Below are 72,089 nucleotides of genomic sequence, written 5' to 3'. Positions count from 1 at the left end.
ATATCCAGTAAACTGGTGTGGAATTCAATGCAATGGACCGAGATATTCACAGTAAGAATGGTTTTGGAGAAAAGCAAATCTTTTCGTTAGGCAAGTGCATAAAATGTCATCTATAAAACAGAAATATCATGTTTGTTTGTCGCAGTTCCTCTAGATTTCTCCCTAGAAAATACGAATGTGTAGAGCTGGTGTCCCCATGATGAACCAATTAGTGTTTCAACGGTACAAAATTAAATGTTCCCTGATAAAAAGCATTCAAAGCAATCAATCCATGGATAATATCAGGAATACACAAACACAGAGGCTGTACCAATATCTGGGATTGGGTTAGCCAAAACAAAACCGGATATTTCCTGTTTCATCCAGTCAATCCGGACAAACTGGTGTGGAATTCGTATGCAATGGACCGAGAAAATCACAGTAAAAATGCTTTTGGAGAAAAACAAAGACTTTTCTTTAGGCAAGTGCATAAAATGTCATCTATACAAACAGAAATACCGAGTTTGTTTGCCGCAGTTCCTCTAGCTTTCTCCCTAGAATATACGAATGTGTAGAGCTGGTGTCTCCATGTGGAACCAAATAGTGATTCCAAGCACAAAATTAAATGTTCCCTGATAAAAAATATTCAAAACCATAAAGTCCATGCATAATATCAGGAATACACAAACACAGAGGCTGTAGCAATATCTGGGATTGAATTAGCCAAAACAAAACCGGATATTTCCGGTTTCATCCAGTCATATGCGGTAAACTGGTGTGGAATTCGTATGCAATGGACCGAAATATTCACAGTAAAAATGGTTTTGGAGAAAAGCAAAGTCTTTATATTAGGCAAGTACATAAAATGTCATCTATACAAACAGAAATATCATGTTTGTTTGTCGCAGTTCCTCTAGCTTTCTCCCTAGAAAATACAAATATGTAGAGCTGGTGTCTCCATGTGGAACCAATTACTGTATCCAAGCTCAAAATGAAACGTTCTCGGATAAAAAACATTCAAAAAATATAGTCCGTTTATAATATCCAGAAAACAGAAACACAGAGGCTTTCACAATATTTCGGATTGCGTTAGCCAAAACAACCGGATATTTCTGTTATCACCCAGTCATATCCTGACAAAGTAGTGTGGAATTCATATGCAGTGAACCAAAAAAATCACAGTAAAAATGGTTTTGGAGAAAAGCAAAGTCTTTTCGTTAGGCAAGTGCATAAAATGTCCTCTATACAAACAGAAATATCATGTTTGTTTGTCACAGTTCCTCTAGCTTTCTCCCTAGAAAATACGAATGTGTAGAACTGGTGTCCCCATGATGAACCAATTAGTGATTCCAAGCACAAAATTAAATGTTCCCTGATAAAAAAATATTGAAAGCCATGAAGTCCATGGATAATATCAGGAATACACAAACACAGAGGCTGTAGCAATATCTGGGATTGAATTAGCCAAAACAAAACGGGATATTTTCGGTTTCATCCAGTCATATCCAATAAACCGGTGTGGAATTCAATTCAATGGACCGAGATATTCACAGTAAGAATGGCTTTGGAGAAAAGCAAAGTCTTTTCGTTGGGAAAGTGCATAAAATGTCATCTAGACAAACAGAAATATCATGTTTGTTTGTCGCAGTTCCTCTAGCTTTCTCCCTAGAAAATACGAATGTGTAGAACTGGTGTCTCCATGTGGAACCAATTAGTGATTCCAAGCACAAAATTAAATGTTCCCTGATAAAAAAACATTCAAAAAATGAAGTCCATGGATAATATCAGGAATAAACAAACAAAGAGGCTGTACCAATATCTGGGATTGAATTAGCCAAAAAAAACCGGATATTTCTGGTTTCTTCCAGTTATATCCAGTAAACTGGTGTGGAATTCAATGCAATGGACCGAGATATTCACAGTAAGAATGGTTTTGGAGAAAAGCAAAGTCATTTCGTTAGGCAAGTGCCTAAAATATCATCTATACAAACAGAAATATCATGTTTGTTTGTCGCAGTTCCTCTAGCTTTCTCCCTAGAAAATACGAATGTGTAGAGCTGGGGTCCCCATGATGAACCAATTAGTGTTTCAACGGTACAAAATTAAATGTTCCCTGATAAAAAGCATTCAAAGCAATCAATCCGTGGATAATATCAGGAATACACAAACACAGAGGCTGTAGCAATATCTGGGATTGAGTTAGCCAAAACACAACCTGATATTTCCGGTTTCATCAAGTCATATCCAATAAACTGGTGTGGAATTCATATGCAACGGACCGAGATATTCACAGTAAAAATGGTTTTGTAGAAAAGCAAAGTCATTTCATTAGGCAAGTGCATAAAATGTCATCTAGACAAACAGAAATATCATGTTTGTTTGCCGCAGTTCCTCTAGCTTTCTCCCTAGAATATACGAATGTGTAGAGCTGGTGTCTCCATGTGGAAACAATTAGTGATTGCAAGAACAAAATTAAAAGTTCCCTAATATAAAAACATTCAAAATGATAAACTCCGTGGATAATATCAGGAAAACACAAACACAGTGGCTGTACCAATATCTGGGATTGGGTTAGCCAAAACAAAACCGGATATTTCCGGTTTCATCCAGGCAATGCGGACAAACTGGTGTGGAATTCGCATGCAATGGACCGAGAAAATCACAGTAAAATTGCTTTTGGAGCAAAGCAAAGACTTTTTTCAGGCAAGTGCATAAAATGTCATCTATACAAACAGAAATACCGTGTTTGTTTGCCGCAGTTCCTCTAGCTTTCTCCCTAGAATAAACGAATGTGTAGAGCTGGTGTCTCCATGTGGAACCAAATAGTGATTCCAAGCACAAAATTAAATGTTCACTGATAAAAAAATATTCAAAACCATAAAGTCCATGGATAATATCAGGAATACACAAACACAGAGGCTGTAGCAATATCTGGGATTGAGTTAGCCAAAACAAAACCAGATATTTCCGGTTTCATCCAGTCATATCCGGAAAAACTGGTGTGGAATTCGTATGCAACGGACCGAGATATTCACAGTAAAAATGGTTTTGGAGAAAAGCAAAGTCTTTATATTAGGCAAGTGCATAAAATGTCATCTATACAAACAGAAATATCATGTTTGTTTGTCGCAGTTCATCTAGCTTTCTCCCTAGAAAATACGAATGTGTAGAGCTGGTGTCCCCATGATGAACCAATTAGTGATTCCAAGCACAAAATTAAATGTTCCCTGATAAAAAAATATTGAAAACCATAAAGTCCATGGATAATATAAGGAATACACAAACACAGAGGATGTAGCAATATCTGGGATTGAATTAGCCAAAACAAAACTGGATATTTTCGGTTTCATCCAGTCATATTCAATAAACTGGTGTGGAATTCAATGCAATGGACCGAGATATTCACAGTAAGAATGGTTTTGGAGAAAAGCAAAGTCTTTTCGTTAGGCAAGTGCATAAAATGTCATCTAGACAAACAGAAATATCATGTTTGTTTGTCGCAGTTCTTCTAGCTTTCTCCCTAGAAAATACGAATGTGTAGAGCTGGTGTCTCCATGTGAAAACAATTAGTGATTACAAGAACAAAATTAAATGTTCCCTAATATAAAAACATTCAAAACAATAAAGTCTGTGGATAATATCCGGAATACACAAACACAGATTGGAAACAATATCTGGGATTGAGTTATCCAAAACAAAACCGGATATTTCAGGTTTCATCCAGTCATATCCAGACAAACTGGTCTGGAATTCGTATGCAATGGACCGAGAAAATCACAGTACAAATGGTTTTGGAGAAAAGCAAAGTCTTTTCGTTAGGCAAGTGCATAAAATGTCATCTATACAAACAGAAATAGCATGTGTGTTTGCCGCAGTTCCACTAGCATTCTCTCTAGAAAATATGAATATGTTCAACTGGTGTCTCCATGATGAAACAATTAGTGCTTCAACGGTACAAAATTAAATGTTCCCTGATAAAAAACGTTCAAAATAATATAGTCTGTGCATAATATCAGGAATGCACAAACACAGAGGCTGTAGCAATACCTTGGATTGATTTAGCTAAAACAAAACCGGATATTTCCGGTTTCATTCAGTAATATCCGGACAAACTGGTGTGGAATTCGTATGCAATTGACCGAGAAAATCACAGTAAAAATGGTTTTGGAGAAAAGCAAAGTCTTTTCGTTAGGCAAGTGCATAAAATGTCATCTATACAAACAGAAATATCATGTTTCTTTGCCATAGTTCTTCTAGCTTTCTCCCTAGAAAATACGAATGTGTAGAGCTGGTGTCTCCATGTGGAACCAATTAGTGTTTCCAAGCACAAAAGTAAATATCCCCTTAAAAAATTATTGAAAACATAAAGTCCGTGGATAATATCAGGAATAAACAAACACAGAGGCTTTCAAAATATTTCAGATTGAGTTTGCCAAAACACAACCAGATATTTCTGGTTTAATCCAGTCACATCCGGACAAACTGGTGTGGAATTCGTATGCAATGGACCGAGAAAATCACAGTACAAATGGTTTTGGAGAAAAGCAAAGTCTTTTCGTTAGGCAATGCATAAAATGTCATCTATACAAACAGAAATATCATGTTTGTTTGCCTCAGTTCGTCTAGCTTTCTCCCTAGAAAATAGGAATGTGTAGAGCTGGTGTCCGCATGATGAACCAATTAGTGTTTCAACGGTACAAAATTAAATGATCCCTCATAAAAAACATTCAAAACAATATAGTCTGTGCTTAAAATCAGGGATGCACAATCAAAGAGGCTGTAGCTATATCTGGGATTGAGTTGGCCAAAACAAAACCGGATATTTCCGGTTACATCCAGTCATATCCTGACAAAGTGGTGTGGAATTCGTATGCAATGGACCGAGAAAATCACAGCACAAATGCTTTTGGAGAAAAGCAAAGACTTTTCGTTAGGCAATGCATAAAATATCATCTATATAAACAGAAATATCATGTTTGTTTGCCACAGTTACTCCAGCAGTCTCCCTAGAAAATAGGAATGTGTAGAGCTGGTGTCTCCATGTGGAACCAGTTGGAGTTTCTATGGTACAAAATGAAATGATCCCTGATAAAAATATTCAAACCATAAAGTCCATCGATAATACCAGAAAACACAAACACAGAGGCTGTAGCAATATCTGGGATTGAGTTAGCCAAAACAAAACCGTATATTTATGTTTTCATCCAGTCATATCCGGACAAACTGGTATGGAATTCGTATGCAATGGACCGAGAAAATCACAGTAAAAATGGTTTTGGAGAAAAGCAAAGACTTTTCATTAGTCAAGTGCATAAAATATCATTGATACCAACAGAAAGATCATGTTTCTTTGCCACAGTTCCTCTAGCTTTCTCCATATAATACGAATGTGTAGAGCTGGCGTCCCCATGATGAACCAATTAGTGTTTCTACGGTACAAAATTAAATGTTCCCTGATAAAAACATTCAAAACAATAAAGTCCATCGATAATATCCAGCCAACACAAACACAGAGGCTTTCACAATATTTCGGATTGAGTTAGCCAAAATACAACCGAATATTTCTGTTTTCATCCAGTCATGTCCGGTAAACTGGTGTGGAATTCGTATGCAATGGACCGAGAAAATCACAGTAAAAATGGTTTTGGAGAAAAGCAAAGTCTTTTCCTCAGGCAAGTGCATAAAATGTCATCTACACAAACAGAAATATCATGTTTGTTTGCCGCAGTACCACTAGTTTTCTCCCTAGAAAATACGAGTGTGTAGAGCTGGTGTCCCCATGATGAACCAATTAGTGATTCCAAGAACAAAATTAAATGTTCCCTGATATAAAAATAAACAACTCAATCCGAAATATTGTGAAAGCCTCTGTGTTTGTGTTTTCTATATATTATTGATGTACTTTATTGTTTTGAATGTTTTTATCAGGGAACACTTAATTTGTACCGATGAAACGCTATTTGGTTCCACATGGAGACACCAGCTCTACACATTCGTATTTTCTAGGGAGAATGCTAGATAAACTACGGCAAACAAACGTGATATTTCTGTTTGTATCGCTGACATTTTATGCACTTGCCTAATGAAAAGAATTTCCTTTTCTCCAAAACCATTTTTACTGTGATTTTCTCGGTCCATTGCATACGAATTCCACACCATTGTGTCCGGATATGACTGGATGAAACCGGAAATATCTCATTTTGTTTTGGCTAACTCAATCCCAGATATTGCTACAGCCTCTGTGTTTGTGCATCCCTGATATTATGCACATACTATATTGTTTTGAATGTTTTTTATCAGGGAACATTTAAATTTGAACCATTGAAACACTAATTGGTTCATCATGGGGACACCAGCTCTACACATTCCTATTTTCTAGGGAGAAAGCTAGACGAACTGCGGCAAACAAACATGATATTTCTGTTTGTAACGATGACATTTTATGCAGCTGCCTAACGAAAATACTTGCTTTTCTCCAAAACCATATTTACTGTGATTTTCTCGGTCCATTGCATATGAATTCCACACCAGTTTGTCCAGATGTGACTGGATGAAACCAGAAATATCCGGTTGTGTTTTGGCTAACTCAATCCGAAATATTTTGAAAGCCTCTGTGTTTGTGTATTCCTGATATTAACCACGGACTTTATTTTTTTAAATGATTTTTTAAGGGGGTATTTAATTTTGTGCTTGGAAACACTAATTGCTTTCACATGGAGACACCAGCTCTACACATTCATATTTTCTAGGGAGAAAGCTAGAGGAACTGCGGCAAACATACATGATATTTCTGTTTGTATAGATGACATTTTATTCAGTTGCCTAACGATAAGACTTTGCTTTTCTCCAAAACCATTTTTACTGTGATTTTCTCGGTCCATTGCATACGCATTCCACACCAGGTTGTCCGGATATGACTGGATGAAACCGGAAATATCCGGTTTTGTTTTAGCTAACTCAATCCCAGATATTGCTACAGCCTCTGTGTTTGTGCATCCCTGATATTACGCACAGTCTATATTGTGCGTAATATCAGGGATGCACAAACACAGAGGCTGTAGCAATATCTGGGATTGAGTTAGCTAAAACAAATCCGGATATTTCCGGTTTCATCCAGTCATATCCGGACAACCTGGTGTGGAATGCGTATGCAATGGACCGAGAAAATCACAGTAAAAATGGTTTTGGAGAAAAGCAAAGTCTTATCGTTAGGCAACTGAATAAAATGTCACCTATACAAACAGAAATATCATGTTTGTTTGCCGCAGTTCCTCTAGCTTTCTCCCTAGAAAATACGAATGTGTAGAGCTGGTGTCCCCATGATGAAACAATTAGTGTTTCAACGGTACAAAATTAAATGATCCCTGATAAAAAACTTTCAAAACAATATAGTCTGTGCATAATATCAGGGATGCACAAACACAGAGGCTGTAGCAATATCTGGGATTGAGTTAGCCAAAACAAAACCGGATATTTCCGGTTTCATCCAGTCATATCCGGACAAAGTGGTGGGGAATTCGTATGCAATGGACCGAGAAAATCACAGCACATATGCTTTTGGAGAAAAGCAAAGTATTTTCGTTAGGCAATGCATAAAATGTCATCTATACAAACAGAAATATCATGTTTGTTTGTCGCAGTTCCTTATCTTACTCCGTAGAAAATAGGAATGTGTAGAGCTGGTGTCTCCATGTGGAACCAATTAGTGTTTCTACGGTACAAAATAAAATGTTTTCTGATAAAAAAAACCTTCAAAACAATAAAGTCCATGGATAATATCAGGAATACACCAACACAGAGTCTGTAGCAATATCTGGGATTGAGTTAGCCAAAACAAAACGAGATATTTCCGGTTTCATCTAGTCATATCCGGACAAAATGGTGTGGAATTCGTATGCAATGGACCGAGAAAATCACAGTAAAAATGGTTTTGGAGAAAAGGAAATTCTTTTCGTTAGGCAAGTGCATAAAATGTCAGCGATACAAACAGAAATATCACGTTTGTTTGCCGTAGTTTATCTAGCATTCTCCCTAGAAAATACGAATGTGTAGAGCTGGTGTCTCCATGTGGAACCAAATAGCGTTTCAACGGTACAAATTAAGTGTTCCCTGATAAAAACATTCAAAAAAATAAAGTACATCAATAATATATAGAAAACACAAACACAGAGGCTTTCACAATATTTCGGATTGAGTTCGCCAAAACACAACCGGATATTTCTGTTTTCAGCCAGTCATATCTGGACAAACTGCTGTGGAGTTCGTATGAACTGTACCGAGAAAATCACAGAAAAATATTTTTGGAGAAAAGCAAAGTCTTTTCGTTAGGCAAGTGCATAAAATATCATCTATACAAACGGAAATATCATGTTTGTTTGCCACATTTCCTCTAGTTTTCTCCCTAGAAAATACGAATGTGTAGAGCTGGTGTCCCCATCATGAACCAATTAGTGTTTACAAGCAGAAATTAAATATTCCCTGATAAAAAACGTTCAAAACAGTAAAGTCCATGGATAATATAGGAATACACAAACTCAGAAGCTGTAGCAATATCTGGGATTGAGTTAGCCAAAACAAAACCGGAAATATCCGGTTTCATCCAGTCATATCCGGTTAACTGGTGTGGAATTCGTATGCAATGGACGGAGATATTCACAGTAAAAATTGTTTTGGAGAAAAGCAATGTCTTTTCGTTAGGCAAGTGCATAAAATGTCATCTATACAAACAGAAATATCATGTTTGTTTGCCACAGTTCCTCTAGCTTTCTCCCTAGAAAATACGAATATATTCAGCTGGTGTCTCCACGTGGAACCAATTACTGTATCCAAGCTCAAAATAAAATGTTCCCCGAAAAAAACATTCAAAAAACTAATGTCCGTTGATAACATCCAGAAAACACAAACAGAGAGGATTTCACAATAGTTCGGATTGAGTTAGCCAATACAGCACCGGATATTTCTGCTTTCATCCAGTTACATCCGGACAAACTGGTGCGGAATTCGTATGCAATGGACGGAGATATTCACAGTAAAAATGGTTTTGGAGAAAAACAAAGTCTTTATATTAGGCAAGTGCATAAAATGTCATCTACACAAACAGAAATATCATGTTTGTTTGCCGCAGTTCGTCTAGCTTTCTCCTTAGAAAATAGGAATGTGTAGAGCTGGTGTCCCCATGATGAACCAATTAGTGTTTCAACGGTACAAATTAAATGTTCCCTGATAAAAACATTCAAAACAATAAAGTACATCAATAATATCCAGAAAACACAAACACAGAGTCTTTCACAATATTTTGGATTGAGATAGCCAAAACACAACCGGATATTGCTGTTTTCTTCCAGTCATATCTGGACAAAATGGTGTGGAGTTCTTAAGCAATGAACCGAGAAAATCACACTAAAAATGGATTTGGAGAAAAGCAAAGTCTTTTAGTTAGGCAATTTATAAAATGTCATCGATACAAACAGAAATGTCATGTTTGATTGTCGCAGTTCCTCTAGCTTTTTACCTAGAAAATACGAATATGTTCAGCTGGTGTCTCCATGTGGAACCAATTAGTGTTTCTATGGTACAAAATAAAATGTTTTCTGATTAAAAACCTTCAAAACAATAAAGCCCGTGGTTAATATCAGGAATACACAAACACAGAGGCTTTCAAAATATTTCGGATTGAGTTAGCCAAAACACAACCAGATATTTCTGGTTTCATCCAGTCACATCCGGACAAACTGGTGTGGAATTCGTATGCAATGGACCGAGAAAATCACAGTAAAAATGGTTTTGGAGAAAAGCAAAGTCTTATCGTTAGGCAACTGAATAAAATGTCATCTATACAAACAAAAATATCATGTTTGTTTGCCACAGTTCCTCTAGCTTTCTCCCTAGAAAATACGAATGTGTAGAGCTGGTGTCCCCATGATGAACCAATTAGTGTTTCAACGGTACAAAATTAAATGATCCCTGAAAAAAACATTCAAAACAATATAGTCTGTGCATAATATCAGGGATTCACAAACATAGAGGCTGCAGCAATATCTGGGATTGAATTAGCCAAAACAAAACCAGATATTTCCGGTTTCATCCAGTCATATCCGGACAAAGTGTTGTGGAATTCGTATGCAATGGACCGAGAAAATCACAGCACATATGCTTTTGGAGAAAAGCAAAGTCTTTTCGTTAGGCAATGCATAAAATGTCATCTATACAAACCGAAATATCATGTTTGTTTGTCGCAGTTCCTCTTCTTTCTCCCTAGAAAAATAGGAATGTGTGGAGCTGGTGTCTCCATGTGGAACCAATTAGTATTTCTACGGTACAAAATAAAATGTTCTCGGAGAAAAAACCTTCAAAACAATAAAGTCCATGGTTAATATCAGGAATACACATACACGGAGGCTGTAGCAATATCTGGGGTTGAGTTAGCCAAAACAAAACCGGATATTTCTGGTTTCATCCAGTCATATCCGGACAAAGTGGTGTGGAATTCATATGCAATGTACCGAGATAATCACAGTAAAAATGCTTTTGGAGAAAAGCAAAGTCTTTTTGTTAGGCAAGTGAATAAAATGTCATCTATACAAACAGAAATATTATGTTGTTTGTCGCAGTTCCTCTCACTTTCTCCCTAGAAAATACGAATGTGTGGAGCTGGTGTCCCCATGATGAACCAATTAGTGTTTGTACGGTACAAAATGCAATGTTCCCCGATAAAAAACATTCAAAACAATAAAATTCATGGATAGTATCCGGAAAACACAAACACAGAAAATTTCACAGTATTTCATGTCGGGGGCCAGTGGCCCTGGCCCGACATGAGATGCAGCAGGCTGAGGCTGTCCCTTATCTAATCCTGTTTCCTGCGCTTATTGTCCTGATGGCCGAAGGCACAAGATTTTTCATCCCACATTCCTGCAGGCAGAATGTGACTTCTGATGAAGGTCTATGATGTTCTTTGCTCTATCTGCAGAGCTTGTACCCTGACCATTGCTACTTTGTAAACTTGCTCTGTTCCTGTGCTATGCATGATTACACACAATGAATGTTATCTGTATGGGGCCTGGGGTATATATCCTTGTGTTTCTTGGTGCTCGCTGCTGGAGGCTGAAGAGTTTCTTCAGGGAGACTGCCTTCAGTCCCTCTCGCCGGGCCCCCTACTTTGGCCTGGAATGCGATGAGGCAATAAACGTGGTGATGAATTGACTGAGTGCTGCGTGTCTCCATGTGGTTTGTCGGGTGGCCTCCGACAGCTGGTGCCGTGACTCGGATTCATCTCATCCACAGGTAAGCCTCTGTAAGAGGGAAGGCTGCAGCGGTAGCAGGCCGTAGGGATTGCAAGGGAGGCACATAAGCACGAGTAGGGCGTGGTAGACTAGGGCTTTGCCCAGGGAGCCTCTCCTATTGCCCATGGGGAATATACAGTCACATCTAAATGTGACAAGGATATAAAGGCCTTGTTAAAAAGCACCGGGACGCCGGTTGCAGGAGAAAGGAGGGAGCAATTGGCACGTGTAGGACTTAAAAGACAAAAAATTTCGCAGGAGCCCCTCTAAGCCATAAGTATGGAAAATGCGCATTTAAAGAAACAAAGCAAGCCGTGTCAAAGTGTTCGGACTACCCATTCTATTTTTGTATTATGTACTAACTCTACCCTTATTATTGATAGGAATGCTTGGGCAGATTATGCGTGGTTGGCTTTAAAAAAATGTAAATCAAAATATGCCACAAATAGTTAAAATTGCACAAACCTACAAAAATGTAACAATTACAGACAGTAAGAGGCTACTATCATTATGGCTAAATGGTTACCCACCGTGTTCCATCCGCTGAAAAATTTGTTGTCTTATCAAAAAGAGATGTTACAAATATTTAATGAAACCCAAATCACTAATTTCAGAGTAATGCAAAATGTTAGCGCATTTGTTAATTGGATGTACACCTCAACATGTCTGTTTAACAAGTAACAATGCCTCAAATCTCCATGCCATGGGATTGTCTAGCCAGTTCTTAGGCTGTCTGCAGCAGCTTGAGTTGTTGTATTGAAATGGTACTGTTTTTTTTATGTCCCTGACATTGGTGCCCAAGAAACTAATTCCCCCTCAGATATGTTTCAATTTATCCTTAAAATACCTTAAATATTATTGTGTTTGCTAAATGTATACTTGTATAAAAAATTTGTATTGCATTCTTATAATGTGTTAATTATGTCTACCTCTCAATGCAACCCTGGGGCCAAATGTAAGGACAAATTTTTGGAATAAAGAGGCTTGTATCTAGGTTCAGCTCTGGTGGACAAGTAACTTTGTTGCCAAATGACCTTCTCCTGCTCCTTGGGAGCCTGGCCAGTTCCCAGGGAGGAGGATAAAGGAATGTTTCTGATAAACAGGTGGGCATGCTTCGTGTCTTGGCTCTCTGGCCAAGATCCGGGACAGGATGCACTGCTTGCCTAAAATCTTGGCAATGAGCCACCCTTGTCCTTGGGGGCTTTAAGAGGGAGCCAGAACAAGCCTCTGCTACTGCTGCTTCATCCCAGGGGAACACACAGTCAAGCTAAATGTTAAACATGCCTGTAATGATTACTAATAATGTCTGATTCTCAGTATGGATTCTTTTCCGGTGCTTTGTAAAGATTGCCTAGTGATGCCCACAACACTATAAATTCTGCTAAACGTGAGTACAATGTAAACATGAATCAACTGGCTATTATAACTGAGGTGTTCTGTGACAGTTCCTTTGATGAAAAATTAACAAAATAAATTCACTTAAAAACAGGACATTTAGGACCAGCCACTCTACATGGTTTGTCATTATAAAAATAATCAAGGAGGGCTATGCCCAAGAAAGAAGGGTGCTATAAATGTGGGCAGTACAAAAAATGTCCAAAAGTCAAAAATCAAAATAAGGCTCCTCCTGGGATTTGCCCCCGGTGCTAAAGGGGAAGGCATTGGGCCAAAAATGTCACCCCAAAACTAATAAAAAAGGTAATTCACTAAAAAACAGAGTTCAAAAAACTGGAAGTGGGGCCAGTCTCAGGCCCTCCCAACAAGAATCAGTGGACCGTCTTGCTATAGTATCATTAAAGCAATGGAGCCATGTTTATTGCAACATTCTATTAATCTATACTCCTTTACCATTTTTCCTCTAAATAATTTTAGTGTGCACTATAAGGCTTGCAGCGTATTTCTTGCAGATTAAACTAAAAGTAACTAAGTCTGTGCACAGCAGACAGCTAAAAAACAATTTGCTGTCACAAATTGGTATAGTCAACAGAATCTACAAGTATACAAAGCAATGCCTTTCTTTAAAAGAAAAACTAAAGTTACATGTGTAACCTGTAATGTTCCTGGCTGGAAAGACCCTCAGTTCACCTCTTTGGCAAAGGAATGGGCTCTCTGCTCAGGATTGAGTAAAAATTGGAATGACAAGTTACGGAGTGCACAGCCTCCACAAGTTATTAAGGTTTTACAATTGGTAACATAAAGGGATCCTATCACCAATCAATGAAATACACCTAATCCAATACTGGTATGGGACATGGACTCCTAAGGGATGGGTTTTTTTATGTAGCAAATAAGCCTTCACATCGTTAGCCTCTGATAACTTCCGCAATTGCTCCCTGGACTGTGTGGCCCCGATGCTGACATCTGTATTTACAGCGGCGGATAGAGCGCGTCGGCAGCATGCTTCACCTAAAGACTGTAATGGCAACGTCATCCTAATAGGACAAAACACTGCCCTGGCCATGGCTGTACCAGTAGTAAGTGTTCCTGGACTGGCCTTTGGAAATAACCATGGACTGCGAAGGCTTGCATATTCAGTGACCAAAACAATCAATCTTCCTGCTACTGGACTGTCCAATATAGCCGAAACATTGGATCAAGTTCACTCAGGAGTACTTTTAAACCATGCAGCTAACAATTACTTGATGTTAAAAAATCATATAAGTTGTAAATCTGTAACAGAAAAATGTTGTTTTAACATTACTAACAATGTGCCCTATATAGAGTCTGTTATTGATAACCTTAGGAGTAAAATACAATACATGTTTATTACTAACCCCCTAACATTTGGAGGGTTTCAATGGATTCATTGGTTATTAATGTTGACTGGACCACTACTGCTTTTCCTACTTGGTATGGGATGTTTTCCTTGTGTTCTGCATTTTATGCTGACTTCACTACAGTCTGTATGAACTGACATTCATCATTATTTGTAATCACAAATAATTAATATTTGGCTGTATGTTTCATCTCTCACCTAATGTTGGGCTGGAATGGTACTCAGAGACGGGTAAGACGCTCAGCATCCTGTACCAACCTAAGACAGGGCTCTAGGCCAAACTGCCAGAGTTACCGATGACGGGTAAGGACAGAGATGACTGAGGGCAACCTAAGACAGAGGCCATTCTCAATTAAATAAAAAAGGGGGAGATGTAGGCAGCCCATAAACAAGTCATAGACAAGTCAAGGTCAGTCTTGGCTTGTGAAATTCCTAAAAGGAAAAAAGGTCACCTATTCCCATGCTCCAGAAGAATGATCAAACAAGAATGCTCCGAGTGGCAGTGGATCAGCATATCCATTCAGGAATCTTATTACTAAACCAACGGGTCAACGTTCTCCAGGAAGAACTGAATCTTAGACGGGGATGTGGGGAACCCCCTGCTTGGTTCAATCTGTTGCGCTTTGCGCTACTCCGTTTACCTGGCATAACTATACTCGTCTTGCTAATTTGTCTCGCTCTTTAGGTGCCACCTTAAACCATACCTGGCATAGTAATTTCACTCGTTTGCTGCGTGAACTACGGCAAGAGATTTGGGTTCTTAACACAACTGGACACAGATATTTGGTCCCCATTCGAAGTCATCGCTACAAAACCCCCCTCCCCTGCAATACAGCAGGTGTTTCTTGGTTTCTTGGACCAGTAGCCAGAGACGGGTAAGTGCCTTGAGGGATGGCATGCAACCTAAGACAGCGGAGGGCTGAGACTGTTCATGCAAGTCGACCCTCTGGCAAAGACGGGTAAGCTGCCACTCCGCTCAGGGGCGCCTAAGACAGGCGCTGGTCCTAAAGTAAAAAAAGGGGGAGCTGTGGGGAGCCGGCCCCCACAACCTCTGTCTTCTGCCTGCCTGTAGACTGATGTGAAGTAATACAACCAAACGTTCCCACCGTTCCAATGTGCGTAAACAGAGAGGCTATCAAAAGGACAGTACATACCCTCTAGGACACTCTAAAACAGGGGGCTGCAGTATGTGATATGCCGTGGAAGCCTCGGTCTCTCTCTTCCTAACTGCCTCATTGACCGCTTGCTCCTACACTGTTCTTAGGGTGGACCGGTAGTCAACGACGGGTAAGCACTCGCAGGCTTCTCTAGCAACCTAAGACAGAGGGCAGGACATGCTTCCTATATCCTTGATGACGGGTAAGCAGAGTAAGCGCTGCGGGGCACCTAAGACAGGCACGAGTCCACGCCATTCAGCGTTTAACGCGAGGGACTTGTGGGGGATGGATCCTCCCCCGCGGCCCTCTGGACAGTGTAGACACCGGTTACCATAAACACCAGGCCATTCTTGTACAAACAAGAAGGGGGAGATGTCGGGGGCCAGTGGCCCTGGCCCGACATGAGATGCAGCAGGCTGAGGCTGTCCCTTATCTAATCCTGTTTCCTGCGCTTATTGTCCTGATGGCCGAAGGCACAAGATTTTTCATCCCACATTCCTGCAGGCAGAATGTGACTTCTGATGAAGGTCTATGATGTTCTTTGCTCTATCTGCAGAGCTTGTACCCTGACCATTGCTACTTTGTAAACTTGCTCTGTTCCTGTGCTATGCATGATTACACACAATGAATGTTATCTGTATGGGGCCTGGGGTATATATCCTTGTGTTTCTTGGTGCTCGCTGCTGGAGGCTGAAGAGTTTCTTCAGGGAGACTGCCTTCAGTCCCTCTCGCCGGGCCCCCTACTTTGGCCTGGAATGCGATGAGGCAATAAACGTGGTGATGAATTGACTGAGTGCTGCGTGTCTCCATGTGGTTTGTCGGGTGGCCTCCGACAATTTCACAATGAGTTAGCAAAAACACAACTGGATATTCCTAGTTTCATCCAGTCATATCTGGAAAAAGTCCTTTGGAATTCATATACAATGGACCCAGAAAATCACAGTAAAAACAGTTTTGGAGAAAAGCAAAGTCTTTTCGTTAGGCATGTGAATAAAATGTCATCTATACAAACAGAAATATCAAGTTTGTTTGCCGCAGTTCCGCTAGGGTTTTACCTAGAAAATACGAATGTGTAGAGCTGGAGTCTCCATGTGGAACCAATTACTGTATCCAAGATCAAAATAAAATGTTCCCCAATAAAAACATTGAAAACAATAAAGTCCGTTGATAATATCCAGAAAACACAAACACAGAGGCTGTAGCAATATCTGGGATTGAGTTAGCCAAAACAAAACCGGATATTTCTGGTTTCATCCAGTCATATCTGGACAAAGTGGTGTGGAATTCATATGCAATGGACTGAGAAAATCACAGTAAAAATGGTTTTGGAGAAAAGCAAAGTCTTTTCGTTGGGCAAGTGCATAAAATGTCATTTATATAAACAGAAATATCATGCTTGTTTGCCACAGGTCCTTTAGCTTTCTCCCTAGAAAATACGTATGTGTAGAGTTGGTGTCTCCATGTGGAAACAATTAGTGTTTCAACGGTACGAAATTAAATGTTCCCTGAAAAAAAACGTTCAAAAAAACAAAGTCCATGTATAATATCAACAATACACAAACACAGAGGGTGTAGCAATATTTCCGATTGAGTTAGCGAAACACAACCGGATATTTCTAGTTTTATCCAGTCATATCCGGACAAAGTGGTTTGGAATTCATATGCAATGGGCTGAGAAAATCAGAGTAAAAATGATTTTGCAGAAAAGCAAAGTCTTTTCATTAGGCAAGTGCATAAAGTGTCATCTATACAAACCGAAATATCATGTTTGTTTGTCGCAGTTCCTCCTGCTTTCTCCCTAGAAAATACGAATATGTAGAGCTGGTTTCTCCATGTGGAACCCATTACTGTATCCAAGCTCACAATAAAATCTTCCCCAATAAAAAACATTCAAAACAATAAAGTCTATGGATAATATTCAGAAAAAACAAACATAGAGGCTGCAGCAATATCTGGGATTGAGTTAGCCAAAACAAAACCAGATATTTCTGGTTTCATCCAGTCATATCCAGACAAAGTGGTGTATAATTCGTATGCAATGGACCGAGAAAATCTCAGTAAAAATGGTTTTGGAGAAAAGCAAAGTCTTTTCGTTAGGCAAGTGCATAAAATGTCATCTATACAAACAGAAATATCATGTTTGTTTGCCGCAGTTCCTCTAGCATTCTCCCTAGAAAATACGAATGTGTAGAGCTGCTGTCCCTATGATGAACCAATTAGTGTTTCTACGGTACAAAATTAAATGTTCCCTGATAAAAACATTCAAAACAATTAAGTCCATCGATAATATCCAGAAAACACAAACACACTGTCTTTCACAGTATTTCGCATTGAGTTAGCCAAAACACAACTGGATATTTCTGGTTTCATCCAGTCATATCCGGACAAAGTGGTTTGGAATTCATATGCAATGGACTGGGAAAATCAGAGTAAAAATGGTTTTGGAAAAAGCAAAGTCTTTTTATTAGACAAGAGCATAAAATGTCACCTACACAAACAGAAATATCATGTTTGTTTTTCGCAGTTCCTCTAGATTTCTCCCTAAAATTACAAATGTGTGGACCTAGTGTCTCCATGTCGAAACAATTACTGTTTCAACGGTACAAAATTAAATGTTCCCTGATTCAAAACATTCAAAACAATAAAGTTTGTGGATAATATCAGGAATGAACAAACACAGAGGCTGTAGCAATATCTGGGATTGAGTTAGCCAAAACACAACCGGATATTTCCAGGTTTCATCCAGTCATATCCGACAAAGTGGTGTGGAATTTGTATGCAATGGACAGAGAAAATCACAGTAAAAATGGTTTGGAGAAAAGCAAAGTCTTTTCATTAGGCAAGTAGATAAAATATCATCGATAAATACTGAAATATCATGTTTGTTTGCCACAGTTCCTCTAGATTTCTCCCTAGAAAATTCAAATACGTGGAGCTGGTGTCTCCATGTGGAACCAATTAGAGTTTGCAAGCACAAAATTAAATGTTCCCTGACAAAAAACATTCAAAACAATAAAGTCCGTGGATAATATCAGGAATACACAAACACAGAGGCTGTAGCAATACCTGGGATTTCGTTAGCCAAAACACAACCGGATATTTCCGGTTCATCCAGTGATATCCGGACAAAGTGGTGTGGAATTTGTATGCAATGGACAGAGAAAATCACAGTAAAAATGGTTTTGGAGAAAAGTATAGTCTTTTCATTAGGCAAGTAGATAAAATATCATCGATAAAAACTGAAATATCATGTTTGTTTGCCGCAGTTCCTCTAGCTTTCTCCCTAGAAAATACGAATGTGTAGAGCTGGTGTCCCCATGATCAACCAATTAGTGTTTCTACAGTACAATATTAAATGTTTCCTGATAAAAACATTCAAAACAATTAAGTCCATCATAATATCCTGAAAAAAAAAACACAGTCGTTCACAGTATTTCGGGTTGAGTTAGGCAAAACACAACCGGATATTTCTGGTTTCATCCAGTCATATCCGGACAAAGTGGTTTGGAATTCGTATGCATTGGACTGAGAAAATCAGAGTAAAAATGTTTTTGGAGAAAAGCAAAGTCTTTTTGTTAGGCAAGTGCATAAAATGTCATCTATACAAACAGAAATATCATGTTTGTCGCAGTTCCTCTTTCTTTCTCCCTTGAAATACGAATGTGTTGAGCTGTAGTCTCCATGTGGAAACAATTAGTGTTTCAACGGTACAAAATTAAATGTTCCCTGATAAAAACATTCAAAACAATAAGGTCTGTGGATAATATCAGGAATGCACAAACACAGAGGCTGTAGCAATATCTGGGATTGAGTTAGCCAAAACACAACCGGATATTTCCGGTTTCATCCAGTCATATACGGACAAAGTGGTGTGGAATTCGTATGCAATGGACCGAGAAAATCAAGTAAAAATGGGTTGGAGAAAAGCAAAGTCTTTTTGTTAGGCAAGTGCATAAAATGTCATCTATGCAAACAGAAATATCATGGTTGTTTGCCGCAGTTCCTCTAGCTTTCTCCCTAGAAAATACAAATGTGTAGAGCTGGTGTCCCCATGATGAACCAATTAGTGTTTCAACGGTACAAAATTAAATGTTACCTTATAAAAAACATTCAAAACAATAAAGTCCATGGATAATATCCAGAAAACACAAACACAAAGTCTTTCACAGTATTTCGGATTGAGTTAGCCAAAACAAAACCGGATATTTCTGGTTTCATCCAGTATATCCGGACAAAGTGGTTTGGAATTCGTATGCAATGGACTGAGAAAATCAGAGTAAAAAAGGTTTTGGAATAAAGCAAAGTCGTTTCTTTAGGCAAGTGCATAAAATGTCATCTATACAAACAGAAATATCATGTTTGTTTGTCGCAGTTCCTCCTGCTCTCTCCCTAGAAAATACGATTATGTAGAGCTGGTGTCTCCATGTGGAACCCATTACTGTATCCAAGATCAAAATAAAATGTTCCCCAATAAAAAACATTCAAAACAATAAAGTCTGTGGATAATATCCAGAAAAAACAAACATAGAGGCTGCAACAATATCTGGGATTGAGTTAGCCGAAACAAAACCAGACATTTCCGGTTTCATCCAGTCATATCCAGACAAAGTGGTGTATAATTCGTATGCAATGGACCTAGAAAATCTCAGTAAAAATGGTTTTGGAGAAAAGGAAAGTCTTTTCGTTAGGCAAGTGCATCAAATGTCATCTATACAAACAGAAATATCATGTTTGTTTGCCGCAATTCATCTAGCTTTCTCCCTAGAAAATTCAAATGTGTAGAGCTGGTGTCCCCATTATGAAAGAATTAATGTTTCAACGGTACAAAATTAAATGTTCCCTGATAAAAACATTCAAAACAATAAAGTCCATCGATAATATCCTGAAAACACAAACACAGAGACTGTAGCAATATTTTTGATTAAGTTAGCAAAAACACAAAGGGATAGTTCCAGTTTCATCCAGTCATATCCGGACAAAGTGGTGGGGAATTCGTATGCAATGGACCGAGAAAATCACAGTAAAAATGGATTTGGAGAAAAGCAAAGTCTTTTCATTAGTCAAGTAGATAAAATACCATCGATACAAACTGAAATATTATGTTTGTTTGCCACAGTTCCTCTAGATTTCTCCCTAGAAAATACAAATATGTGGAGCAGGTGTCTCCATGTGGGACCAATTAGAGTTTGCAAGCACAAAATTAAATGTTCCCTGATAAAAACATTCAAAACCATGAAGTCCATCGATAATATCATGAAAATATAAACACAGAGGCTGTAGCAATATCTGGGATTGAGTTAGCCAAAACACAACCGGATATTTCCGGTTTCATCCAGTGATATCCAGACAAACTGGTGTGGAATTCGTATTCAATGGACCGAGAAAGTCCAAGTAAAAATCGTTTTGGAGTAAAGCAAAGTCTTTTCGTTAGGCAAGTGCATAAAATGTCATCTATACAAACAGAAATATCATCTTTGTTTGCCGCAGTTCCTCTAGCTTTCTCCCTAGAAAATACGAATGTGTAGAGCTGTATCTCCATGTGGAAATAATTAGTGTTTCAATGGTACAAAATTAAATGTTCCCTGAAAAAAACGTTCAAAATATAAAGTCCATGTATAATATCAAGAATACACAAACAAAGAGTCTGTAGCAATATCTGGGATTGAGTTAGCCAAAACACAACCAGATATTTCTGGTTTCAACCAGTCATATCCGGACAAAGTGGTTTGGAATTCGTATGCAATGGACCGAGAAAATCACAGTACAAATGGTTTTGGAGAAAAGCAAGGTTTATGTTACGAAAGTGCATAAAATGTCATCTATACCAACAGAAATATCATGTTTTTTTTGTCGCAGTTCCTCTAGCTTTTTCCTAGAAAATACGAATGTATAGAGCTGGTGTCTCCATGTGGAACCAATTAGTGTTTTCAAGCTCACAATAAAATGTTTCCCGATAAAAAACATTCAAAACAATAAAGTCTGTGGATAATATTCAGAAAAAACAAACATAGAGGCTGCAACAATATCTGGGATTTCGTTAGCCAAAACAAAACGAGATATTTCCGGTTTCATCCAGTGATAACTGGACAAACTGGTGTGGAATTTTAAGCAATGGGCCGATAAAATAACAGTACAAAGGGTTTTGGAGAAAAGAAAAGTCTTTTCGTTAGGCAAGTGCATAAAATCTCATCTATACAAACAGAAATATCATGTTTGTTTGCCGCAGTTCCTCTAGCTTTCTCCCTAGAAAATACGAATGTGTAGAGCTGGTGTGTCCATGTGGAAACAATTAGAGTTTCCAAGCACAAAATTAAATGTTCCCTGATAAAAAACATTCTAAACAATTAAGTCCGATGATAATATCAGGAATACACAAACACAGAGGCTTTCACGATATTTCGGATTGAGTTAGCCAAAATAGAACCATATTTCTGGTTTCCTCCAGTCATATCTGGACAAACTGGTGTGGAATTCATATGCAATGGACTGAGAAAATCACAGTAAAAATGGTTTTGGAGAAAAGCAAAGTTTTTCGTTAGGCAAGTGCATAAAATGTCATCGATACAAACAGAACTATCATGTTTGTTTGCCGCAGTTCCTATAGCTTTCTACCTAGAAAATACGAATGTGTAGAGCTGGTGTCCCCATGATGAACTAAGTAGTGTTTCAACGGTACAAAATTTAATGTTCCCTGATAAAAATATTCAAAACAATAAAGTCCATCGATAATATCCAGAAAACACAAACACAGAAGCTGTATAACAATATTTCGGATTGAGTTTGCCAAAACACAACCGGTTATTTTTGGTTTCATCCAGTCATATCCAGACAAAGTGGTGTGGAATTCATATACAATGGACCGAGAAAATCACAGTAAAAATGATTTTGGGGAAAAGCAAAGTCTTTTCCTTAGGCAAGTGCATAAAATGTCATCTAGACAAACAGAAATATCATGTTTGTTTGCCGCAGTTCCTCTATCTTTCTCCATAGAAAATACGAAGAGGTGTTTCCAAATACACGATTCTTAATATTTATAGAAGGCATTGGACCTTCTGGTAAATGTTTTCTTAAGTTGTTATCTAATGGTTGAAACTGTTTGCTAAGTATTCATGTAATATTGCTATTGTCAGCAAGCGATCTAGGACTTGCTCCCTCATTTCTCTATTCTAAGCCCAACTTGTTCTTTCATTTCTCTATTCTCAAGGTAGGAAACTAATTCTATTATGAAGGAATCTGTAGGACGCACAATTTAATATTTAGACCTTATAAAAGAGATGTTTAACATTTTTCTGTAATGGCATAGCCAAAATAAGAACTTAAATAATAATCTCATAGCTAGATTTACTTCGCCATCAGTGAAGTATACAGTAAGTAGAAAAAAAAACCTCCCTTTCAGACCAAAGGGAAAGAAAGTTTTAAAGTGAGAGTATAATTTTCCTCATGGGCATTGTATACCTTAGAAAAACTACTACAGAACATGCCTATGACTATAGACTTGTAATTCAAGCCACCGAAGATTAGAGATGGGACTTGGGCACTCCCTTGACTTGCATCCTCTGGTCTGCTTTAACACAAACCAGGAGGAAAAGAAAGCTAGGCATCAGAAGCAATGGGTGGCAGGCCTATAAATGGCTGATCTGTACAGTGATCTGCCCTCAAGGAGACCCGACAGGCCAGTCCACTGCAGTGGCTTTCAATGTGGTAAGCCTGGGCTTCAGCAGAAGTCAGCTTGTGAAGAGCCCTGGCAGCTCTGCCAAGAGTTGGATCACTGGAAATGGACCTGCCCTGGAGTCGAAGGATGCCCAGGTCAGAGCCATAGATCATATTGGCTCTAAGCTGAAAAGCCCTTCACTCAGCCCAACTTCCAAAGTGACCACTGCAGCTGAGGGGACAGCCAAGTAGGGTCAGCAACATTGCAAAAGAACTGTAAATTTCTTGTTAGAGATGCCCCCTGCCTTTACCTGGCCAGCGCTCCTCCCAGGCCAGCCAAGTAATGAAAGTCAATAGAGTGCCTTCCCCTAGGAGGTTCACACCTCCCTTAGGATATACCCCAAGTGAAGAGATAGATAGGTCTGGGCCTCTTAACTTAAAAGGCCTAAAGCGCACCAGATTATTATCAAGCCCCTTATATCAGGTTCTACTTGCCTCTCAATCAGAAAAATTACTTGTAGCTTAGATAGCACCTTTCTTAGCTCCTCTAATAATGACTCTCTCCTTTGTTCTAGACACTGTCTAGTGCACTTGGGCCTCATTCCTTTGTAATCATAACCTCTACTCTACCACCAATGGCTCTACTCCCAACCTGTGTGTACTGATGGTCCTCTTCCCCACTTAATGCTGTACAATTGTTCAAACCTGGTTAATGCCTCTCTTAGGATCATTGTTTACTATCCTCACCCTGTCTTTTATGACCTTGTCTAAATATGATCAGAGTCGGCAAACTTGGAAAGCTTCAATAGCCTTGGCAACTCATGACGACAGCCTAGGTGGTTTTTTCACCATAAACTAGAGTGTCAATTTGTTGGGTCAACAACAGGAGTCACTGTGCACTTGCTCCTCACGTGGGATCTCTGTCCATAATGGGCTGTACATTTGGATTTAATACTAGAACTAGTACTCAAAGAGTATGTTTCACTTTGTGTTTCTATGTGGGTACAAACTGTTGAAATCTTTATACTAAATTGATCTTCTGTATATAAAGAGAATTGCAAATGAATCTTGATCTGAATGGAAGGGGAGAGGGAGGGGGAAAGGGAAGGGTTGTGGGTGGGAGGGAAGTTATTGGAGGGGGAAGCCATTGTAATCCATAAACTGTACAATGGAAATTAATATTAATTAAACAAAAGTAAAAAAAAGAAAAAAAAAAGAAAAGAAACAACAAGAAGAAAAAAATCCAAGTAAAAATGAAAAAAAAAAGAAAATACGAATATGTAGAGCTGGTGTCTCAATGTGGAACCAATTACTGTATCCAAGCTCAAAATAAAATGTTCCCCGATAAAAAAACATTTCAAACAATACAGTCCCTTAATAGTACCCAAAAACACAAACACAGAGGCTGTAGCAATATCTTGGATTGAGTTAGCCAAAACAAAACCAGATATTTCCGGTATCATCCAGTCATGTCCGGACAAACTGCTGTGGATTTCGCATGCAATGGACCGAGAAAATCACAGTAAAAGTGGTTTTGGAGAAAAGCAAAGTCTTTTCGTTAGGCAAGTGCATTAAATATCATCTTTACAAACAGAAATATCTTGTTTGCCGCAGTTCCTCTTGCTTTCTCACTAGAAAATACGGATGTGTAGAGCTGGTGTCTCCATGTGGGACCAATTAGTGTTTCCCAGCACAAAATTAAATGTTCTCCAATAAAAAATAATTCAAAACAGTAAAGTCCTTCGATAATTTCCGAAAAACACAAACACACAGGCTGTAGCAATATCTGAGATTGAGTTAGCCAAAACAAAACCAGATATTTCTGGCTTCATCCAGCCATTTTCAGACCAACTGGTGTGGAATTCGTATGCAATGAACCAAAAAAATCACAGTAAAAATGGTTTTGGAGAAAAGCAAAGTCTTTTCGTTAGGCAAATGCATAAAATGCCATCTATACAAACAGAAATATCATGTTTGTTTGCCGCAGTTCCTCTAGCTTTCTCCCTAGAAAATATGAATGTGTAGATTTGCTGTCCCCATGTGGAACCAATTAGTGTATCTAAGCACAAAATTCAATGTTCCCTGATAAAAAAACATTCAGAGCAATAAACTCCGTGGATAATATCAGGAATACACAAACACAGAGTCTGTAGCAATATCTGGGATTGAGTTAGCCAAAACAAAACCGGATATTTCCGGTTTCACCCAGTCATATCTGGACTAACTGGTGTGGAATTTGTATGCAATGGACCGAGAAAATCACAGTACAAATGGATTTGGAGAAAAGCAAAGTCTTTCGTTAGGCAAGTGCATAAAATATCATCGATGCAAACAGAAAGATCATGTTTGTTTGCCGCAGTTCCTCTAGCTTTCTCCCTAGAAAATAGGAATATGTAGAGCTGGTGTCCCCATGATGAACCAATTAGTGTTTCAATGGTAGAAAATTAAATGTTCCCTGATAAAAATATTCAAAACAATAACGTCCAACGATACTATCCAGAAATCACAAACACAGAGGTTTTCACCATATTTCGGATTGAGTTAGCCAAAACACTAGCGGATATTTCTGGTTTCATCCAGTCATATTTGGACAAACCGGTGTGGAATTCGAATGCAATGGACTGAGAAAATCAGAGTAAAAATGGTTTTGTAGAAAAGCAATCTTTTCGTTAGGCAAGTGTACAAAATGCCATCGATACAAACAGAAATATCATGTTTGTTTGCCGCAGTTCCTCTAGCTTTCTCCCTATCGAATACGAATATGACGAATATGTAGAGATGGTGTATTCCATGGGGAACCAATTACTGTATCCAAGCTCAAAAAAATTTTCTCCGATAAAAAACATTCAAAACAATAAATCCGTGGATAATATCAGGAAAACACAAACAGAGAGTCTTTCACAATATTTCGTATTGAGTTAGCCAAAACACAACAGGATATTTCTGGTTTCATCCACTCATATTCGGTCAAAGTGGTGTGCAATTTGTATGCAATAGATGGAGAAAATCACATTTACAATGGTTTTGGAGAAAAGGAAAGTCTTTTGTTAGGCAAGTGCATAAAATGTCATCTATACAAACAGAAATATCACATTTGTTTGCCGCAGTTCCTCTAGCTTTCTCCCTAGAAAATACGAATGTGTAGAGCTGGTGTCCCCATGTGGAACCAATAAGTGTTTCCAAGCTAAAAATAAAATGTTCCCTGAGAAAAACATTGAAAAAAATAAAGTCCATCGATAATATCCAGAAAACACAAACACAGAGGCTGAGCAATATCTGGGATTGAGTTAGCCAAAACACAACCAGATATTTCTGGTTTCATCCAGTCATATCCGGACAAAGTGGTGTGGAATTCGTATGCCATGTACAGAGAAAATCAGAGTAAAAATAGTTTTGGAGAAAAGCAAAGTCTTTTCTTTAGGCAAGTGCATAAAATATCATCTATACAAACAGAAATATCACGTTTGTTTGCCGCAGTTCCTCTAGCTTTCTCCCTAGAAAATACGAATGTGTAGAGCTGGTGCGCCCATGTGGAACCAATTAGTGTTTCCAAGCTCAATATAAAATGTTCCCTGATAAAAACATTCAAAACAACAAAGTCCATCGATAATATCCAGAAAACACAAACCAGAGGTTTTCACAATATTCGGATTGAGTTAGCCAAAACAAAACCGTTTTTTTCTGGTTTCATCCAGTCATATCCGGACAAACTGGTGTGGAATTCGTATGCAATGGAACGAGAAAATCACAATAAATATGGTTTTGGAGTAAAGGAAAGTCTTTTCATTTGGCAAGTGCATAAAATGTCATGTATACAAACAGAAATATCATGTTTGTTTGGAGCAGGTCCTCTAGCTTTCTCCCTAGAAAATACAAATATTTGGAGCTGTTGTCACCATGTGGAACCATTACTATATCCAAGGTCAAAATAAAATGTCCCCAGATAAAAATATTCAAAACAATAAAGTCCGTGGATAATATCCAGAAAACACAAACGCAGAGGCTGTAGCAATATCTGGGATTGAGTTAGCCAAAACAAAAGCAGATATTTCCGGTTTCATCCAGTCATATCCGGACAAAGTGGTGTGGAATTCGTATGCCATGTACAGAGAAAATCAGAGTAAAAATGGTTTTGGAGAAAAGCAAAGTTTTTTCGTTAGGTAAGTGTATAAAATGTCATCTATACAAACAGAAATATCATCTTTGTTTGCCGCAGTTTTTTGCTTTCTCCCTAGAAAATACGAATGTGTAGAGCTGGTGTCCCCATGTGGAACCAATTAGTGTTTCAATGGTACAAAATGAAATGTTCCCTGATAAAAACATTCAAAACAATCAAGTCCATTGATAATATCCAGAAAACACAAACACAGAGTCGTTCACAATATTTCGCATTGAGTCAGCCAAAACACAACCGGATATTTCTGGTTTCATCCAGTCATATCCGGACAAAGTGGTGTGGAATTCGTATGCAATGGGCTGAGAAAATCAGAGTAAAAATGGTTTTGGAGAAAAGCAAAGTCTTTTCGTTAGGCAAGTGCATAAAATGTCATCTATACAAACAGAAATATCACGTTTGTTTGCCGCAGTTCCTCTAGCTTTCTCCCTAGAAAATACGAATGTGTAGAGCTGGTGTGCCCATGTGGAACCAATTAGTGTTTCCAAGCTCAATATAAAATGTTCCCTGATAAAAACATTCAAAACAAGAAAGTCCATCAATAATATCCAGAAAACACAAACCAGAGGTTTTCACAATACTCGGATTGAGTTAGCCAAAACAAAACCGGATATTTCTGGTTTCATCCAGTCATATCCGGACAAACTGGTGTGGAATTCGTATGCAATGGACTGAGAAAATCACAGTAAATATGGTTTTTGAGTAAAGCAAAGTCCTTTCTGCAAGTGCATAAAATGTCATCTATACAAACAGAAATATCATGTTTGTTTTCCGCAGTTCCTCTAGCTTTCTCCCTAGAAAATACGAATATTTGGAGCTGGTGTCTCCATGTGGAACCATTACTGTATCCAAGGTCAAAATAAAATGTCCCCAGATAAAAATATTCAAAACAATAAAGTCCGTGGATAATATCCAGAAACACAAACTCAGAGGCTGTAGCAATATCTGGGATTGAGTTAGCCAAAACAAAAGCAGATATTTCCGGTTTCATCCAGTCATATCCGGACAAAGTGGTGTGGAATTCATATGCCATGTACAGAGAAAATCACATTAAAAATGGATTTGGAGAAAAGCAAAGTCTTTTCGTTAGGCAAGTGCATAAAATGTCATCTACACAAACAGAAATATCATCTTTGTTTGCCAAAGTTCTTTTGCTTTCTCCCTAGAAAATACGAATGTGTAGAGCTGGTGTCCCCATGTGGAACCAATTAGTGTTTCAATGGTACAAAATGAAATGTTCCCTGATAAAAACATTCAAAACAATCAAGTCCATTGATAATATCCAGAAAACACAAACACAGAGTCGTTCACAATATTTCGCATTGAGTCAGCCAAAACACAACCGGATATTTCTGGTTTCATCCAGTCATATCCGGACAAAGTGGTGTGGAATTCGTATGCAATGGGCTGAGAAAATCAGAGTAAAAATGGTTTTGGAGAAAAGCAAAGTCTTTTCGTTAGGCAAGTGCATAAAATGTCATCTATACAAACAGAAATATCACGTTTCTTTGCTGCAGTTCCTCTAGCTTTCTCCCTAGAAAATACGAATGTGTAGAGCTGGTGTGCCCATGTGGAACCAATTAGTGTTTCCAAGATCAATATAAAATGTTCCCCGATAAAAATATTCAAAACAACCAAGTCCATCAATAATATCCAGAAAACACATACGCAGAGGCTGTAGCAATATCTGGGATTGAGTTAGCCAAAACAAAAGCAGATATTTCCGGTTTCATCCAGTCATATCCGGACAAAGTGGTGTGGAATTCGAATGCCCTGTACAGAGAAAATCAGAGTAAAAATGGATTTGGAGAAAAGCAAAGTCTTTTCGTTAGGCAAGTGCATAAAATGTCGTCTATACAAACAGAAATATCATCTTTGTTTGCCGCAGTATTTTGCTTTCTCCCTAGAAAATACGAATGTGTAGAGCTGGTGTCTCCATGTGGAACCATTACTGTATCCAAGGTCAAAATAAAATGTCCCCAGATAAAAACATTCAAAACAATAAAGTCCGTGGATATTATCCAGAAAACACAAACGCAGAGGATGTAGCAATATCTGGGATTGAGTTAGCCAAAAGAAAAGTGGATATTTCTGGTTTCATCCAGTCATATCCGGACAATGGGGTGTGGAATTCGTAGGCCATGTACTGAGAAAATCAGAGTAAAAATGGTTTTGGAGAAAAGCAAAGTCTCCATCTGGAAATAATTAGTTTTTCGCAGCACAAAATTAAATGTTCCCTGAAAAAAAAAATTCAGAACCATAAAGTCTGTGGATAATATCAGGAATGCACAAACACAGAGGCTGTAGCAATATTTCGGATTGAGTTAATCAAAACACAACCAGATATTTGTGGTTTCATCCAGTCATATCCGGACAAAGTGGTGTGGAATTCGTATGCAATGGACCGAGAAAATCACATTAAAAATGGTTTTGGAGAAAAGGAAAATCTTTCCGTTAGGCAAGTGCATAAAATGTCATCTATACAAACAGAAATATCATGTTTGTTTGCCGCAGTTCCTCTAGCTTTCTCCCTAGAAAATAGTAATGTGTAGAGCTGGTGTTGCCATTAAGAACCAAATAGTGTTTCAACGGTACAAAATTAAATGTTCCCTGAAAAAAAAAACATTCAAAAAATAAAGTCTGTGGATAATATCAGGAATACACAAACACAGAGGCCTTAGCAATATGTGGGATTGAGTTAGGCAAAACAAAACCGGATATTTCTGGTTTCACGCATCATACTTCAGACAAACAGGTGGGCAATTCGTATGCAATGGACTGAGAAAATCACAGTACAAATGGTTTTGGAGAAAAGCAAAGTATTTTCATTAGGCAAGTAGATAAAATATCATCGATACAAACAGAAATATCATGTTTGTTTGCCGCAGTTCCTCTAGCTTTCTCCCTAGAAAATACGAATATGTAAAGCTGGTGTCTCCCTGTGGAAACAATTAGTGTTTCAACGGTACAAAATTAAATGTTCCCTGATAAAAACATTCAAAACAATAAAGTCTGTGGATAATATCAGGAATGCACAAACACAGAGGCTGTAGCAATATCTGGGATTGAGTTAGCCAAAACAAAACCGGATATATCTGTTTTCATCCTGTCATATGCGGACAAACTGGTGTGGAATTCGTATGCAATGGACTGAGAAAATCACAATAAAAATGGTTTTGGAGAAAAGCAAAGTCTTTTCGTTAGGAAAGTGCATAAAATGCCATCTATACAAACAGAAATATCATGTTTATTTGCCACAGTTCCTCTAGCTTACTCCCTAGAAAATACGAATGTGTAGAGCTGGTGTCTCCATGTGGAAAGTATTAGTGTTTCGCAGCACAAAATTAAATGTTCCCTGATAAAAAACATTCAAAACAATAAAGTCTGTGGATAATATCAGGAATACACAAACACAGAGGCTGTAGCAATATTTCAGATTGAGTTAGCCAAAACACATCCGGATATTTCTGGTTTTATCCAGTCATATCCGGACAAAATGGTGTGGAATTCTTTAACAATGGAACGAGAAAATCACAGTACAAATGGTTTTGGAGAAAAGTAAAGTATTTTCATTAGGCAAGTGCATATAATGTCATCTATACAAACAGAAATATCATGTTTGTTTGCCGCAGTTCCTCTAGCTTTCTCCCTAGAAAACAGAAATATGTAGAGATGGTGTTCCCATTATGAACCAATAGTGTTTCAACGGTACAAAATTAAATGTTCCCTGAAAAAAACATTCAAAACAATAAATTCCGTTGATAATATCCAGAAAACACAAACACAGAGTCTGTGGCAATATTTCGGATTGAATTAGCCAAAACACAACCGGATATTTCTGGTTTCATCCAGTCATATCCGGACAAAGTGGTGTGGAATTCGTATGCAATGGACCGAGAAAATCACAGTACAAATGATTTTGGAGAAAAGCAAAATCTTTTCGTTAGGCAAGTGCATAAAATGTCATCTATACAAACAGAAATACTATGTTTATTTGCCACAGTTCCTCCAGCTTTCTCCCTAGAAAATACGAATGTGTAGAGCTGGTGTCTCCATGTGGAAACTATTAGTGCTTCGCAGCACAAAATTAAATGTTCCCTGATAAAAAACATTCAAAACAATAAAGTCTGTGGATAATATCAGGAATACACAAACACAGAGGCTGTAGCAATATTTCGGATTGAGTTAGCCAAAACACCACCCGATATTTCTGGTTTCATCCAGTCATATCCGGACCAAGTGGTGTGGAATTCGTATGCAATGGACCGAGAAAATCACAGTACAAATGGTTTTGGAGAAAAGCAACGCATTTTCATTAGGCAAGTGCTTAAAATGTCATCTGTAGAAACCGAAATATCATGTTTGTTTGCCGCTGTTCCTCTAGCTTTCTCCCTAGGAAATACAAACATGTAGAGCTGGTGTCTCCATGTGGAAACAATTATTGTTTCAACGGTACAAAATTAAATATTCCCTGAAAAAAACATTCAAAACAATAAAGTCTGTGGATAATATCAGGAATACACAAACACAGAGGCCTTAGCAATATGTGGGATTGAGTTAGGCAAAACAAAACCGGATATTTCCGGTTTCACGCATCATACTTAACAAACAGGTGGGCAATTCGTATGCAATGGACTGAGAAAATCAGAGTAAAAATGGATTTGGAGAAAAGCAAAGTATTTTCATTAGGCAAGTAGATAAAATATCATCGATACAAACAGAAATAGCATGTGTGTTTGCCGCAGTTCCACTAGCATTCTCTCTAGAAAATATGAATATGTTCAACTGGTGTCTCCATGATGAAACAATTAGTGCTTCAACGGTACAAAATTAAATGTTTCCTGAAAAAAAAATTCAAAAAAATAAAGTCTGTGGATAATATCAGGAATACACAAACACAGAGGCTGTAGCAATATTTCGGATTGAGTTAGCCAAAACAAAACCAGATATTTCCTGTTTCATCCAGTCAATCCAGAAAAACTGGTGTGGAAGTCGTATGCAATGGACCGAAAAAATCACAGTACAAATGGTTTTGGAGAAAAGCAAAGTCTTTTCGTTAGGCAAGTGCATAAAATGTCATCTATACAAACAGAAATATCATCTTTGTTTGCCGCAGTTTTTTGCTATCTCCCTAGAAAATACGAATGTGTAGAGCTGCTGTGCCCATGTGGAAGCAATTAGTGTTTCAATGGTACAAAATGAAATGTTCCCTGATAAAAACATTCAAAACAATCAAGTCCAATGATAATATCCAGAAAACACAAACACAGAGTCGTTCACAATATTTCGCATTGAGTCAGCCAAAACACAACCGGATATTTCTGGTTTCATCCAGTCATATCCGGACAAAGTGGTGTGGAATACGTTTGCAATGGGCTGAGAAAATCAGAGTAAAAATTGTTTTGGAGAAAAGCAAAGTCTTTTCATTAGGCAAGTGCATAAAATGTCATCTATACAAACAGAAATATCACGTTTGTTTGCCGCAGTTCCTCTAGCTTTCTCCCTAGAAAATACGAATGTGTAGAGCTGGTGTGCCCATGTGGAAACAATTAGTGTTTCCAAGCTCAATATAAAATGTTCCCTGATAAAAACATTCAAAACAACAAAGTCCATCAATAATATCCAGAAAACACAAACCAGAGGTTTTCACAATATTCGGATTGAGTTAGCCAAAACAAAACCGGATATTTCTGGTTTCATCCAGTCATATCCGGACAAACTGGTGTGGAATTCATATGCAATGGACTGAGAAAATCACAGTGAATATGGTTTTGGAGTAAAGCAAAGTCTTTTCGGCAAGTGCATAAAATGTCATCTATACAAACAGAAATATCATGTTTGTTTGGAGCAGGTCCTCTAGCTTTCTCCCTAGAAAATACAAGTATTTGGAGCTGGTGTCTCCATGTGGAACCATTACTGTATCCAAGATCAAAATAAAATGTCCCCAGATAAAAATATTCAAAACAATAAAGTCCGTGGATAATATCCAGAAAACACAAACGCAGAGGCTGTAGCAATATCTGGGATTGAGTTAGCCAAAACAAAAGCAGATATTTCCGGTTTCATCCAGTCATATCCGGACAAAGTGGTGTGGAATTTGTATGCCATGTACAGAGAAAATCAGAGTAAAAATGGATTTGGAGAAAAGCAAAGTCTTTTCGTTAGGTAAGTGTATAAAATGTCATCTATACAAACAGAAATATCATCTTTGTTTGCCACAGTTCTTTTGCTTTCTCCTGAGAAAATACGAATGTGTAGAGCTGGTGTCCCCATGTGGAACCAATTAGTGTTTCAATGGTACAAAATGAAATGTTCCCTGATAAAAACATTCAAAACAATCAAGTCCATTGATAATATCCAGAAAACACAAACACAGAGTCTTTCACAATATTTCGCATTGAGTCAGCCAAAACACAACCGGATATTTCTGGTTTCATCCAGTCATATCCGGACAAAGTGGTGTGGAATTCGTATGCAATGGGCTGAGAAAATCAGAGTAAAAATGGTTTTGGAGAAAAGCAAAGTCTTTTCCTTAGGCAAGTGCATAAAATGTCATCTATACAAACAGAAATATCACGTTTGTTTGCCGCAGTTCCTCTAGCTTTCTCCCTAGAAAATACGAATGTGTAGAGCTGGTGTGCCCATGTGGAACCAATTAGTCTTTCCAAGATCAATATAAAATGTTCCCTGATAAAAACATTCAAAACAACAAAGTCCATCAATAATATCCAGAAAACACAAACGCAGAGCCTGTAGCAATATCTGGGATTGAGTTAGCCAAAACAAAACCGGATATTTCCGGTTTCATCCAGTCATATCCGGACAAAGTGGTGTGGAATTCGTATGCCATGTACAGAGAAAATCAGAGTAAAAATGGATTTGGAGAAAAGCAAAGTCTTTTCATTAGGCAAGTGCATAAAATGTCATCTATACAAACAGAAATACCATGTTTTTTTGCCGCAGTATTTTGCTTTCTCCCTAGAAAATACGAATGTGTAGAGGTGGTGTCTCCATGTGGAACCATTACTGTATCCAAGGTCAAAATAAAATGTCCCCAGATAAAAACATTCAAAACAATAAAGTCCGTGGATATTATCCAGAAAACACAAACGCAGAGGATGTAGCAATATCTGGGATTGAGTTAGCCAAAAGAAAAGTGGATATTTCTGGTTTCATCCAGTCATATCCGGACAATGGGGTGTGGAATTCATAGGCCATGTACTGAGGAAATCACAATAAAAATGGTTTTGGAGAAAAGCAAAGTCTCCATCTGGAAATAATTAGTTTTTCACAGCACAAAATTAAATGTTCCCTGAAAAAAATATTCAGAACCATAAAGTCTGTGGATAATATCAGGAAAGCACAAACACAGAGGCTGTAGCAATATTTCGGATTGAGTTAATCAAAACACAACCAGATATTTGTGGTTTCATCCAGTCATATCCGGACAAAGTGGTGTGGAATTCGTATGCAATGGACCGAGAAAATCACATTAAAAATGGTTTTGGAGAAAAGGAAAATCTTTCCGTTAGGCAAGTGCATAAAATGTCATCTATACAAACAGAAATATCATGTTTGTTTGCCGCAGTTCCTCTAGCTTTCTCCCTAGAAAATAGTAATGTGTAGAGCTGGTGTTGCCATTAAGAACCAAATAGTGTTTCAACGGTACAAAATTAAATGTTCCCTGAAAAAAAAAACATTCAAAAAAATAAAGTCTGTGGATAATATCAGGAATACACAAACACAGAGGCTGTAGCAATATGTGGGATTGAGTTAGGCAAAACAAAACCGGATATTTCCGATTTCATGCAGTCATATCCAGACAAAGTGGCATGGAATTCGTATGCAATGGACGGAGAAAATCACAGTACAAACGGTTTGGAGAAAAGCAAAGTCTTTTCATTAGGCAACTAGATAAAATATCATCGATACAAACACAAATATCATGTTTGTTTGCCGCAGTTCCTCTAGCTTTCTCCCTAGAAAATACGAATATGTAAAGCTGGTGTCTCCCTGTGGAAACAATTAGTGTTTCAACGGTACAAAATTAAATGTTCCCTGATAAAAACATTCAAAACAATAAAGTCTGTGGATAATATCAGGAATGCACAAACACAGAGGCTGTAGCAATATCTGGGATTGAGTTAGCCAAAACAAAACCGGATATATCTGTTTTCATCCTGTCATATGCGGACAAACTGGTGTGGAATTCGTATGCAATGGACCGAGAAAATCACAATAAAAATGGTTTTGGAGAAAAGCAAAGTCTTTTCGTTAGGAAAGTGCATAAAATGCCATCTATACAAACAGAAATATCATGTTTATTTGCCACAGTTCCTCTAGCTTACTCCCTAGAAAATACGAATGTGTAGAGCTGGTGTCTCCATGTGGAAAGTATTAGTGTTTCGCAGCACAAAATTAAATGTTCCCTGATAAAAAACATTCAAAACAATAAAGTCTGTGGATAATATCAGGAATACACAAACACAGAGGCTGTAGCACTATTTCGGATTGAGTTAGCCAAAACACATCCGGATATTTCTGGTTTCATCCAGTCATATCCGGACAAAATGGTGTGGAATTCTTTAACAATGGAACGAGAAAATCACAGTACAAATGGTTTTGGAGAAAAGTAAAGTATTTTCATTAGGCAAGTGCATATAATGTCATCTATACAAACAGAAATATCATGTTTGTTTGCCGCAGTTCCTCTAGCTTTCTCCCTAGAAAACAGAAATATGTAGAGATGGTGTTCCCATTATGAACCAATAGTGTTTCAACGGTACAAAATTAAATGTTCCCTGAAAAAAACATTCAAAACAATAAATTCCGTTGATAATATCCAGAAAACACAAACACAGAGTCTGTGGCAATATTTCGGATTGAATTAGCCAAAACACAACCGGATATTTCTGGTTTCATCCAGTCATATCCGGACAAAGTGGTGTGGAATTCGTATGCAATGGACCGAGAAAATCACAGTACAAATGATTTTGGAGAAAAGCAAAATCTTTTCGTTAGGCAAGTGCATAAAATGTCATCTATACAAACAGAAATACTATGTTTATTTGCCACAGTTCCTCTAGCTTTCTCCCTAGAAAATACGAATGTGTAGAGCTGGTGTCTCCATGTGGAAACTATTAGTGCTTCGCAGCACAAAATTAAATGTTCCCTGATAAAAAACATTCAAAACAATAAAGTCTGTGGATAATATCAGGAATACACAAACACAGAGGCTGTAGCAATATTTCGGATTGAGTTAGCCAAAACACCACCCGATATTTCTGGTTTCATCCAGTCATATCCGGACCAAGTGGTGTGGAATTCGTATGCAATGGACCGAGAAAATCACAGTACAAATGGTTTTGGAGAAAAGCAACGCATTTTCATTAGGCAAGTGCTTAAAATGTCATCTGTAGAAACCGAAATATCATGTTTGTTTGCCGCTGTTCCTCTAGCTTTCTCCCTAGGAAATACAAACATGTAGAGCTGGTGTCTCCATGTGGAAGCAATTATTGTTTCAACAGTACAAAATTAAATATTCCCTGAAAAAAACATTCAAAACAATAAAGTCTGTGGATAATATCAGGAATACACAAACACAGAGGCTGTAGCAATATTTTGGATTGAGTTAGCCGAAATACAACCGGATATTTCTGGTTTCATCCTGTCATATCCGGACAAAGTGGTTTGGAATTCGTATGCAATGGACCGAGAAAATCACAGTATAAATGATTTTGGAGAAAAGCAAAGTCTTTTCGTTGGAAAAGTGCATAAAATGTCATCTAGACAAACAGAAATGTCATGTTTCTTTGCTGCAGTTCCTCTAGCTTTCTCCCTAGAAAATACAAACATGTAGAGCTGGTGTCTCCATGTGGAACCAATTATTTTATCCAAGCTGAAAATAAAATGTTCCCTGATAAAAACATTCAAAAGAATAAAGTCCGGGTAGAAAATTAGGAGAGCGGCAAAATGGCAGAATCGGCAGGGAGCACAGTATTAGTCCGGGGGAGAGACAGTTTAATATATGTGGAGATACTGCAGGGTTGAGGAAGAGTGGGGGATGAAACAGCAGAGGAAACACTTCCGTAACTAGTGATACACAGTGTACCTGTGTGGAGTGCCTGGGAGCCCAAGTTCAGGACACCACCGCAGACTCAACACACCAGCGCTGGAACGTGAGGTGAGCCGAACCTCAATAGCCCGAGACACCAGCGGGCAAGTGGAAAGAGGAGGCTAGAGGGAACGAGGCTTGAAACTCCGTGGGGAAAAATTCACCAGGCTAACTTTTTGAGAGAGAGGAAAAAAATAAAAAAGTAACCAATACGCACACAAGTTTCTCTCTCTCCGCTCACCTCTCAAAGGTAAGCAAGACAGAGCAGGCGCCATTTTGGACATACGTCATAAGCAGGGTGACCTCAGGTCTGCACCGGCCCTGAGCCTAGCAGAAAAACCTGACTCTGGGGGGAGGGGTGAAATAACAGGAGGTTAGGATCTAACTTGGCAACCCAGTGGGAGACTGCAGGAGAATTGGAGCCCACACCGAGGGCAGCACAGATTTCCTGTGTGGTCCTTGGGAAAGAGCTTCCGATCTCTGGCTCCTGTGGGTATATCATTTGCCTGCTAACTACCTCCAATTACGTTCAGCTGTGCAGAATTACTTCCCTTTTGAATCAAAAAAAGAAAGAGACATTTACCACACCTAACCTGGGAGTGTCATCTTTGACACACCCTCAACCCTGAGGAACCAAACACAGCTCTCAGTCCACACTCATCTCAAGCCTCTAAGACTCCACTGAAAGCAGACAGTCCACTTAATATAGAGCCATAGTGTAACAAGAAAAAACACCACAGTGAAGAAACCAAATATCTCCAACATGCCAAACAACAAACACAAAAACCAAGCTAATGAGAACAAGGAAGACACTATGACGCCCCCAAATGAAAAAGACACCCCAATTCAAGATTATGAAGACGATGAGATCGACGAAATGCAAGAAGCGGATCTCAAAAAATTGATAAGAACATTAAGAAGTTCTCAAAAACAAATTCTTGAACTACAGAAATCCTTAATGGACAAGATAGAAAATCTCTCTCGTGAAAATGAAATATTAAGGAGGAATCAAAATGAAATGAAACAACTAGTGGAACAAGAAATGGTGATAGTGACGAGAAATCATAATGAAATGAAGAATTCAATGGATCAAATGACAAACACATTAGAGAGCCTTAAAAACAGAATGGGCGAAGCAGAAGAGAGAATATCAGACTTAGAAGACGGAGAACAGGAAAGGAAACAGGCAAACCAAAGAAAAGAAGAAGAAATCAGAAATCTAAAAAATATTGTCAGGAATCTACAGGATACTATTAAAAAACCCAACATTCGGGTTCTAGGAGTTCCTGAAGGCATGGAGAGGGAGAAAGGATTAGAAGGCCTTTTCAGTGAGATACTAGCAGAAAATTTCCCAGGTTTGGAGAAGGACAGAGGCATCTTAGTACAGGAAGCTTATAGAACCCCTAATAAACCTGACCAAAAGAGATCCTCACCACGACATGTTGTAATCAAACTCACCACAGTGAAACAGAAAGAAAAGATCCTAAAATGTGCAAGAGATAAACGTCAGATTACTCTTAGAGGATCTCCAATTAGACTCACAGCAGACTTCTCATCAGAAACCCTACAAGCAGAAGAAATGGCGAGACATAGCCCAGGTATTAAGAGAGAAAAACTGCCAGCCCAGAATACTATATCCTGCAAAGCTCTCATTTGTGAATGAAGGTGAAATTAAGACTTTTCATAGCAAACAGAAACTGAAAGAATTTGTTGCCACTCATCCTGCCCTGCAAAAGATGCTTAAAGATGTGTTACACACAGAAACACAGAAACATGGTCACCAATATGAAAGAAGGTAAAGGAAGGAAACCTCACAGCAAAACATCACAGGAAGCTCAATTTCTCTTTGACATAGAATTAAACTCTGATGCTATGCTAAAGCAATGTGTTAAAGTAATCTATTATGTGCTCTTGATGTCTGTTAAATTCTAATTGTTCAAAAACAGCTGAATTTTTACTAAGAGCTATGGGTTATTGAAATATGTGCTTATTTTCAAAGATTTGAATAGTCACCTTGTAACAATGATCAAATTTGGTCTATGTTATGTCATGATTTTAAGGAATCTTATTTCAACCAGATATTTTGGATTTTGAGGCTTCTTGGCATTCTTGACAGGCATTCAGAAAATCAAAGTTTCAAACAATCTGGTCTCTAAAATTTCCAGTAAATCATGGACTTTGGTTTTTCCAGTTTGGGCCCAACTGAAAAAATTGAAGGACCTATGTCTCTCATCTTATAGAGACACCAACTAAGCAGGCTATTTGGATTATATTAGAAGGACTGTCAGGATGTAATGTGGTACCAGACTTTAAGTTTCTATAATGGAAAATGCTATTAATACTAATGTTTGAGAATTAAGAAGTCTAATGATCTTGTGTTACTGGACATGATAGTTATCTTAATGAGAAAGCCCCAGAGGCCTAAAGGGGTAAATACTTGTAAAATCCTACAGGTGCTTTCAAAAATACTGTGAAGTAAGCAAGTGCCTCTTGTTGGTTGATGAGTTTATAATTTTAAACATGGCGACTTAAAGTCTTTTGTCATCCCTAGTTATATAGGATGTGCTGCTCATAAAACTAAAGCGTTGTTGGATCTGTGTTTAGCTGTCCTCCTATAGGTTCCTATGGACTTTTTCCAGCCACTTTTATTGTATTCAGTACTTTGGGATGGCTCTGTAAACAGATGAAGCCAATAATGTATTAACAGTACCAACCGAGAGAAAGTATGGTTAACTGAGGTTACTAAAAACAAAAAGCAATTCAAATCCATTGGCAATCTAGAAAAAGAGTTAAAGATTTTAAAAGCTATTATTAAAATTGCTATATTGGTCTATTATGCTATGTTATATGTGTGTACATATTGTATGTCCACATGGGGAAATTTTATTAAGAGTTTTATTTTAAATGGCTTATAGATAAGATTGTCCATAAATTTAAGCTGCTAAAATCAATCAAAGATACATTTTAATTGGTGTGACCTGGATCTCTGTATCATATGTTTTATACTTGTTGGTAGAAAGAAACTAAAAACATTTTAGATTGTTGTGCTTAAGTTTACTGGCTAAACAAACTACACCATCTTAGATATTTAAGAGGTGTTTTCAAATACATGATTCTTAAAATGTATAGAAGGCATTGGACCTTCTGGTAAATGTTTTCTTAAGTTGTTATCTAATGGTTGAAAGTGTTTGCTAAGTATTCATGTGATATTGCTATTGTCAGCAAGCGATCTAGGACTTGCTCCCTCATTTCTCTATTCTAAGCCCAACTTGTTCTTTCATTTCTCTATTCTCTTCAAGGTAGGAAACTAATTCTATTATAAAGGAATCTGTAGGATGCACAATTTAATCTTTAGACCTTATAAAAGAGATGGCTAACATGTTTCTGTCATAGCATAGCCAAAATAAGAACTTAAATAATAATCTCCTAGTAGATTCACTTTGCCATCAGCGAAGTATACAGTAAGTAGAAAAAACCTCCCTTTCAGACCAAAGGGAAAGAAAGATTCAAGTGAGAATATAATTTTCCTCATGGGCATTGTCTACCTTAGAAAAACTACTACAGAAAATGCCTGTGACTATAGACTTGTAATTCAGGCCACCGAAGATTAGAGATGGGACTTGGGCACTCCCTTGACTTGCATCCTCTGGTCTGCTTGAACACAAACCAGGAGGAAAAGAAATCTGGGCATCAGAAGCAATGGGTGGCAGGCCTATTCATGGCTGATCTGTACAGTGATCTGCCCTCAAGGAGACCCAACAGGCCAGTCCACTGCAGTGGCTTTCAATGTGGTAAGCCTGGGCTTCAGCAGAAGTCAGCTTGTGAAGAGCCCTGGCAGCTCTGCCAAGAGTTGGATCACTGGAAATGGACCTGCCCTGGAGTCGAAGGATGCCCAGGTCAGAGCCACAGATCTTATTGGCTCTAAGCTGAAAAGCCCTTCACTCAGCCCAACTTCCAAAGTGACCACTGCAGCTGAGGGGACAGCCAAGTAGGGTCAGCAACATTGCAAAAGAACTGTAAATTTCTTGTTAGAGATGCCCCCTGCCTTTACTTGGCCAACACTCCTCCCAGGCCAGCCAAGTAATGAAAGTCAACAGAGTGCCTTCCCCTAGGAGCTTCACACCTCCCTTAGGATATACCCCATGTGAAGAGATAGATAGGTCTGGGCCTCTGAATTTACAAGGCCTAAAGCCCACCAGATTATTATTATCAAGCCCCTTCTATCAGGTTCTATTTGCCTCTCAATCAGAAAAATTACTTGTAGCTTAGACAGCACCTTTCTTAGCTCCTCTAATAATGACTCTGTCCTTTGTTCTAGACCCTGTCTAGTGCACTTGGGCCTCATTCCTTTGTAATCATAACCTCTACTCTACCACCAATGGCTCTACTCCCAAGCTGTGTGTACTGATGGTCCTCTTCCCCACTTAATGCTGTACAATTGTTCAAACCTGGTAAATGCCACTCTGAGGATCATTGGTTACTATCCTCACTCTCTCTTTTATGACCTTGTCTAAATATGATCAGAGTCGGTAAACTTGGAAGGCTTCCATAGCCTTGGCAACTCATGATGACAGCCTAGGATGGTTACTGGCGCCATAAACTAGAGTGTCAATTTGTTGGGTCAACAACAGGAGCCACTGTGCACTTGCTCCTCATGTGGGATCTCTGTCCTTAATGTGCTGTACATTGTGATTTAATGCTATAACTAGTACTCAAACAGTATGTTTCATTTTGTGTTTCTATGTGGGTGCAAACTGTTGAAATCTTTACTTCATATATACTAAATTGATCTTCTGTATATAAAGAGAATTGAAAATGAATCTTGATGCAAATGAAAGGGGAGAGGGAGCGGGAGAGGGGAGGGTTGCGGGTGGGAGGGAAGTTATGGGAGGGGGAAGCCATTGTAATCCATAAGCTATACACTGGAAATTTATATTCATTAAATAAAAGTTAAAAAAAAGAAAAAAAATAAAGTCCGTTGATAATATCCAGAAAACACAAACACAGAGTCGTTCACAATATTTTGGGCTGAGTTAGCCAAAACACAACCGTATATTTCTGGTTTCATCCAGTCATATCCGGACAAAGTGGTGTGCAATTCGTATGCAATGAACCAAAAAATCACAGTAAAAATGGTTTTGGAGAAAAGGAAAGTCTTTTCGTTAGGCAAGTGCATAAAATGTCATCTATACAAACAGAAATACCATGTTTGTTTGTCGCAGTTCCTCTAGATTTCTCCATAGAAAATACGAATATGTAGAGCTGGTGTCACCATGTGGAACCAATTAGTGATTCAAAGCACAAAATTAAATGTTCCCTGATAAAAAACATTGAAAACAATAAAGTCCGTGGATAATTGAGGAATACAGAAACACAGAGGATGTAGAAATATCTGGAATTGAGTTAGCCAAACCAAAACTGGATATTTCCGGTTTCATCCAGTCATATCCGGTAAACTGGTATGGAATTCGTATGCAATGGACGGAGATATTCACAGTAAAAATGGTTTTGGAGAAAAACTAACTCTTTTCATTAGGCAAGTGCATAAAATGTCATCTATACTAACAGAAAATCATGTTTGTTTCCCACAGTTCCTCTAGCTTTCTCCCTAGAAAATACGAATATGTTCAGGTGGTGTCTCCATGTGGAACCAATTACTGTATCCAAGCTCAAAATAAAATGTTCCCCGATAAAAAACATTCAAAAAACTAATGTCCGTGGATAACATGAGGAAACACAAACACAGAGGCTTTCACAATAGTTCGGATTAAGTTAGCCAATACAGCACCGGATATTTCTGCTTTCATCCAGTCATATCCTGACACACGGATGTGGAATTCGTATGCAATGTACCGAGAAATCACAGTAAATATGGTTTTGGAGAAAAGCAAAGTCTTTTCGTTTGGCAAGTGCATAAAATGTCATCTATACAAACAGAAATATCATGTTTGTTTGTCGCAGTTCCTCTAGCTTTCTCCCTAGAAACGACGAATATGTAGAGGTGGTGTCTCCATGTGGAAACAATTAGTGATTCCAAGCACAAAACTAAATGTTCCCTGATAAAAAAAACATTCAAAACAATAAAGTCCATCGATAATATCCAGAAAACAAAAACACAGAGGCTTTCAGAATATTTCCGATTGAGTTAGCCAAAATATTACCGGATATTTCCAGTTTCATCCAGTCATATCCGGACAAACTGGTGTTGAATTCATATGCAATGGACTGAGAAAATCACACTAAAAATGGTTTTGGAGTAAAGCAAAGTCTTTTCGTTAGGCAAGTGCATAAAATGTCATCTATACACTCAGAAATATCATGTTTGTTTCCCACAGTTCCTCTCACATTCTCCCTAGAAATTATGAATACGTGGAGCTGGTGTCTCCATGTGGAACCAATTACTGTATCCAAGAACAAAATTAAATATTCCCTGATAAGAAACATTCAAAACAATAAAGTCCGTTGATAATATCTAGCTTTCTCCCTAGAAAATATGAATGTGTAGAGCTTGATTCTCCATGTGGAACCAATTAGTGTTTCCAAGCACAAAATTAAATCTTCCCTGATGAAATCATTAAAAACAATATAATCCGTGAATAATATCAGGAATACACATACACAGATGTGGTAGCAATATCTGGGATTGAATTAGCCAAAACACAACCTGATATTTCCCTTTGCATCCAGTCCTATCCGGACAAACGGGTGTGGAATTCGTATGCAATGGACCAAGGAAATCACAGTAAAAATGGTTTGCAAAAAACCAAAGTCTTTTCGTTAGGCAAGTGCATAAAATATCATCAATACAAACAGAAATATCATGTTTGTTTGCCCCAGCTCCTCTGGCTTTCTCCCTAGAAAATACGAATATTTTCAGCTGGTGTCTCTGTGTGGAACCGATTACTGTCACCAAGCTCCAAATAAAATATTCCCCGATAATAAACACTCAAAACCATAAAGTCCATTGATAATATCCAGAAAAAACAAACAAAGTGGCTGTAGCAATATCTCTTATTGAGTTAGCCAAAACAAAACCCGATATTTCAGGTTTCATCCAGTCATTTCTGCACAAACTGGTGTGGAATTCGTAAGCAATGGACCGAGAAAATCACAGTAAAAATGGTTTTGGAGAAAAGCAAAGGCTTTTCATTAGGGAAGTAGATAAAATATCACCAATACAAACAGAAATATCATGTTTGTTTGCCGCAGTTGCTATAGCTTTCTCCCTAGAAAATACGAATGTGCAGAGCTAGTGTGTCCATGTGGAGCCAATTAGTGTTTCCAAGCACAAAATAAAATGTTCCCCGATAAAAAACATTCAAAAAACTGAAGTCCGTGGATAATAACCAGAAAACACAAACACAGAGTCTATCACAATATTTCGGATTGAGTTAGCCAAAACACAACCAGATATTTCCAGTTTCATCCAGTTATATCCGGACAAACTGGTGTGGAATTCATATGCAATGGACAGAGAAAATCAGAGTAAAAATGGTATTGGAAAAAAGCAAAGTCTTTTCGTTAGGCAAGTGCATAAAATGTCATCTATACAAACAGAAATATCATGTTTGTTTGTCGCAGTTCCTCTAGCTTTCTCCCTAGAAACGACGAATGTGTAGAGGTGGTGTCTCCATGTGGAAACAATTAGTGATTCCAAGCACAAAACTAAATGTTCCCTGATAAAAAAAACATTCAAAACAATAAAGTCCATCGATAATATCCAGAAAACAAAAACACAGAGGCTTTCAGAATATTTCCGATTGAGTTAGCCAAAATATTACCGGATATTTCCAGTTTCATCCAGTCATATCCGGACAAACTGGTGTTGAATTCATATGCAATGGACTGAGAAAATCACACTAAAAATGGTTTTGGAGTAAAGCAAAGTCTTTTCGTTAGGCAAGTGCATAAAATGTCATCTATACACTCAGAAATTTCATGTTTGTTTCCCACAGTTCCTCTCACATTCTCCCTAGAAATTATGAATACGTGGAGCTGGTGTCTCCATGTGGAACCAATTACTGTATCCAAGAACAAAATTAAATATTCCCTGATAAGAAACATTCAAAACAATAAAGTCCGTTGATAATATCTAGCTTTCTCCCTAGAAAATATGAATGTGTAGAGCTTGATTCTCCATGTGGAACCAATTAGTGTTTCCAAGCACAAAATTAAATCTTCCCTGATGAAATCATTAAAAACAATATAATCCGTGAATAATATCAGGAATACACATACACAGATGTGGTAGCAATATCTGGGATTGAATTAGCCAAAACACAACCTGATATTTCCCTTTGCATCCAGTCCTATCCGGACAAACGGGTGTGGAATTCGTATGCAATGGACCAAGGAAATCACAGTAAAAATGGTTTGCAAAAAACCAAAGTCTTTTCGTTAGGCAAGTGCATAAAATATCATCAATACAAACAGAAATATCATGTTTGTTTGCCCCAGCTCCTCTGGCTTTCTCCCTAGAAAATACGAATATTTTCAGCTGGTGTCTCTGTGTGGAACCGATTACTGTCACCAAGCTCCAAATAAAATATTCCCCGATAATAAACACTCAAAACCATAAAGTCCATTGATAATATCCAGAAAAAACAAACAAAGTGGCTGTAGCAATATCTCTTATTGAGTTAGCCAAAACAAAACCCGATATTTCAGGTTTCATCCAGTCATTTCTGCACAAACTGGTGTGGAATTCGTAAGCAATGGACCGAGAAAATCACAGTAAAAATGGTTTTGGAGAAAAGCAAAGGCTTTTCATTAGGGAAGTAGATAAAATATCACCAATACAAACAGAAATATCATGTTTGTTTGCCGCAGTTGCTATAGCTTTCTCCCTAGAAAATACGAATGTGCAGAGCTAGTGTGTCCATGTGGAGCCAATTAGTGTTTCCAAGCACAAAATAAAATGTTCCCCGATAAAAAACATTCAAAAAACTGAAGTCCGTGGATAATAACCAGAAAACACAAACACAGAGTCTATCACAATATTTCGGATTGAGTTAGCCAAAACACAACCAGATATTTCCAGTTTCATCCAGTTATATCCGGACAAACTGGTGTGGAATTCATATGCAATGAACAGAGAAAATCAGAGTAAAAATGGTATTGGAAAAAAGCAAAGTCTTTTCGTTAGGCAAGTGCATAAAATGTCATCTATACAAACAGAAATATCATGTTTTTTTGTCGCAGTTCCCCTAGATTACTCCCTAGAAAATACGAATATGTAGAACTGGTGTCTCCATGTGGAACCAATTACTCTATCCAAGCTCAAAATGAAATGTTCCCTAATAAAAAACATTCAAAACAATAAAATCTGTGGATAATATCCAGAAAAAACAGAGAGGCTGTAGCAATATCTGGGATTGAGTTAGCCAAAAAACAACCAGATATTTCCAGTTTCATCCAGTCATATCTGCAAAAAGTGGTGTGGAACTCGTATGCAATGGACCGAAAAAATCACAGTAAAAATGGTTTTGGGGAAAAGCAAAGTCTTTTCATTACGCAAGTGCATAAAATCTCATATATACAAAAAGAAATATCATGTTTCTTTGCTGCAGTTCCTCTAGGTTTCTCCCTAGAAAATATGAATGTGTAGAGCTGGTGTCTCCATGTGGAACCAATTAGTGTTTCCACGCATAAAATTTAATGTTCCCTGATAAAAAACACTCAAAACAATACAGTCTGTGGATAATATCAGGAATATACAAGCACAAAGGCAGTAGCAATATCTGGGATTGAGTTAGCCAAAACAAAATCGGATATTTCCGGTTTCATCCAGTCATGTCGGACAAACTGGTGTGGAATTCGTATGCAATGGACTGAGATATTCACAGTAAAAATGGTTTTGGAGAAAAGCATGTCTTTTCATTAGGGAAGTAGATAAAATATCACCGATACAAACAGAAATATCATGTTTTTTTGTCGCAGTTCCTCTAGCTTTCTCCCTAGAAAATACGAATGTGTAGAGCTAGTGTGTCCATGTGGAACCAATTATTGTATCTAAGCTCAAAATAAAATGTTCCCCGATAAAAAACATTCAAAAAATTAAGTCCGTGTTAATATCCAGAAAACCCAAACACAGAGGCTATCACAATATTTCGGATTGAGTTAGCCAAAACACAACCGGATATTTCCGGTTTCATCCAGTCATATCGGCACAAACTGGTGTGGAATTCAAATGCAATGGACCGATAAATCACAGAAAAATGGTTGTGGAGAAAAGCAAAGTCTTTTCGTTCGGCAAGTGCATAAAATATCATCTATACAAACAGAAATATCATGTTTGTTTGCCACAGTTCCTCTAGCTTTTTCCCTAGAAAATATGAAGGTGTAGAGCTGGTGTCTCCATGTGGAACCAATTAGTGTTTCCAAGCATAAAATTAAATGTTCCCTGATAAAAAACACTCAAAACAATAAAGTCTGTGGATAATATCAGGAATATACAAACACAAAGGCAGTAGCAATATCTGGGATTGAGTTAGGCAAAACAAAACCGGATATTTCCGGTTTCATCCAGTCATGTCGGACAAACTGGTGTGGAATTCGTATGCAATGGACCGAGAAAATCACAGTACAAATGGTTTTGGAGAAAAGCAAAGTCTTTACGTTAGGCAAGTGCATAAAATCTCATAGATACAAACAGAAATATCATGTTTGTTTGTCGCAGTTCCTCTAGCAGTCTCCCTGGAAAATACAAATATGTAGAGCTGGTTTCTCCATGTGGAACCAATTAGTGTATCTAAGCTCAAAATTAAATGTTCCCCGATTAAAAAAAAAACATTCAAAACAATAATGTCAGTTGATAATATCCGGAAAACACAAATACAGAGGCTGTAGCAATCTCTGGGATTGAGTTAGGCAAAACAAAACTGGATATTTGCCGTTCCATCCAGTCATATCCGGACAAACTGTTGTGGAATGTGCATGAAGTATACCAAGAAAATCACAGAAAAATGGTTTTGGAGAAAAGTAAAATCTTTTCCTTAGGCAAGTGCATAAAATGTCATCGATTCAAACAGAAATATCATGTTTGTTTGCCACAGGTCCCGTAGCAGTCTAACTAGAATATACGAATGTGTAGAGCTGGTGTTAGCATGATGAAGCAATTAGTGTTTTTGAACGGTACAGATTAAATGTTCCCTGATAAAAAAATTCAAAACAATAAAGTCCATGGATAATATCCAGAAAACACAAACACAGAGGTTTCACAATATTTCAGATTGGGATAGCCAAAACACGACCGGATATTTCTGTTTTCATCCAGTCATATCCGGACAAACTGGTGTGGAATTCGTATGCAATGGACCGAGATATTCACAGTAAAAATGGTTTTGGAGAAAAGCAAAGTATTTTCGTTAGGCAAGTGCATAAAATGCCATCTAGACAAACAGAAATATCATGTTTGTTTGTCGCAGTTCCTCTAGCTTTTTCCTTGAAAATACGAATGTGTAGAGCTGGTGTCTCCATGTGGAACCAATTAGTGTTTCCAAGATCAAAATAGAATGTTTTCTGATAAAAAACCTTCAAAACAATAAAGTCCATGATTAATATCAGGAATACACAAACACAGAAGCTGTAGCAATATCTAGGATTGAGTTAGCCAAAACAAAACCGGATAATTCCGGTTTCATCCAGTCATATCTGGAAAACTGGTGTGGAATTCGTATGCAATGGACCGAGAAAATCACAGTACAAATGGTTTTGGAGAACAGCAAAGTCTTTTCGTTAGCCAAGTGCATAAAATGTCATCTATACAAACAGAAATATCATGTTTGTTTGCCGCAGTTCCTCTAGCTTTCTCCCTAGAAAATAGGAATGTGTAGACCTGGTGTTCCCATGATGAACCAATTAGAGTTTCTACGGTACAAAATGAAATGTTCCCTGATAAAAACATTCAAAACAATAAAGTCCATGGATAATATCCGGAAAACACAAACACAGAAACTTTCACAATATTTCGCATTCAATTAACAAAAAGAGACCCGGATATTTCTGGTTTCATCCAGTTATATCCGGACAAAGTTGTGTGGAATTCGTATGCAATGGGCTGAGAAAATAAGAGTGAAAATGGTTTAGGAGAAATGCAAAGTATTTTCGTTAGACAACTGCATAAAATATCATCAATACAAACAGAAATATCATGTTTGTTTGCCGCAGTTCCTCTAGCTTTTTCCCTAGAAAATAGGAATGTGTAGAGCTGGTGTCTCCATGTGGAACCAATTAGTGATTCCAAGCACAAAATTAAATGTTCCCTGATAAAAAACATTCAAAACAATAAAGTCCATTGATAATATCAGGAATACACAAACACAGAGGCTATCACAATATTTCAGATTGAGTTAGCCAAAACATAACTGGATATTTCCGGTTTCATCCAGTGATATCCGGTAAACTGGTGTGGAATTCGAAAGCAATGGACCGAGATATTCACAGTAAAAATGGTTTTTTAGAAAAGCAAAGTCTTTTCGTTAGGCAAGTGCATAAAATGTCATGCATATAAACAGAAATATCATGTTTGTTTGCCACAGTTCCTCTAGCTTTCTCCCTAGAAAATGTGAATATGTAGAGCTGGTGTCTCCATGTGGAAGCAATTACTGTATCAAGCTCAAAAAAATATTCCCTGATAAAAAACCTTCAAAATAATAAAGATGGTATAATATCCTGAAAACACAAACTCACAGTATTTCACAATATTTCGGATTGAGTTAAGCAAAACACAACCGGATATTTCTGGTTTCATCCAGTCCTATCCGGAAAAAAACGTTTGGAATTCAGATGCAAGGGACCGAGAAAATGACAGTAAAAAAGGTTTTGGAGAAAAGCAAAGTCTTTTCGTTAGGCAAGTGTATAAAATGTCATCAATACAAACAGAAATATCATGTTTGTTTGTCGCAGTTCCTCTAGCAGTCTCCCTATAAAATAGGAATGTTTAGAGCTGGTGTCTCCATGTGGAACCAATAAGTGATTCCAAGCACAAAATTAAATGTTCCCTGATAAAAATATTTAAAAAATAAAGTCCGTGGATAATATCAGGAATACACAAACACAGAGGCTGTAGCAATATCTGGGATTGAGTTAGCCAAAACAAAACCGGATATTTCCGGTTTCATCAGTCATATCCAGCAAACTGGTCTGGAATTCGTATGCAATTGACCGAGATATTCAGAATAAAAATGGTTTTGGAAAAAAGCAAAGGCTTTTCGTTAGGCAAGTGCATAAAATATCATCTATACAAACAGAAATATCATGTTTGTTTGCCGCAGTTCCTCTAGCTTTCTCCCTAGAAAATATGAATATGTAGAGCTGGTGTCTCCAGGAGGAACCAATTACTGTATCCAAGCTGAAAATAAAATGTTCCCTGATAAAAAACATTCAAAAAAGTAAAATCCATTGATAATATCCAGAAAACACAAACACAGAGGCTGTAGCGATATCTGGGATTGAGTTAACCAAAACAAAACTGGATATTTCCGGTTTCATCCAGTCATATCCAGACAAACTGGTGTGGAATTCGTATGCAATGGGCTGAGAAAATAATAGTAAAAATGGTTTTGGAGAAAAGCAAAGTCTTTTTGCTATGCAAGTGCATAAAATGTCATCTATACAATCAGAAATATCATGTTTGTTTGGCACAGTTCCTCTAGCAGTCTCCCTAGAAAATACGAATGTGTAGAGCTGGTGTGCCCATGTGGAACCAATTAGTGTTTCCAAGCTCAAAATAAAATGTTCCCCGATAAAAAACATTCAAAAAGCAAAGTCCATTGATAATATCCAGACAACACAAACACAGAGGCTGTAGCAATATCTGGGATTGAGTTAGACAAAGCAAAACCAGATATTTCCAGTTTCATCCAATCATATACGGACAAGTTGTGTGGAATTCGTATGAAGTGTACCGAGAAAATCACAGAAAAATGGTTTTGGAGAAAAGCAAAGTCATTCGTTAGGCAAGTGCATAAAATGTCATCTATACAAACAGAAATATCATGTTTGTTTGTCACAGTTCCTCCAGCAGTCTCCCTAGAAAATACGAATATGTTCAGCTGGTGTCCCCATCATGAACCAATTAGAGTTTCTACGGTACAAAATGAAATGTTCCCTGATAAAAACATTCACAACAATAAAGTCCATCGATAATGTCCAGAAAACACAAACACAGAGGCTATCACAATATTTTGGATTGAGTTAGGCCAAACATAACTGGATATTTCTAGTTTCATCCAGTCATATCCGGAAAATGTCATTTGGAATTCGCATGCAATGGACCGAGAAAATCACAGTAAAAATGGTTTTGGAGAAAAGCAAAGTCTTTTCATTAGGCAATGCATAAAATGTCATCTATACATACAGAAATACCATGTTTGTTTGCCGTAGTTCATCTAGCATTCTCCATAGAAAATACGAATGTGTGGAGCTGGTGTTCCCATGATGAACCAATTAGTGTTTCAATGGTACAAATTAATGTTCCCTGATAAAAACATTCAAAACAATAAAGTCCATCGATAATATCCAGATAACACAAACACAGAGGCTTTCAAAATATTTCGGATTGAGTTAGCCAAATCGCCACAGTATATTTATGGTTTCATCCAGTCATATCTGGACAAAGTGGTGGGGAATTCGTATGCAATGGACCAAGAGAATCAGAGTAAAAAGGGTTTTGGAGAAAAGCAAAGTCTTTTCGTTAGGCAAGTGCATAAAATGTCATCTAGACAAACAGAAATATCATGTTTGTTTGTCGCAGTTCCTCTAGCAGTCTCCCTGGAAAATACAAATATGTAGAGCTGGTGTCTCCATGTGGAACCAATTAGTGTATCTAAGCTCAAAATTAAATGTTCCCCGATTAAAAAAAAACATTCAAAACAATAATGTCAGTTGATAATATCCGGAAAACACAAATACAGAGGCTGTAGCAATCTCTGGGATTGAGTTAGGCAAAACAAAACTGGATATTTGCGGTTCCATCCAGTCATATCCGGACAAACTGTTGTGGAATGTGCATGAAGTATACCAAGAAAATCACAGAAAAATGGTTTTGGAGAAAAGTAAAATCTTTTCCTTAGGCAAGTGCATAAAATGTCATCGATTCAAACAGAAATATCATGTTTGTTTGCCACAGGTCCCGTAGCAGTCTAACTAGAATATACGAATGTGTAGAGCTGGTGTTAGCATGATGAAGCAATTAGTGTTTTTGAACGGTACAGATTAAATGTTCCCTGATAAAAAAATTCAAAACAATAAAGTCCATGGATAATATCCAGAAAACACAAACACAGAGGTTTCACAATATTTCAGATTGGGATAGCCAAAACACGACCGGATATTTCTGTTTTCATCCAGTTATATCTGGACAAACTGTTGTGGAATTCGTATGCAATGGACCCAGATATTCACAGTAAAAATGGTTTTGGAGAAAAGCAAAGTCTTTTCGTTAGGCAAGTGCATAAAATGTCTTCTATACAAACAGAAATATCATGTTTGTTTGTCGCAGTTCCTCTAGCTTTCTCCCTAGAAAATAGCAATATGTAGAGCTGGTGTCTCCATGTGGAACCAATTACTATATCCAAGCTCAAAATGAAATGTTCTCCGATAAAAAACATTCAAAAAATATAGTCCGTTGATAATATCCATAAAACAGAAACACGGAAGCTTTCACAATATTTCGGATTGAGTTAGCCAAAACACAACCGGATATTTCTATTATCACCCAGTCATGTCCAGACAAATTAGTTTGGAATTCGTATGCAATGAACCAAAAAAATCACAGTAAAAATGGTTTTGGAGAAAAGCAAAGTCTTTTCGTTAGGCAAGTGCATAAAATGTCATCTATACAAACAGAAATATCATGTTTGTTTGTCGCAGTTCCTCTAGTTTTCTCCCTAGAAAATAGGAATGTGTAGAGCTGGTGTCTCCATGTGGAACCAATTAGTGATTCCAAGCACAAAATTAAATGTTCCCTGATAAAAAAATATTCAAAACCATAAAGTCCATGGATAATATCAGGAATACACAAACACAGAGGCTGTAGCAATATCTGGGATTGAATTAGCCAAAACAAAACGGGATATGTTCGGTTTCATCCAGTCATATCCAATAAACTGGTGTGGAATTCATATGCAATGGACTGACATATTCACAGTAAAAATGGTTTTGGAGAAAAGCAATGTCTTTACGTTAGGCAAGTGCATAAAATGTCATCTATACAAACAGAAATATCATGTTTCTTTGCCGCAGTTCCTCTAGTTTTCTCCCTAGAAAATAAGAATATGTTCAGCTGGTTTCTCCATGTGGAAAAAAATTACTGTATCCAACCTCAAAATGAAATGTTCCCCGATAAAAAATATTCAAAAAAATATAGTCCCTAGAAAATATGAATGTGTAGAGCTGGTGTCCCCAGGCGGAACCAATTAGTGTTTCTACGGTACAAAATTAAATGTTCCCTGATAAAAAACTTTCAAAACAATGAAGTCCATTGATAATATCCAGAAAACACAAACACAGAGGCTGTAGCAATATTTCGGATTGAGTTAGCCAAAAAAAGCTGGATATATCCGGTTACATGCAGTCATATCCAGTAAACTAGTGTGGAATTCGTATGCAATGGACCGAAATATTCACAGTAAAAATTGTTTTGGAGAAAAGCAAAGTCTTTACGTTAGGCAAGTGCATAAAATGTCTTCTATACAAACAGAAATATCATGTTTGTTTGTCGCAGTTCCTCTAGCTTTCTCCCTAGAAAATAGCAATATGTAGAGCTGGTGTCTCCATGTGGAACCAATTACTATATCCAAGCTCAAAATGAAATGTTCTCCGATAAAAAACATTCAAAAAATATAGTCCGTTGATAATATCCATAAAACAGAAACACGGAAGCTTTCACAATATTTCGGATTGAGTTAGCCAAAACACAACCGGATATTTCTGTTATCACCCAGTCATGTCCAGACAAATTAGTTTGGAATTCGTATGCAATGAACCAAAAAAATCACAGTAAAAATGGTTTTGGAGAAAAGCAAAGTCTTTTCGTTAGGCAAGTGCTTAAAATGTCATCTATACAAACAGAAATATCATGTTTGTTTGTCGCAGTTCCTCTAGTTTTCTCCCTAGAAAATAGGAATGTGTAGAGCTGGTGTCTCCATGTGGAACCAATTAGTGATTCCAAGCACAAAATTAAATGTTCCCTGATAAAAAAATATTCAAAACCATAAAGTCCATGGATAATATCAGGAATACACAAACACAGAGGCTGTAGCAATATCTGGGATTGAATTAGCCAAAACAAAACGGGATATGTTCGGTTTCATCCAGTCATATCCAATAAACTGGTGTGGAATTCATATGCAATGGACTGACATATTCACAGTAAAAATGGTTTTGGAGAAAAGCAATGTCTTTACGTTAGGCAAGTGCATAAAATGTCATCTATACAAACAGAAATATCATGTTTCTTTGCCACAGTTCCTCTAGTTTTCTCCCTAGAAAATAAGAATATGTTCAGCTGGTTTCTCCATGTGGAAAAAAAATTACTGTATCCAACCTCAAAATGAAATGTTCCCCGATAAAAAATATTCAAAAAAATATAGTCCCTAGAAAATATGAATGTTTAGAGCTGGTGTCCCCAGGCGGAACCAATTAGTGTTTCTACGGTACAAAATTAAATGTTCCCTGATAAAAATATTCAAAACAATATAGTCCAAGGATAATATCCAGAAAAAACAAACACAGAGGCTTTCACAATATTTCGGATTGAGTTAGCCAAAACAGAACTGGGTATTTCCAGTTTCATCCAGTCATATCGGACAAACTGGTGTGGAATCCGTATGCAATGGACCGAAAAAATCACAGTAAATATAGTTTTGGAGAAAAGCAATGTCTTTTCGTTAGGCAAGTGCACACAATGTCATCTGTACAAACAGAAATATCATGTTTGTTTGCCACAGTTCCTCTAGCTGTCTCCCTAGAAAATACGAATGTGTAGAGCTGGTGTCTCCATGTGGGACCAGATACTGTATCCAAGCTCAAAATAAAATGTTCCCAAAAAAAACATTCAAAACAATAAAGTCCGTTGATAATATCCAGAAAAAACAAACACAGAGGCTGGAGCAATATTTGGGATTGAGATAGCCAAAACAAAACCAGATATTTCCGGTTTCATCCAGTCATATCGGAAAAACTGGTGTGGAATTCATATGCAATGGACCGAAAAATCACAGTAAATATAGTTTTGGAGAAAAGCAAATTCTTTTCGTTAGGCAAGTGCATACAATGTCATCTGTACAAACAGAAATATCATGTTTCTTTGCCACAGTTCCTCTAGCTGTCTCCGTAGAAAATACGAATGTGTAGAGCTGGTGTCTCCATGTAGGACTAGTTACTGTATCCAAGCTCAAAATAAAATGTTCCCCGAAAAAAACATTCAAAACAATAAAGTCCGTTGATAATATCCAGAAAAAACAAACACAGAGGCTGGAGCAATATTTGGGATTGAGATAGCCAAAACAAAACCAGATATTTCCGGTTTCATCCAATCATATCCGGACAAACTGGTGTGGAATTCGTATGCAATGGACCGAGAAAATCACAGTAAAATGGTTTTGAAGAACAGCAAAGGAAAGGGCATAAAATGTCATCTATATAAACAGAAATATCAGGTTTGTTTGTCACAGTTCCTGTAGCTTTCTCCATAGAAAATACGAAGTTGTAGAGCTGGTGTCTCCATGTGGAACCAACTAGTGTTTACAAGCACAAAATTAAATCTTCCCTGATAAAAAAAATTCAAACCAATAAAGTGCATGGATAATCTCAGGAATTCACAAACAAAGAGGCTGTAGCAATATCTGTGATTGAGTTAGCCAAAACAAAATGAGATATTTCCGGTTTCATCCAGTCATATCCGAAAAAAGTTTGGAATTCAGATGCAATGGACCGAGAAAATCACAGTACAAATGGTTGTGGACAAAAGCAAAGTCTTTTCATTAGGCAAGTGCATAAAATGTCATCTATACAAACAGAAATAACATGTTTGTTTGCCGTAGTTCCTTTAGCTTTCTCCCTAGAAAATACGAATATGTTCAGCTGGTGTCTCCATGTGGAAACAATTACTGTTTCCAAGAACAAAGTTAAATGTTCCCTGATAAAAAAACATTCAAAACAATAAAGTCCGTTGATAATATCCAGAAAACACAAACACAGAGGCTGTAGCAATATCAGGGATTCAGTTGGCCAAAACAAAACCGGATATTTCTTGTTTCATCCAGTCATATCCGGACAAACTGGTGTGGAATTCGTATGCAATCGACCGAGAAAATCACAGTACAAATGGTTTTGGAGAAGAGCAAAGTCTTTTCGTTAGCCAAGTGCATAAAATGTCATCGATACAAACCGAAATATTGTCTTTGTTTGCCGCAGTTCCTCTAGCTTTCTCCCTTGAAAATACGAATGTGTAGAGCTGTTGTTCCCATGATGAACCAGTTATTGTTTCAAGGGTACAAAATTAAATGTTCCCAGATAAAAACATTCAAAACAATAAAGTCCATCCATAATATCCAGAGAACACAAACATTGAGGCTTTCAAAATATTTCGAATTGAGTTAGCCAAAACACAACCGGATATTTGTGGTTTCATCCAGTCATATACGGAGAAACTCGTGTGGAATTCGTATGCAATGGACCGAGAAAATCACACTAAAAATGGTTTTGGAGGAAAGCAAAGTCTTTTCTTTAGGCAACTGCATACAATATAATTGATAGAAACAGAAATATCATGTTTGTTTGCCGCAGTTCCTCTAGCTTTCTCCCTAGAAAATACAAATGTGTAGAGCTGGTGTCTCCCTGTAGAACTAACTCGTGTTTCCAATCACAAAATTAAATGTTCCGTGATAAAAAAAAATTCAAAGAAATAAAGCCCTTGGATAATATAAAGCATTCACAAACAAAGAGGCTGTAGCAATATCTGGGATTGAGATATCCAAAACAATACCAGATATTTCCGGTTTCATCCAGTCATATCCGGAAAAGGTTTGGAATTCAGATGCAATGGACCGAGAAAATCACAGTAAAACTGGTTTTGGAGAAAAGCAGAGTCTTTTCGTTAGGCAAGTGCATAAAATGTCATCTATACAAGCAGAAATACCAGGTTTGTTTGCCGCAGTTCCTTTAGCTTTCTCCCTAGAAAATACGAATGTGTAGAGCTGGTGTCCCCATGATGAACCAATTAGTGTTTCCACGGTACAAAATGAAATGTTCCCTGATAAAAACCTTCAAAACAATAAAGTCCAATATAACATCCAGAAAACACAAACACAGAGGCTTTCACAATATTTCGGATTGAGTTAGCCAAAGCACAATCGGATATTTCTGTTTTCATCCAGTCATATCAGACAAACTGGTGTGGAATTCTTATGTAATGGACTGAGAAAATCACAGTAAAAATGGTTTTGGAGAAAAGCAAAGTCTTTTTGTTAGGCAAGTGCATAAAATGTCATCTATACAAACAGAAATATCATGTTTGTTTGCCGCAGTTCCTCTAGCTTTCTCGCTAGAAAATACGAATGTGTAGAGCTGTTGTTCCCATGATGAACCAATTATTGTTTCAAGGGTAGAAAATTAAATGTTCCCAGATAAAAACATTCAAAACAATAAAATCCATCCATAATATCCAGAGAACACAAACATTGAGGCTTTCAAAGTATTTCGGATTGAGTTAGCCAAAACACAACCGGATATTTGTGGTTTCATCCAGTCATATCCGGACAAACTCGTGTGGAATTCGTATGCAATGGACCGAGAAAATCACAGTAAAAATTGTTTTGGACAAAAGCAAAGTCTTTATTTAGGCAAGTGCATAAAATGTCATCTATACAAACAGAAATATCATGTTTGTTTGCCGCAGTTCCTCTAGCTTTCTCCCTAGAATATATGAATGTGTAGAGCTGGTGTATCCATGTGGAACAAATTAGTGATTCCAAGAATAAAATTAAATGTTCCCTGATAAAAAAAAAACATTCAAAACAATAAAGTCCATGGATAATATCAGGAATACACAAACACAGAGGTTGTAGCAATGTCTGGGATTGAATTAGCCAAAACAAAACCGGATATTTCTGGGTTCATCCAGTCATATCCAGTAAGCTGGTGTGGAATTCGTATGCAATGGACCGAGATATTCACAGTAAAAATGGTTTTGGAGCAAAGCAAAGTCTTTACGTTAGGCAAGTGCATAAAATGTCATCTTTACAAACAGAAATATCATGTTTGTTTGCCGCAGTTCCTCTAGCTTTCTACCTAGAAAATACGAATATGTAGAGCTGGTGTCTCCATGTGGAACCAATTACTGTATCCAAGCTCAAAATTAAATATTCCCCGATAAAAAATATTCAAAAAAATATACTCGGTTGATAATATCCAGAAAACACAAACAGAGAGGCTTTCACATTATTTCGGATTGAGTTAGCCAAAACACAACCAGATATTTCTGTTTTCATCCAGTCATATCCGGAGAAAGTAGTGTGGAATTCGTATATAATGTACCAAAAAAATCACAGTACAAATGGTTTTGGAGAAAAGCAAAGTCTTTTCGTTAGGCAAGTGCATAAAATGTCATCTAGACAAACAGAAATATCATGTTTGTTTGCCGCAGTTCCTCTAGCTTTCTCCCTAGAAAATACGAATGTGTAGAGCTGTTGTCCCCATGATTAACCAATTAGTGTTTCAATGGTAGAAAATTAAATATTCCCTGATAAAAACCATTCAGAACAAGAAAGTCCGTGGATAATATCAGGAATACACAAACACAGAGGGTGTAGCAATATCTAGGATTGAAGTAACCATAACAAAACAGCATATTTCCGGTTTCATCCAATCATATCCAGACAAACTGTGTGGAATTCATATGAAGGGTACCAAGAAAATCACAGAAAAATGGTTTTGGAGAAAAGCAAAGTCTTTTCATTAGGCAAGTGCATAAAATGTCATCTATACAAACAGAAATATCATGTTTGTTTGCCGCAGTTCTTCTATCAGTCTCCCTAGAAAATATGAATGTGTAGAGCTGGTTTCCCCATGTTGAACCAATTAGTGTTTCAATGGTACAAAATTAAATGTTCCCTGATAAAAATATTCAAAACAATAAAGTCCATCGTTAATATCCAGAATACACAAACACAGAGTCTTCTCAATATTTCGGATTGAGTTAGTCAAAACACCACCGGATATTTCTGTTTTCATCCAGTCATATCCGGACAAACTGGTGTGGAATTCGTATGAAATGGACTGAGAAAATCACAGTAAAAATGGTTTTGGAGAAAAGCAAAGTCTTTTCTTTAGGCAAGTGCATAAAATGCCATCTATACAAACAGAAATATCATGTTTGTTTGCCGCAGTTCCTCTAGCTCTCTCCCTAGAAAATACGAATATTATCAGCTGGTGTCTCCATGTGGAACCAATTACTGTATCCAAGCTCAAAATAAAATGTTCCCCGATAAAAAACATTCAAAACAATAAAGTCCGTTGATAATATACAGAAAAAACAAACACAGAGGCAGGAGCAATATTTGGGATTGAGTTAGCCAAAACACAACCGGATATTTCTGTTTTCATCCAGTCATATCCGGACAAAGTAGTGTGGAATTCGTATGCAATGAACCAAAAAAATCACAATAAAAATGGTTTTGGAGAAAAGCAAAGTCTTTTCGTTAGGCAAGTGCATAAAATGTCATCAATAGAAACAGAAATATTGTTGCCGTTGAATTATCTACAATGTTGCAGTGGGTTCGTTTCTGAGAAGAGCAGCTTGGTGGGGGCAAGAGGCACGGAGTCAACACACAGACCCCGGGAGTCGGGTGAGAGCAGGCTTGAGGCGAGCAGCCGGCAGACTCGTTTATTATAGTTGATACAACAGCTTATATAGCCAAGACCAGCCAATCTGGTCAAGGTGCGGTCTATACCCCAAGCAATCACAGCCTGTTGCCAGGCAGTTTCCAGAGCCATCCAATCACAGCCTGTCGCCAGGCAGTTTCAAATCCATCCAATCACAGCCTGTCGCCAGGCAGTTTCCAGAGCCATCCAATCACAGCCTGTTGCCTGGCAGTTTCCAAAGCCAGGTGGGTTTCAAAGCCATTCCTAACTGACGCTCACTAGCCAGAGGCCACCTTCGCATGGCCTTCTCATTCCACTACATTTCCCCCTTTTCGTTTATTTTTTGAGCAACGGGAGGCATGATTCTTGGCCATACCATTGTTGACCCCGTTTCCATGTGGTCTCCGTACGCAGCTGTACCTGTCTTAGGTTGTCCCCCAGGGGATCTTACCCGTCATTGACTAACCAGCGCTCAAATCGAGAGACCACAGAATTGCTTGCTCAGATAGGGGTAGGAATGAGGAATAACGGTTATCAGGAATGGCATGACCACACACAGGCTGTGGGCCATTTGAGCGGCTCTCCAGAGCTAGTGGGGTACACAACAGTAACAGATATGTCTTTGGGCAGTTTCTCAGGGTAGGATGATAGGGTAGGAGCGTCTGCTAACAAGGCGGAGTCTCGGTCTTGTTCAGCTGGTTCTGGTTGGCTGTCAGTTGCAGGCTTGATGTTTCTGGCTGGTACCCAAATGGGCTGTTCTGCATTCTCTGGAAAGACACAAGCATATCCTCGACCCTTGGTTAATAGAAGCCTTTTTACAGGCGTTGGAATCCAGGGCCTGAATTTTGCATACACTTCGACATTAACAACAAACATGCTGATGGCATGGGATCTAGCAGCTGCCCTGAGATATTGGGGTACCCAAGTACTGCCACAAATGTGGGGATCCTCACTGGGTGCGGATGGGATTACCTCGAATGAGTTATTATCTAGAGGTCCTCTTAGTTCATCCCACGGGTATGTGGGGGGTGGCTGACTAGGCGTTGCTACCTTGTTTGCTACATTGTTTTTTTCACTGTCGGAGCTCTCACTCCCTAAGTCATAAACCATTGTCTGTGAGACAGGGATCTGGAGTGTCAGGCTCCTATCACTCACAGATTCACGATCTTTGATAATCTGCACAGGATTCTGAGAGGGGGGTATCTTTCCCATGTCTGAGCGCTTAAGAGCGGCACGGTACGCCAACTCTAGCCAGAGGAAAGACACGTATAGCACTGCTACCATAACAAAGCAAATTCCTAGCACCTCAACTGTGGATGGCATTTTGTAGGAGGTTTCCCTATGCTAGACAAACAGACAGTGGTGTATCAGATCGTACGTATGTCTTGTGCTTAGTGGGGGACTTCCTTGATTCGTTAGGTCAAGGCCGTATGCCCACACGGTGTCTCCGGAGCGTCACCTCTCTCGAGTGAGGGAAGATGACTTGGTTCTGAATTCTGGGATGATCAGTCCCTTATGTGAATTCGCTGGGCGAACCAAAAGTAAAAGGAGGAGCCGAGAAGTGACGTACGCTTCAGGGCGGTGTGTGCTAACATGGGGTCACTTAGACCGAGGGCAAGGACAAGGAAAGGGGCGTAGGAGGGGGTTCTGTGCTCACCCTCACAGAACCAAACAGCACAAAAAACACTGAGGGGCCTACTTGCCGAAATCCAGGGGGGACCTCGCCGAGTCCGACACACTGTCTCTTTCTCAGTTACGTTGGCGCGCCAGATGTTGCCCTTGCATTCTCTACAATGTTGCAGTGGGTTCGTTTCTGAGAAGAGCAGCGTCGTGGGGGCATGAGGCACGGAGTCAACACACAGACCCCAGGAGTCGGGTGAGAGCAGGCTTGAGGTGAGCAGCCGGCAGACTCGTTTATTATAGTTGATACAACAGCTTATATAGCCAAGACCAGCCAATCTGGTCAAGGTGCGGTCTATACCCCAAGCAATCACAGCCTGTTGCCAGGCAGTTTCCAGAGCCATCCAATCACAGCCTGCCGCCAGGCAGTTTCAAATCCATCCAATCACAGCCTGTGGCCAGGCAGGTTACAGAGCCATCCAATCACAGCCTGTTGCCTGGCAGTTTCCAAAGCCAGGTGGGTTTCAAAGCCATTCCTAACTGACGCTCACTAGCCAGTGGCCACCTTCGCATGGCATTTTCATTCCACTACAAAATATCATATTTGTTTGTCGCAGTTCCTCTAGCTTTCTCCCTAGAAAATACTAATGTGTAGAGCTGGTGTCCCCATTATGAAACAATTAGTGTTTCTACGGTACAAAGTTAAATGTCCCCTGATAAAACAATATTCAAATCAATAAAGTCCATGGATAATATCAGGAATACACAAACACAGAGGCTGTAGCAATATCTGGGATTGAATTAGCCAAAACAAAACCGGATATTTCCGGTTTCATCCAGTCATATCCAGTAAACTGGTGTGGAATTCGTATGCAATGGACCGGTATATTCACAGTAAAAATGTTTTTGGAGAAAAGCAAAGTATTTACATTAGGCAAGTGCATAAAATGTCATCTATACAAACAGAAATATAATGTTTGTTTGCCGCAGTTCCTCTAGCTTTCTCCCTAGAAAATACGAATATATTCAGATGGTGTCTCCATGTGGAACCAATTACTGTATCCAAGCTCAAAATAAAATGTTCCCCATTAAAAACCATTCAAAAAATATAGTCCGTTGATAATATCCAGAAAACACAAACACAGAGGCTTTCACAATATTTCGGATTGAGTTAGCCAAAACAGAATCGGATATTTGTGGTTTCATCCAGTCATATCCGGACAAACTCCTGTGGAATTCGTATGCAATGAACCAAAAAAATCACAGTACAAAGGGTTTTGGAGGAAAGGAAAGTCTTTTCGTTAGGCAAGTGCATAAAATGTCATCTATACAAACAGAAATATCATGTTTGTTTGTCGCAGTTCCTCTAGCTTTCTCCCTAGAAAATACGAATGTGTACAGCTGGTGTCTCCATGTGGAACCAATTAGTGATTCCAAGGACAAAATTAAATGTTCCCTGATAAAAAAACATTCAAAACAATAAAGTACGTGGATAATATCAGGAATACACAAACACAGAGGCTGTAGCAATATCTGGGATTGGGATAGCCAAAACATGACCGGATATTTCCGGTTTCATCCAGTCATATCAAGACATACTGTGTGGAATTCATATGAAGTGTACCGAGAAAATCACAGAAAATGGTTTTGGAGAAAAGCAAAGTCTTTTCGTTAGGCAAGTGCATAAAATTTCATCTATACAAACAGAAATATCATGTTTGTTTGCAACAGTTCCTCTAGCTTTCTCCCTAGAAAATACGAATGTGTAGAGCTGTTGTTCCCATGATGAACCAATTATTGTTTCAACGGCACAAAATTAAATGGTCCCTGATTAAAAGCATTCAAAACAATAAAGTCCGTGGATAATATCAGGTATACACAAACACAGAGGCTGTAGGAATAACTGGGATTGAGTTAGCCAAAACAAAACCGGATATTTCCCGTTTCATCCAGTCATATTGAGACATACTGTGTGGAATTCATATGAAGTGTACCGAGAAAATCACAGAAAATGGTTTTGGAGAAAAGCAAAGTCTTTTCGTTAGGCAAGTGCATAAAATTTCATCTATACAAACAGAAATATCATGTTTGTTTGCCGCAGTTCCTCTAGCTTTCTCCCCAGAAAATACAAATGTGTAGAGCTGGTGTCTCCATGTGGAACCAATTAGTGATTCCAAGAACAAAATCAAATGTTCCCTGATAAAAAAAATTGAAAACAATAATGTCCGTGGATAATATCATGAATACACAAACACAGAGGCTGTAGCAATATCTGGGATTCAATTAGCCAAAACAAAACCGGATATTTCTGGTTTCATCCAGTCATATCCAGTAAACTGGAGTGGAATTCATATGTAATGGACACAGAAAATCACAGTAAAAATGGTTTTGGAGAAAAGCAAAGTCTTTTCGTTAGGCAAGTGCATATAATCATCATAGATACAAACAGAAATATCATGTTTGTTTGCCACAGTTCCTCTAGCTTTCTCCCTGTAAAATACGAATATGTTCAGCTGGTGTCTCCATGTGGAACCAATTACTGTATCCAAGCTCAAAATAAAATCGTTCCCAAAAAAACATTCAAAAAAATATAGTCCATTAAAAATATCCAGAAAACACAAACACAGAGGCTTTCAAAATATTTCGGATTGAGTTAGCCAAAACAAAACCGGATATTTCCGGTTTCATCCAGTCATATCCAGTAAACTGGTGAGGAATTCGTATGTAATGAACCAAAAATATCACAGTAAAAATGGTTTTGGAGAAAAGCAAAGTCTTTTTTAGGCAAGTGCATAAAATGTCATCTATACAAACAGAAATATCATGTTTGTTTGCCGCAGTTCCTCTAGCTTTCTCCCTGTAAAATACGAATATGTTCAGCTGGTGTCTCCATGTGGAACCAATTACTGTATCCAAGCTCAAAATAAAATCGTCCCCGATAAAAAACATTCAAAAATATATAGTCCATTGATAATATCCAGAAAAAAAAAAACACAGAGACTTTCAGATTGAGTTAGCCAAAAACAACCGGATATTTCTGTTTTCATCCAGTCATATCCCGACAAAGTAGTGTGGAATTCGTATGTAATGAAACAAAAATATCACAGTAAAAATGGTTTTGGAGAAAAAGTCTTTTTTAGGCAAGTGCATAAAATGTCATCTATACAAACAGAAATATCATGTTTGTTTGCCGCAGTTCCTCTAGCTTTCATCTAGAAAATACGAATGTGTAGAGCTGGTGTCCCCATGTGGAACCAATTAGTGATTCCAAGAACAAAATTAAATGTCCCCTGATAAAAAAAAACATTTAAAACAATAATGCCCATGGATAATATCAGGAATACACAAATACAGAGGCTGTAGCAATATCTGGGATTGAATTTGCCAAAGCAAAACCAGATATTTCCGGTTTCATCCAGTCATATACAGTAAACTGGTGTGGAATTCGTATGCAATGGACCGAGATATTCACAGTAAAAATGTTTTTGGAGAAAAGCAAAGTATTTACGTTAGGCAAGTGCATAAAATGTCACCTATACAAACAGCAATATCATGTTTGTTTGTCGCAGTTCCTCTAGCTTTCTCCCTAGAAAATACGAATATGTTCAGCTGGTGTCTCCATGTGGAACCAATTACTTTATCCAAGCTCAAAATAAAATGTTCCCCGATAAAAAACATTCACAAATATAGTCCGTTGATAATATCCAGAAAACACAAACACAGAGGCTTTCACAATATTTCGGATTGAGTTAGCCAAAACACAACCGAATATTTCTGTTTTCATCCAGTCATATCCGGAAAAAGTAGTGTGGAATTCATATGTAATGAAACAAAAAAATCACAGTAAAAATGGTTTTGGAGAAAAGCAAAGTCATTTCGTTAGGCAAGTGCATAAAATGTCATCTATACAAACAGAAATATCATATTTGTTTGCCGCAGTTCCTCTAGCATTCTCACTAGAAAATACGAATCTGTAGAGCTGCTGTCCCCATGATGAACCAATTAGTGTTTCTACGGTAAAAAATGAAATGTTCCCTGATAAAAACATTCAAAACAATAAAATCCACCGATAATATCCAGAAAACACAAACACAGAGGCTTTCACAATATTTCGGATTCAGTTAGCCAAAACAGAACCGGATATTACCGGTTTCATCAAGTCATATCCGGACAATGTGGTGTGGAATTCATATGCAATGGACCGATAAAATCACAGTAAAAATGGTTTTGGAGAAAAGCAAAGTCTTTTCGTTAGGCAACTGCATAAAATGTCATCTATACAAACAGAAATATCATGTTTGTTTGTCGCAATTCCTCTAGCACTCTCCCTGCAAAATACGAATGTGTAGAGCTGGTGACTCCATGTGGAACCATTAGTGATTCCAAGCACAAATTATATGTTCCCTGATAAAAAATTTTCAAAACAATAAAGTACATGGATAATTTCAGGAATACACAAACACAGAGGCTGTAGCAATATCTGGGATTGAGTTAGCCAAAACAAAACCGGATATTTCCGGTGTCATCCAGTCATAGCCGGACAAAGTGGTGTGATATTCGTATGCAATGGACCGAGAAAATCACAGTAAAAATGGGTTTGGAGAAAAGCGAAGTCTTTTCGTTAGGCAACTGCATAAAATGTCATCTATACAAACAGAAATATCATGTTTGTTTGCCACTGTTCTTCTAGCTTTCTCCCTAGAAAATACGAATATGTAGAGATGGTGTCTCCATTGGAAACAATTACTGTATCCAAGCTCAAAATTAAATTTTCCCTGATAAAAACATTCAAAACAATAAAGTCCGTGGATAATATCGAGAAAACACAAACACAGAGGCTGTAGCAATATCTGGGATTGAGTTAGCCAAAACAAAACCGGATATTTCCGGTTTCATCCAGTCATATCTGGACAAACTGGTGTGGAATGGGTATGCAATGGACCGAGAAAATCACAGTAAAAATGGTTTGGAGAAAAGCAAAATCTTTTCGTTTTGCAACTGCATAAAATGTCATCTATACAAACAGAAATATCATGTTTGTTTGTCGCAGTTCCTCTAGCGTTCTACCTAGAAAACATGAATATGAAGAGCTGGTGTCTCCATGTGGAACCAATTAGTGATTCCAAGCACAAATTATATGTTCCCTGATAAAAAACTTTCAAAACAATCAAGTCCATGGATAATTTAGGAATACACAAACACAGAAATTGTAGCAATCTCTGGGATTGAGTTAGCCAAAACAAAACCGGATATTTCCGGTTACATCCAGTCATATCCGGACAAACTGGTGTGGAATTCGTATGTAATGGAGCGAGAAAATCACAGTAAAAATGGTTTTGGAGAAAATCAAAATCATTTCGTTAGACAAGTGCATAAAATGTCATCTATACAAACAGAAATACCATGTACGTTAGCCGCAGTTCCTCTAGCTTTCTCCCTAGAAAATGCGGATCTGTAGAGCTGGTTTCCCCATGACGAACGAATTAGTGTTTCAACGGTACAAAATGAAATGTTGCCTGATAAAAACTTTCAAAACAATAAAGTCCATCGATAATATCCAGAATACACAAACACAGAGGCTGCAGCAATATCTGGGATTCAGTTAGCCAAAAAAAAACCCGGATATTTCCGGTTTCATCCACTCATATCCGGACAAACTGGTGTGAAATTCATATGCAATGGACCGAGAAAATCACAGTAAAATTGGATTTGGAGAAAAGCAAAGTCATTTTGTTAGGCAAGTGCATAAAATGTCATCGATACAAACAGAAATATCATGTTTGTTTAAAGCAGTTCCTCTAGCTTTCTCCCTAGAAAATAAGAATGTGTAGAGCTGGTGTCTCCATGTGGAACCTATTAGTGTTTCCAAGCTCAAAAGTAAATGTTCGCCAATAAAAAAACATTAAGAACAATAACGTCCGTTGATAATATATAGAATACACAAACACAGAGGTTTTCACAGTATTTCGGATTGAGTTAGCCAAAACACAACCGGATATTTCCAGTTTCATCCAGTCATATCCGGACAAACTGGTGTGGAATTCGTATGCAATGGACCGAGAAAATCATGGTAAAAATGGTTTTGGAGGAAAGCAAAGACTTTTCTTTAGGCAAGTGCATAAAATGTCATGTATACAAGCAGAAATATCATTTATGTTTGCCGCAGTTCCTCTAGCGTTCTACCTAGAAAATACGAATACGTAGAGTTGGTTTCTCCATGTGGAACCATTAGTGATTCCAAGCGAAATTATATGTTCCCTGATAAAAAAATTTCAAAAAAATAAAGTCCATGGATAATTTCAGGAATGCACAATCACAGAGGCTGTAGCAATATCTGCGATTGAGTTAAGCAAAACACAACCGGATATTTCTGGTTTCATCGAGTCATATACGGACAAAGTCGTTTGGAATTGTATGCAATGGACTGAGAAAATCAGAGTAAACATGGTTTTGGAGAAAAGAAAAGTCTTTTCGTTAGGCAAGTTAATAAATTGTCATGTATACAAACATAAATGTCATGTTTGTTTGCCGCAGTTCCTCTAGCTTTCTCCCTAGAAAATACGAATGTGTAGAGCTGGTGTTCCCATGATGAACCAATCAGTGTTTCTATGGTACAAAATGAAATGTTCCCTGATAAAAATATTCAAAACAATAAAGTCCATCCACAATATCCAGAAAATACAAACACAGAGGCTTTCACAATATTTCGGATTGAGTTAGCCAAAACACAACCGGATATTTCTAGTTTCATCCAGTCATATACGGACAAATCATTTGGATTTCGTATGCAATGGACCGAGAAAATCACAGTGAAAATGGTTTTGGAGAAAAGCAAAGTCTTTTCATTAGGCAAGTGCATAAAATGTCATCTATACAAACATAAATATCATGTTTGTTTGCCGCAGTTCCTCTAGCTTTCTCCCTAGAAAATACGAATGTGTAGACCTGGTGTCTCCATGTGGAACCAATTTTTGATTTCAAGAACAAAATTAAATGTCCCTGATAAAAAACATTCAAAACAATAAAGTCCGTGGATATTAACCAGAAAACACAAACACAGATACTGTAGCAATATCTGGGATTGAGTTAGACAAAAAAAAAACTGGATATTTCCGGTTTCATCCAGTCATATGTGGACAAACTGGTCTGGAATTCCTATGCAATGGACCGAGATAATTACAGAAAAAATGGTTTTGGAGAAAAGCAAATTCTTTCGTTAGGCAAGTGCATAAAATGTCATCTATACAAACAGAAATATCATGTGTGTTTGCCGCAGTTCCTCTAGCTTACGCCCTAGAAAATACGAATGTGCAGAGAACTTGAACCCATGATGAACCAGTTAGTGTTTCCATGGTACGAAATTAAATGTTCCCTGATAAAAATATTCAAAACAATAAAGTCCATCGATAATATCCAGAATACACAAACACAGAGGCTGCAGCAATAACTGGGATTCAGCTAGCCAAAATCAAACTGCATATTTCCGGTTTCATCTAGTCATATCCGGACAAACTGGTGTGTAATTCATATGCAATGAACCAAGAAAATCATAGTCAAAATGGTTTTGTAGAAAAGCAAAGTCTTTTTATTAGGCAAGTAGATACATTGTCATCGATACAAACTGAAATATCATGTTTGCCGCAATTCGTCTAGATTTCTCCCTAGAAAATACAAATATGTGGAGGTGGTGATTCCATGTGGAAGCAATTAGAGTTTGCAAGCACAAAATTAAATGTTCCCCGATAAAAAACATTAAAAACAATAAAGTGCGTGGATAGTATCAGGAATACACAAACACAGAGGCTTTCACAGTATTTCGGATTGAGTTAGCCAAAACACAACCGGATATTTCTGGTTTCATCGAGTAATATACGGACAAAGTCATTTGGAATTCGTATGCAATGGACTGAGAAAATCAGAGTAAACATGGTTTTGGAGAAAAGCAAAGTCTTTTCCATAGGCAAGTACATAAAATGTCATCTATACAAACAGAAATATCATGTTTGTTTGCCGCAGTTCCTCTAGCTTTCTCCCTAGAAAAGAGGAATATGTAGAGCTGGTGTCTCCATGTGCAACCAATTACTGTATCCAAGCACAAAATTAAATGTTCACTAATAAAAAACATTCAAAACAGTAAAGTCTGTGGATAACATACAGAAAAAACAAACACAGAGGCTGTAGCAATATCTGGGATTGAGTTAGCCAAAACAAAACCAGATATTTCCGGTTTCATGCAGTCATATCTGGACAAAATGTTGTGGAATTCATTCACAATGGACGAGAAAATCACAGTAAAAATGGTTTTGGAAAAAAGCAAAGTCTTTTCGTTAGGCAAGTTCATAAAATGTCATCTATACAAACAGAAATATCATGTTTATTTGCCGCAGTTCCTCTAGCATTCTCCCTAGAAAATTCGAATGTGTAGAGCTGCTGTCCCCATGATGAACGAATTAGTGTTTCTACGGTACAAAATTAAATGTTCCCTGATAAAAACATTCAATACAATAAAGTCCATCGATAATATCCAGAAAACACAAACACAGAGGCTTTCACAATATTTCGGATTCAGTTAACCAAAACAAAACCGGATTTCCGGTTTCATCCAGTCAAATCCGGACAAACTTGTGTGGAATTTGCAAGCAAAAGACTGAGAAAATCACAGTAAAAATGCTTTTAGAGAAAAGCAAAGTCTTTACGTTAGGCAAGTGCAGAAAATGTCATCGATACAAATAGAAACATTATGTTTGTTTGCCGCAGTTCCTCTAACATTCTCCGTAGTAAATACGAATGTGTAGAGCTTGTGTCTCCAAGTGGAAACAATTAGTGTTTCAATGGTACAAAATTAAATATTCCCTGATAAGAAACATTCAAAACAATAAAGTCTGTGGATAATACCAGGAATGCGCAAACACAGAGACTGTAGCAATATCTGGGATTGAGTTAGCCAAAACACAACTGGATATTTCCAGTTTCATCCAGTCATATCCGGACAAAATGGTTTGGAAATCGAATGCAATCGACTGAGAAAATAACAGTAAAAATGGTTTTGGAGAAAAGCAAAGTCTATTCGTTAGGCAAGTGCATCAAATGCCATCTATACAAACAGAAATATCATGTTTGTTTTCCACAGTTCCTCTACCTTTGCATAGAAAATACGAATGTGTAAAGCTGATGTCTCCATGTGGAAAAAATTAGAGTTTCCAAGCACAAAATTAAATATTCCTTGAAAAAAAAAACATTCAAAACAATAAAGTCTGGGGATAATATCCGGAAAACTCAAACACAGAGGCTGTAGCAATATCTGGGATTGAGTAGCCAAAACACAACCAGATATTTCCGGTTTCATCCAGTCATATCCGGACAAACTGGTGTGGAATTCGTATGCAATGGACCGAGAAATTCACACTAAAAATGGTTTTGGAGAAAAGCAAAGTCTTTTCATTAGGAAAATGCATAAAATGTCGTCTATACAAACAGAAATATCATGTTTGTTTGCCGCAGTTCCTCTAGCATTCTCCCTAGAAAATACGAATGTGTAGAGCTGGTGTCCCCATTATGAAACAATTAGTGTTTCTACGGTACAAAATTAAATGTTCCCTGATAAAAACATTCAAAACAGTAAAGTCCATCGAAAATATCCTTAAAATACAAACACGGAGGCTTTCACAGTATTTCGGATTGAGTTAGCCAAAACATAACCGGATATTTCCGGTTTCATTTAGTCATATCCGGACAAAGTTGTGTGGAATTCATATGCAATGGACCGAGAAAATCACACTAAAAATGCTTTTGGAGAAAAGCAAAGTCTTTTCGTTAGGCAAATGCATAAAATGTCATCTATACAAACAGAAATATCATCTTGCTTTGAGGCAGTTCCTCTTGCTTTTCTGTAGAAAATACGAAGGTGTAGAGTTGGTGTCCCCATAATGAACCAATTAGTGTTTCTACGGTACAAAATTAAATGTTCCATGATAAAAACATTCAAAACAATAAAGTCCATCGATAATATCCAGAAAACACAAACACACAGTCTTTCACAGTATTTCGCATTGAGTTAGCCAAAACACAAAAGGATATTTCTGGTTTCATCCAGTCATATCCGGACAAAGTGGTGTGGAATTCGTATGCAACAGAATGAGAATATCAGAGTAAAAATGGTTTTGGAGTAAAGCAAAGTCTTTTCATTAGGCAAGTGCATAAAATATCATCTATACAAACAGTAATATCATGTTCGTTTGTCGCAGTTCCTCTAGATTTCTCCCTAGAAAATATGAATATGTAGAGCTGGTGTCTCCATGTGGAAGCAATTACTGTATCCAAGCTCACAATAAAATGTTCCCCGATAAAAAACATTCAAAACAATAAAGTCCGTGGATAATATCCAGAAAAAACATAGAGGTTGCAGCAATATCTGGGATTGAGTTAGCCAAAACAATACCAGGTATTTCCGGTTTCATCCAGTCGTATCCGG

Source organism: Lepus europaeus, unplaced genomic scaffold, assembly GCF_033115175.1.
Source record: "Lepus europaeus isolate LE1 unplaced genomic scaffold, mLepTim1.pri SCAFFOLD_32, whole genome shotgun sequence".
Lineage (NCBI taxonomy): Eukaryota > Metazoa > Chordata > Mammalia > Lagomorpha > Leporidae > Lepus > Lepus europaeus.
The sequence above is the reverse complement of the archived record's forward strand: the minus strand, read 5'-3'. Positions refer to the sequence as shown.